The sequence below is a fragment of the Phascolarctos cinereus genome, unplaced genomic scaffold, assembly GCF_003287225.1.
Source record: "Phascolarctos cinereus isolate Bilbo 61053 unplaced genomic scaffold, phaCin_HiC Scaffold_9;HRSCAF=440, whole genome shotgun sequence".
Classification (NCBI taxonomy): Eukaryota; Metazoa; Chordata; class Mammalia; order Diprotodontia; family Phascolarctidae; genus Phascolarctos; species Phascolarctos cinereus.
Window position 1 is genome coordinate 248,934,419 of NW_027556402.1, and position 72,089 is coordinate 249,006,507.

General features: G+C 42.8%; 2 protein-coding genes across 3 annotated transcripts in view; both read right to left on the reverse strand.

Moving 5' to 3' along the window:
• Positions 1-986, reverse strand: part of LOC110199599 (proteoglycan 3-like) — a 4,840-nt gene extending 3,854 nt beyond the window's left edge. Inside the window, exon 1 of one of the 2 annotated variants that reach the window (XM_020974468.2) lies at positions 886-986. The gene's annotated coding sequence lies outside the window, so the exon portion shown is untranslated. The remainder of the gene's footprint in view (positions 1-885) is intronic. The other variant, XM_020974470.2, reaches the window with a different exon arrangement.
• Positions 987-19,101: 18,115 nt separating this feature from the next.
• SLC43A3 (solute carrier family 43 member 3) lies at positions 19,102-46,633 on the reverse strand. Its single transcript, XM_020974388.2, has 13 exons — positions 46,447-46,633; positions 39,540-39,727; positions 37,437-37,566; positions 35,588-35,634; positions 34,565-34,641; positions 34,249-34,341; positions 30,928-31,067; positions 30,400-30,533; positions 26,952-27,122; positions 25,613-25,732; positions 24,836-25,022; positions 21,851-21,974; positions 19,102-20,048 (listed from the first exon to the last, which is right to left on the reverse strand). The coding sequence occupies exons 2-13, from the start codon at positions 39,721-39,723 to the stop codon at positions 19,956-19,958; spliced, it is 1,500 nt and encodes a 499-aa protein (XP_020830047.1). The 5' UTR covers positions 39,724-39,727; positions 46,447-46,633; the 3' UTR covers positions 19,102-19,955.
• Positions 46,634-72,089: the final 25,456 nt, after the last annotated feature.

Here is a 72,089-nt window from a genome sequence, read left to right on the forward strand (position 1 = left end):
TTAGAAAGGGAGTGGAGAAAGGAGAAGACATCAAAGGGAAGGAGAAGGAAGAGAGAAAAGAACCCTCGATCCAGCTCCTGTTCTCCAGGGGTACAGGGAACACTTTCTGAGCAATATGTATACTGGACAATGCTTCAGTCTTCCATGTAGGATTGGGAGACTAATAATGAAAGTTACAGGAGGGAAACAGGGAGAGAGGATGGTGGCAAGCCTAGTTACTCAGTAAGTAGCTCAGATGTGGGATTTCAAAGCCTATAAAGCCAGTTCCCTCCCCAAAATTCAGGAAGGCAACGTGTATCTAACCACATGCTCCTGACCTACTTCCCACTTTCATGACTGAGGGGAGCTCCAAGGATCACATGTAGTTTATAATTCCATACAAGATGAAGCCATGAGGAAAAAAAAGAAAAAGAAAATAGATGAGAATGACAGGCACTAGAGTTGAAATTAGAAGAGAGTTTTTTGAGCCCAGGCTTTGCCATTTATTGGTATGTGGCTGAACAATTCACTTGATCCCTCTGAACTTCAGTCTCCTCTTTTGTAAGATTGGAATGATCTAGTCTTGCACAGTGGCCACAAGACAACACATATGAAATGCCATATTAATAGTTGCTATTGTTATCATCTTGGTTCCAACCTCTAAAAACAGAAAAACTCTCACCTGTAAGCACTTAAGGAGCCCAGTGATAAGCCAGTGAACAATTACAAAGAATCAAAAACTTTGCAGTATGTTCCTTCTTTAAGCCAAAGAGCAGTGACTAGGACATCCCCACTAAGAGAATATTAAAAAGCTTAGCAGCTCCTTAAAGAAAGAAAAGCATTGGTTTTAGGAAAATCCAGTGCTAGCCTTTGGACTCCATTTGCCTCAAGCAAGGAGAAACTCACCTCTTCAGGAAAGCAGGGATGAAGATCAGATCTTCATCATTTCTGTGGGCTTACATACTCTTGATGGGATCTTATAGAGGGACCTTGGAGGAAGTAGCCAATGAAGAAGAGATTGTGTCAACTCAAAGGAGGAAGATGAACTGATAATGACTGTCTTTCCACATCCATTCTCTAGAGCTGCCCATCACCTAGCTGATGCTCTGGGTCTCCTGCCACTTGCCCACTCCAAGAATGATAGAGATAGCTCTGGAAATTTCCGTATGTGTATACCTGGTAATTACAATAACTCTACAAATTATGCAATGCAAATTTGAGTATCCCCACTTTTCCCATGAAGAAATTAAGGCCCAGAGAGTGATAGCAAGTTTGACACTAAGAGGGCCAACTTTGGACTCTAAGGACCTGAGTTAGGATTGAAGTCCTATTATTTACTATTGGAGTCTCACTGGTAATAACACTTAACCTTTCTGGTCCTCAGTTTCCTTGACTGTAAAGTGATAGAGTTGACCCAGATTACACTCAAAGTCCCCTTTACAGCCCTGAATATATATGATCCTATGACTGTCCCAGGATTATAAAGCTAGGGAGTGGCAAATTTTATTGTTTAGTAATTTTTCAGTTGTGTCTGACTCTTCATAACCCCATTTGGGGTTTTCTTGGTGAAGATACTAGAGCAGTTTGTCATTTCCTTCTCCGGCTCATTCTACAGATGAGGAAATTGAAGCAAATAGGGTAAAGGGGCTTGCCCAGGATCACACAGCTAGAAAGTGTCTGAGGCCAGATTTAAACTTGGGAAGATGAGTCTTCCTGACTCCAGGCCTGGCACTCTATCCACTGTGCCACCTACCTGCCTTGGGAGTGGCAAAGCTAGGATTCAAATCTAGTTTTTTCCTCACCCTCACTGTATGATGTGGCTATACAATTCCTCACTGTAAGGAGATGATTATATAGTTAAGGAGCACAGACTAATAGACATGGGAGACTGAGAGAATCAATGTGGTGATAAACTAAATTGTAGTGTGACTCTTCAGAGAAGGGAGAGATCTCTATGAGCTGCAGAAGTCAGGAAAGTTTATCTAGAAAAGAAGGGATTGGAGCTGAACCTTAAAAGATGGATCAGATGTGAATAATGGGCAGAGAAGGGTGGGTAGACTAATCCGTGGATTAAGGAACAGCAAGAAAAAGGTGAATAAGTCATGATGTGCAGTGGCTCATATGGCCTACATAAGGAGCCGGGACTGGCTGAAGTCAAGAGGTTATAGCACGTAGGTTATTGTTCTTCATTCTCAAAGAGAACTATGACATCAGGAAGGTGGTGCCATGGCACTCAAGTGAATTGAAGTGAGAGAGGGCTGTGCAAAGTCACCAGCCTCAATTTCTCCTCCAGAGCCATCTGGTTCCAGTGGGAAGATATAGATCAGGATGACTAGAGATGGCCCGGATACTGTGAGAGACTTTTAAAAGCCATTTAAAGCTTTTAAAACAGGTGTCAGTTTGACTGAGGCAGTGATGAAGACTAGGCAAGAAATGAGGCAGAGGAGGGTTTCTTTTACCTAGTCAAAACAAAACAAAACAAACAAACAAACAAACAAAAAAACAGTGTGGGAGGGGAAGACCCTCAGGGTTTCTGGCCAAAACAAAAACAATTGCTATTTACATTCACTCTGAGCCAATCAGGGCCCGAACAATGACCAAGTCGGGCTTGGCCTGGGACCTATTATTGACAGCTGAAGTGATTTGGGTTTAAGGCCAGGGCCTGTAATATCTTTCAAGGTTTCAGGAATCAAAATTCACATTCCTTTGGGCAGAGTACCTGAAGGTTAAAGGAATGATAACCTGTCGAAGCAGTGGGAAATAAAGGTTAGCAGGATTGAGTGGACCTCATTCTCCAGAGCCTTGAAAGAAAAGGAGAGGACTTTGGAGTTGTCTTAGCTACAAGCACTAGTGTATGACCGAGGGCCAGTCATTTCACCTCTCCAAGCCTCAGTTTCTCCATCTGGAAAATGGAAATTATAATATTTACCCTACCTATCTCATAGCTTGTGGTTAGGAAGTACTTTGTGTGAATCATAAAGAGCTATATAAAATTCTAGATGATGAAGATTGTGGCGATGATAATGGTGATAATACAGTACAAAATGGTGGGTCTAGGGCAGGAATAAGAGGTGTGGGAGAGTTTCTTTGACATATAATCAGATTTAGAACACTTTTTTTCAAAGAATCTGTCACTGATGGATAACAGAACCCAAGAATCTTAGAGCAATAAACAGAACACAGAATTTCAGAGCTAGAAGGGACCTTGGAACATAGAATGTTAGAAAGTGAAATCAGAATACAGCATATGGAATGTCAGAGCAGAGAAGCACCTCAAAACAGAATATTAGAATTGGGAAGGGCTTTAAACTATAAAATGTCCATGCTGTGAGTGATACCAGATCATTGAACATGGAAGAGAGGAGCTGGAAGAGACCTTAGAATTTATCCAGTACAACCCAGCAAGGTTACACAGTGTGACGATGGCAAAGAGCCAGGCCTAGAGCCTAGGTCTCCTGACTCCTACATGAGTTTTCTCTATACCATACTAAGTAAATCTCACTTGGTTATATTGGGGGTAGGGTGGGGGAACTAATGGGGGCCTAATGCCACCTAAGCACACAATCAAGTCATAAACCAACCAAATTAAAGATGTAGGAGGGTATTTCCATGAGGTCAAGGTCAAGGCCTAGATGTGCATAAGGATGGGCTTGGGGTCAAGCTGGAGCAAAAGCCAAGATGAGCAAATTTGGGCAAAATACTATATAGCAAAGGGAGACACGGGGAAGGTGACGTGAATCTCTCTATGTAATCGGAAGATTCTTCTCTCACAACTTTTTGCCTTTCTAAGTGATTCCATCATCTTTCCCCATAGCTCTAAAAAGAAGGGATTTCTCCTAAACAGAAAACACTTAGGACCAAAAGTCAGAACCCTATTCTCACAATCCTGGCCTCTGTCTGTTGGGCTTGGCCAATGTTCTGTGGGTGGGAGATGAACTGTTGGTGACAAAAGGGCCTCTGGCCTTCTTAGGGAGCTAGCTACATAGGAGATGGTGACCTGTTCTGTTACTAAGTGAAACCGTCCCCCTCTCTCCTCTTGCTGAGCTTATAGACTTCCCTATTTGGATGCCCTACTGGAGTTGAGTAAATGTTCCATAATGATAATAATGATGATGATGATGATGATGATGAGAGTTACTTTTAAGGTTTCCAAAGCACTTTACAAATATTGTCTCATTCCAGTCTCACTATATCCTTGGGGGATAGGTACTAATATTGTCATTATTTTATAGATGAGGAAACTGAGGCTAAGAGAGGAGTTAAGTGACTTATGGAGTCTCACAGCTAAGCAAGTATCTGAGGCAGGAAGTGGTCTTCCTGACTCCTAATCTAGCATTATATCCATTGCACCACTCATGTACCTTACCTTACTAATTCACATACAAGCGTCAAAAAGAATCTTCCTAAAGCACAAGTTTGACTATGTTACTCCTCTGGTCAAGAACCCTCAATGGCTCCCTATTACATCTAAAATAAAACAAAACTCATTCGCTTGGCTTATTTTTTGAAGTTTAAAATCTCACATACATTTATTATTGAACATGCAATGCGTATAAACCGAAAGACTCTTCAACGATGATTTTTTTTTAAGTCTGTAACTGAAGAAACAGCTTTAAAAATAATACTTCTTATTAGACGTGGCATGGTAAGCTGTTGGGGTGTGCTGCAGGATATATACATATCATATATATATATATATACATATATGCATATACACATATACATGTACATACATATACATATGTGTCATCATCATACTGACAATTCTTTATAAGTCAATCTTGATCCCACTCCAGAGTTTCCTCTGACTTGTAACCAATCTCATTTCCTATTTTAATAAAAGTTCACTGGAATGGGGCAGCTAGGTGGTGCAGTGGTTAGAGCACCGGCTCTGAAGTCAGGAGGACCTGAGTTCAAATCCGGCCTCAGACCAAACACTTGACACACACTAGCTGTGTGACCCTAGGCAAGTCACTTAACCCCAATTGCCTTAAAAAAAAAAGTTCACTGGAGAATGGGATAATTTTGCTTCTTCTGTGCAAGGAAATTCTTGGTCCTGAAAGTCTTGTGGGAACACTTGGGGAAGAGGCTGCCATAGCACGGGCACCGCAATGGCAGAATGAATGCTTGATATTTAAATTTTATCATAGTAGGACCCCATCCTACTTTTAAAAAACCCATTGCTTATTACTTCACATGTTTTCTGTTCCTGCTGAACTGGCCTAATACTGTTCTCCAAACTTAGCATCCAATCTCCCACCTCCACACCTTTGCACAGGCTGTCCTTCATGCTTGAAATGCCCTCCCTCATGCTAGAGATGTAGAGGTAGAGATACACATAAGAAGTAGAGATGAAAAGGGAAGGCATTCCAGATATGGGGGACAGCCAATACAAAGGCAGATGTTTGGCATATAATAAACACTTAACAGATGCTTGTTGAATGGTTGAGTATATAGAAAATAGAGTGGCTGTATGAGGAACTGTATGAAAGTCAAATTGCGGGACAGTAATGCGCTGTTGGTGGAATTGTGAACAGATCTAACCATTCTAGAGAGCAATTTGGAACTATTCCCAAAGGGCAACCAAACTGCATACCCTTTGATCCAGCAATACCATTACTAGGTCTGTATCCCAAAGAGATCACAAAAAAGGGAAAAGGACCTACAGATGCAAAAATATTTATAGCATGGGGCAGCTAGGTGGTACAGTGGATACAGCATGGGCCCTGGAGTCAGGAGGACCTGAGCTGAAATCTGACCTGAGACACTTGACACTTGCTAGCTGTGTGACCCTGGGCAAGTCACTTAACCCCATTGCCTAGCCAAAAAAAAAAACACCACCAACAACAACAAAATTATTTATAGCAGCCTTTTTAGTGGTGGCAAAATATTGGAAATTGAGGGGATGCCTGTCAATTGGGAAATGGCTGAACAAGCTGTGATATATGAATGTAATGGAATACTATTGTGCAATAAGAAATGATGAACAGGCAGATTTCAGAAAAACCTGGAAAGACTTGTATGAACTGATGCAAAGTGAATGAGCAGAACCAGGAAAACATTGTACACAGTATCAGCAACATTGTATGATGACCAATTATGAATGACTCAGCTCGTCTCAACAACACAGTGATCTGAGTCAAATACAAAGGCCTAATGAAGGAAAATCCAGATAAAAAAACTGATGCACTCTGAATGAAGATGGAAGCTTTTTTTTTTCACTTTCTTTATTCTTTTTCATTTTTTTTATGTTTTTTCTTTCACAACTGTGACTAATATGGAAATATGTTTTACATGATAGCACGCGTATAACCTATATCATATTGCCTATCGTTGCGAGAAGAGGGGAGGGGAAGGAGGTAGGGGAAAAATATGGAACTCAGGATCTTGTAAAAATGAGTGCTAAAAATTGTCCTGACAGGTAATTGGTGGAAAAAATGGCATATTATTTTTAAAAGGTAATTTGACTGGATTATAGAGTGAGTAAAGGAGTATGGGGCAGCGAGGTGGCACAGTAGATGGAATACTGGGCCTGGAGTCAGGAAGACTCCTCTTCCTGAGTTCAAATCTGGCCTCAGACACTTTTTGGCTGTGTGATCCTGAGCAAGTCACTCAACTCTGTTTGCCTTAGTTTCCTCATCTGCCAAATGAGCTGGAGAAGGAAATGGCAAGCTACTTCAATATTCTCGCCAAGAAAACTCCACATGGGGTCACAGAGAGTCAGACACAACTGAAAAACAGCTCAATAAAAAGGGAGTGTGATATATTGTGGGGCTGGAAGGTAGGTTGGGTCCAAGTGGTGAATGGATTCAAATGCCTAACAGAAGCGTTTAGATTTACTCAGAGAGAGATAATAAGCAACTGCCTGCATTAGGGTATAATGAGCAGGTAAGTGATAATGGTCAGACCTTCCCTTTAGGAAAATCCTTTTGACAGCTGTGTGGAGGATGGACTGGAAAGGGAAGGGATTTAAGGCAGGCAGACTAATTAGGAAGCTATTGCAATAATCCAAGTGAGAGATGAGGAGCACTTGAATTAGGGTGTTGTGTGGGTAGAGAGAAAGGGAGGTGTGAGGGGCAGTTAGGGAAAACTTCATGGAGGAGATCTAACTAGAACCATCATTCCTCATCTCATCTGTCAGGCTACTCTGTGTGATCTTGCCTGTGTACTTAGTTATAGAAATCATCGTTAGCTGCATACATGTCTCTACCTGCTGTTAGAATGTGAGCTTGAGAAGTATTTTTCATCTCCACGTCCCTCGTGGATGCAGAGCCTTGCTCAGAGTAAGCACTTATAAATAACATTCTTTTCCACGCTGCCTTAAGGTTAACAGGTTCACCACAATTCCATGAAGGTGAGTAAAGCTGGTATTATTGTCCCCCTTGCATGGATGGGCACCTGTCTCCTCTAAAGTCCACTTCTTGTACCTCGCTGGAGCATGAAGATGATCCTAGAGCCCGGAAGACTGAGGTCTGGCGGGGCTGCCAAGCTGGAAAGACTGCAAGTTTGGCCTCTGCGATGGACCTTACGTCTTTCATCCAAAGAGGAGCCCAGCTCCATTCGAAGAGGTTCACAGTCAGCCTGGCTGAGGGCGATTCATTCACATTCACACTGTCACTTTCAGAAGCTTGATCAAGTGGTTCTGTTTTAATTTGTTGGGACTGTCTTTTGCCTCTTGTTGTGTCCCCAGTGCTTGGCACAGTGACTGGTACACAGTAGGTACTTACTAAATGTTTACTGACGGACTACTAAAACCATGGGTCCTTGAAGTATTGAGGTGCAGGTAAAGTAACCGAGGGAATTCTTCCAGCGCACATCTCTTAATTCCCAGGCCAGGATTCTTTCCTCTACCCAAAGATTTTTTAACCTAGATTCTGTGCATTTTTTTTAATGTTTTGATAATTATTTTAATATAGGTGTTTTCTTTGTAATCCTATGTGTTTTATTTTATGCATTTAAAAACATTATCCTACCTAAGGGGACATGGGCTTCACCAGACTGTCAAGGAGGTCCGTGGCACAAAAAAGCTTAAGGACCCCTGCTCTACACCTTTCAATAAATGCCACTTGAATCAAATTTAGTTTAATTGAACTGAAATGATAGGTGAAGAGGATAAGGTAGGGTACTCCAATTAAGGAAATAGCATGGTTTCTCCTGTAGCTAATCGTCTCCATGGATAGAGCACTGAGCCTGGAGTGAGGCCCACACCCAGAGTCCAAACCCAGCCTTAGATGATTGCTAGCTGTGTGACCTTAAGTGTCTTTTCACCTGTTTGCCTCGATTTCCTCAACTGTAAAATGAGGATAATAAGCACACCTAGCTCCCAGGGTTGTTTGTGAGGATCAAATGAGGCCACATTTGTAAAGCAGTTAGCCCAATGTCGAACGTGGTAGGTGCTATGTACGTGCTCATTGTTATTCCTAGAACTTAAGGAAGAAAGTCCACCAAGTTTCTTCTCCTTTTGCCCACAGGAGCTAAGAACATCTTTCCTTGAGCTGAGGCCTCAAGCAGGAAAGGTTGTGGGTATCTTACAGACTACAGTCATAGGGTCTAAAGCTGGAAACATCTTAGAAGTTACTTGACCTTGGGAAGCACTGTGGGGCACTGGAAAGAATTCTGAATGAACTTCAAGTGATAGAACCAGGAGTTCCAAACCTACCTTTGCTACTTTCCACCTGTGTAACCCAGAGCCAGTCAGCTACCCTCTCTCAGCCTCAGCTTCTTCCTCTGCAAAACATGGGGAGTTAGAGGAGATGACCTCGAAGGTCCTGTCCAGTTTTGGTTCTGTGATCTTATGACACTGTCCAGAGGAATGCGATGAGGGTAGCGAGGGGATTGGAGAGCAGATAATATGGATAGGTTGATGATAGAATTGCATATGTTTAGTTTGGAAAAGCAGACAAGGCAGGGCATTATAGCTGCCTTCAAGTATTTGAAAGCCAGTCATGTGGAAGAAGAATTAGACTACTCCTTATGCTTAGCAGAGGGCCTGGTATAGGGGGCACATTATAAACGCTTGAGGATTATTTGATTAATTGATCACAGAAAGCAGATATTGGTAGCCAGGTGGAGCGGTGGGTAGAGCATTGGGCCTGGAATCAGAAAGACTCATCTCCCTGAGTTCAAATCTGGCCTCAGATACTTACTAGCTGTGTGACCCTGGGCAAGTCACTTTACCTTGTTTGCCTCAGTTTCTTCATCTGTCAAATGAACTGGAGAAGGAAATGGCAAACCACTCCAGCATCATTGCCAAGAAAACCCCAAATGGGGTCATGAAGAGTCAGACACGACTGAGCAATAAAAGGAAGCAAAACTAGAATTCAGCGGAATTTGTAGATAGATTTTTACTCGATATGAGCAAAATTCCTGACAATTAGAAGTGCCCAAAAGTGAGATGGGCTGCCACAATGAGGAGAGAGGGGTTGCCCTTTATGGAAGTCTTCAATCAAAGGCTGAAGGACTGCTTGGTGATGTTATAGAAAAGATTCTTCTCCAATTCTAAGATTCTCTGATCCAATCCCCTCATTTTTGAACTGAGGAGAGAAAGGCCCTAAGAGTTCCAAAAGCCACACAGCTACTATCAAAGCCAAATTTCCAACTCAACTACTTACTGTCCTATGTGATACATCCCATCACTAGGTCTTGGCTCCCTCTCCAGGAAAATGAGGTACGATAGAAGCTGGAAGGAACCTCAGAAGTCATTTAATCCAAACCATTTACAAAGCAGGGAACTGAGGCTGGAGGGAGGGTGACTTAACCAAAGGTACCCAGGTAGGAAGTAGGAGAGCTGGATCCTCTGATCTCCAGATCTAGGGCTCACTCCACTGTGCCACACTGGGGCTGGCTTGCTTCTAGCGCTGACTCAATGATCCTCTGATCTTCCTCTAAATCTCAAGCTCTTCCCACTTGGCCATCCCACCTCAAGCTGACCATTTAGAAATGGAGGCTTAGGGTCCCCATCTGACACAAACCTTGAGAGAAGGACAGGTCTGAGGCCCACAAAGGTCAGATGACTCTACTATTACTGACTCAGCAGAAGGTTATGTCGGATGTTCTTCTTTGTCTTCAAGGGGAATGGGCTGACTTGGCAGATGCAAGCTGAACAGCACTGGAAATTGTGAAGCAGCCCATTAGGTGAATGTCTTCAACTGTGCTAGCCTCAGCACAAAGATCACCATGGAGCCATCTCTGTTCAGGTTTCTGCCAGGCCCAGGCTGGAGTCTACCAGGCTGGGCCTGGCAAAGGCTGGAAGCTCTGGGCCAAGAAAGAGAAATCGGAGCAGAACATGGCAGTTGGGGGTAGGGCCTCCCTCTAGAAATGATGGGTTTTCTGGATGACATGACTTGGGAGACAGTGTGGGCAGTGAGAAGAGTACTGGGCTAGGAGTCAAAGGGCCTGGGGTCAAATCCTAGCTCTGTCATCTATAACTTGTGCAGTCTGGGTAAGTTCATTCAATCTCTTTGAGCCTTAGTTTCCTCATTTGTAAAATGGGTGGTAAACTAGAAGGCCTTTGAGGTCTCTTTTGCCTCTAGAACAAATATGCTGGAATCCTACCATATCACTTCTCTGGGGCTCCATCTTCTTGTCTGTAGAATGAGGTGTTGGGAGATGATGTCTAAGGCCTCTTCTCGCTCTAAAGCTATGACCTTCCCCAGCCGACTATTTGTCTCAATTTCCTCATCTGTAAAATGAGCTGGAGAAGGAAATGGCAAACCCCTCCAATGTCTTTGCCAAGAAAACCCCAAATGGGGTCACAAAGAGTTGGACATGACTGAAATGGCTGAAAGAGAGAAATGCAAGGCCTCCAGAGGCCAATATGAGCTCTCCAACCTACCCAGGTCAGGGAAATGTCCCACGAAGCCTGGACCAGGCACACAGTTAGGCCCCAGTAAATCCTTGTTGAATTGACTTAGCAGCAGCTAGGCAGGGTAGTGAAGAGAGCACTGGACCTGGAGTTAGGAAGACCTGAATTCAGATCCAGCCTCAGACACTCGCTAGGCACTAACTTTTGACAAGTCACAACCTCGTCTTCATTTTCCTCAACTGTAACATGGGGATTTAATATCCCTTACTTGACAGGGTGTGAGGTTTGAATGTGGTGATATCTGTAAAGTGCTCAGCACAGGGCCTGCTTGTTCCCTCCATTCCCTTACTTAATGGATCTTGAAGCAATAAAAGCCTCGCTCTTATTTCTCTTTGTAATTAATATTGCCCAGAGCTTGAATTTTCTGGCTGCTATTGAAAAAGAACATAGAAAAGGGGGTGCGTGAAGGGGGACAGCTTTCACTGCCTTTTGTTATTGTTTTAAGACTGGGTCTCCCATTCATGCCAAGGCTAGAAGTGCCTGGAGCTACTCATGGGCACAATCCCACTACTTTTTGGTCTAAGACCTGAATTGGTTCATCCTTCCTCAGGCAACTCAGTTTCCCCTGAGCCAGTGCTTGTGAGATTGATGCTAAGCAGCCCACTGAGGCTTAGAACACCCAAGCTGCACACATATGCTAGCCTCAGTCTCTCCCATACCTGAGATCATAGGTGTGAGCCAGCACACCTGGCTGTTGTGAAAGATGTTCAATTTTTAAGTGTGTATTTATTATTTCAATGTCAAAACATCAAGTTATAGTCATTAAGGAATAGGCAAACGTTTGCGGTACTGTTCTTTTTTTTGCATGATCTATTCCAGTGGTGCTGGCTGCAGGCAGTAACTGGGTTCCCTTGTGTCCTTGAAGAATGAGTCACTCTGGGGAGTTTTGACTGAATAAAGACCAATTGGACTGAAGTTAAGTACTTATTTCTGGCAGGGAGCTCACTAGTTTCCAAAGAAGCTCTTTCCACTTCTGGATAGCTGGAGTTGGTAGGAAGATGTTCTCACCCAATTAGCCACAGACAAGTTAACTCCACATACTCCCCTCCCCCAACTGCACCTAAAAGGGGGGAAGGGGGTGCCTGGCTGCAATGGGTAAGTTACCTCCCCCCATCTCACCCCCACACCATCTCAGATACAAATCTCTTGGGACATTCTTAACGGTGCCAAGCAGGTGGGCGATGCAAGCCATTGCTGTGTGAAATAGATACTTGTGAAATTTTACTTCCTCATTTTGAATGGCAGTTGGTCCTGTCTGTGAAAAGACTAGAGAGTGGTAGGGAGAAAAGACATGGGTTTGCAATCTGGTTTTTTTACTTCACCAGCTCATCTGCACCATCCCAGATACCCATCCCTTTCCTAACGCTGTTCATACCTTCATCTCCGAGTACCCTGAGGCACTTGAGTGTCCTAGACCTCCTCACCCGCTTTGGCTACATTTCTTTTCCTTTGTCATATCCTATATATTACTGATTACCTTTTCTGTGCCCTTCTCTCAAGCCTACTCATAAATTAAATGTTGGGGGTGGTGGAGTAGGGTGGAGAATAGGGTGAGAAATCCAAAAGGCCAATGAGGTATGGTGGCCAATGAACTGACCTGAGAGGACATTGGGAATACAAGATTTTGAATCTGAGCTCTGCCACTTGCTATCTTTGTGACCTTGGGAAAGTAACTTCAACATTCCTGAGCCTCTGTTTCTTCACCTGCAAAATCAGGGAACTGTCCTCTATGCTCTCATCTTAAGTCATAATCTTTTGGTGTCTTCCCTGCTAGCTACAAACACACTTAACTCTCCCTAATCCTGAAAGACCCTCACTAGACCTTACCCTCTCCCAACCTCATCATCCTATATCTCTCCTTCCTTTCATAATCAAACTCCTAAAAAAAAATCTGTCAACATCCATTATCTATACTTCCTCTCTTCTCTCTCACATCTCAGCCCTTCGCAATAGGGCTTTTGACTTCATCAATTCAACTGAAAATTGTTCCCTCCAAGTTACCAAGGAGTTTTAACTGCCAAATCCAATGGTCTGTTCTCAGTCTTCAATCTCCCCTACCTCAATGTAGCATTTGACATTGTTAACCTTTCCCTCCTCCTGAATATGCTCTCCTCTCTGGGTTTGCATGACTCTGCTCTCTCTTGATTCTCCTCCTATCTGACTACTCTTTCTCAGTCTCCTTTGCTGGTTCATCATGCATATCATGCCCCCCTAGCTGTGAGTGTGCCCCAAAGCTTTGTCCTTAGTCATATGTATGTATGTGTGTGTGTGTGTGTGTGTGTGTGTGTGTGTCTGTCTGTCTGTCTGTCCTTCATTTTCCAAGAGGACCAATGACATCATGAGGTACTGTCAAATGAGCTGGAGAAGGAAATGGCAAACCACTCCAGTATCTGAATTGAATTTAAGTGAGGCAGAGCTGCATAAAGTCATCAGCTTCATTCTCTTTTCTAGAGTCACTGAAGTCCAGTGGCAACATAAAAGTTAGGGTGACTGGTGATGGCCCTGGATGCAGCAGATGACCTTGGTGTCTTTGATGTCTGACCAAGATCTAATGGCTCCATAGCACCTGCTTCTACTGCCTTCGTGGCCTCTTGGAATAAATTGTTCTCATCTGCCCAGTCCTCTAGAGAAAGTCTTCACATCCTTGGGGTATTCACCTTGCCTAACTCACTGATGGGTTTGAGGCATGGCAGTTACCCTCAATCTTGTTTAGGCCGTCTGCTGAGACAGTTTACTAGGGTATAGATGAGAGCTGAGTACCAGGTAGACACCAAAGGAGGAGGGCTCTGCAGCCCTCACACAAGAGGTGCTAGTCCTCCATTAACATCTCATTTTATAGATATAGATATATCCATCTATCTATCTATATACATACACACACATTATGTGTACACATATATACATATATATATATATATATATATATATATAGAGAGAGAGAGAGAGAGAGAGAGAGAGAGAGAGAGAGAGAGAGAGAGAGAGAGAGAGAAGAGTATGTATCTGGAGCTCATTGTTAAATGTTCAGCATGAACATTTACACCTCAGAAGGCCAATGTTACAATTCAGTACTTTATTGTTTTATTAATTGTTTAGACTTAAGAAAACGATGTAGAAAATGTTAATGCAGAGGAAACTTAAAAGTGTGTTGCACACATTTTTTTCTGTATTGTTAAGCATTTACCATTTACCTGGATCCAGCCCTGGTTTCAGTTATGCATCTCTAACTGCTTAGTGTTTACTTCAGACTAGATGTTCTCTAACCACCTCAGACTCAGCGCATCCAAATATGAATGAACTCATCATTATCTTTCCCCAAAAAAACTGTCTCCCCTTCTGAACTTGCCTATTTCTGTTGAGGGCACCACCACCCTTCTAGTCACCCAGAGTCAAAACCTCATTATCATCCTCATCTCCTAACTCTCACTGACTCTAAGTATCTAATCAATTGCTAACGAGTCTTCCTATTTCCACTTCTACAATGGCTTTTATTTCCATTCTCTTCTTTCTTTTCGAAATGATGTCCCCAGTCTAATTCAGGCCCCTTCTCCTGAACTATTGCAATGGTCTCCTAATTGTTCTCTCTGCCTCTGGTCTCCCTTTCTAATCCATTTGCCATACAAGCTGTGGCCATGTCTCTTCCCTTCTCAAACTCCAAAGGTTTTCTAACGTTTCTAGGATCTATAATTTTAAAAAACCTTCATAATCTGGCCCCAACCTATCTTTCCAAACATACTATACATTATTATTATTATTATTATTATTATTATTTTGGTTATGCAATTGGGGTTAAGTGACTTGCCTAGAGTCACACAGCTAGTTAAGTGTTATGTGTCTGAGGCTAGATTTGAACTCAAGTCCTCCTGACTCCAAGCCAGAGCTCTATCCACTATGCCACCTAGCTGCCCCTCAATCCAAAACTTTTTAAGAAACCTTCAGCAAACTGACAACCTAAGATAACTGAGGGTTATACAAGACAAACAAGAGCTGCAGTGGGATATAATAGAGAGACCATTTCAGAGTCAGCAAGACATGGGTTCGAATCTTGCCTATGACACAACCTCTAAGTGACTCAAAGCAGTTCTCTAAGTCTATAACCTATTCAGGACGGGCCAACCTGAAAGGATAGAGGGAGATTCCTCACCTGGAGTTACCTACACTAACAGAATTACATCTGGTATTTTAAAATTAAGAGGCACAGGTAGCTGTCAAATCTAATACACTTTCCCTCTAATCCAATCATGCAAAGTCCATTCATTTTGATGAGGCAGTCAATGCTTTTGCACTTTGTAGCCAGCATCTCTAGAAAAAGCTGCCTTGTCATTACTCTTCAATCTGCCACCCTATTTGCCTCTAAGTGACTGACATGGGCCCTTTGTTATTCCTGCCCCCATCTGATCAGCATCCGCCAGCCGAAGGGGTCAAATTGCATTCTAGGTTTCAATGAAGTAGGTGAATGGTTACAGTTGCACATGGTTATAGATGCGCAACTGTAACTAACCAAGGTAGGTCAACCAGGGTCTTGCCTCAGAGTACCGGTTTTGAACCTAGCACAGAAACTGTAATCGTAGTCATTCAGCTCATTTAAAATGCTGAGCTTAGAGGTTTCCTTCTTGCCCTATTCCTCAGTGCCCAGCCCTTGCCTTCCCAGAAGCAACCTCATGCTATCCCCGAGGCTCCTCCCTCCCTCCCTCTACCGAATGTCTTTAAAAGATGATCTGGGGCCAAGTTTGGCATCACCTGCCTAAAGCAGAAAGTGGCTCATTAAGGTCCAGTTCCTTACTCTAAATGCCACAGGGAGCTGTGAGTAAGGCGGGAGAATCACCTAGTGCTGATACCTGAGGAAACAAAGAGTACCTTCCAGACGTCTCTGCTAAACAAACTCCCCCATTCTATGTTTCTTACATCACCTTTAGGGTTTAGAGCTGGAAAGTGACCTTAGACGTCATCTAGTTTGACGCCCTTACTTTAGGGAGAAATTGACGTTCTGGAAGAAGAAACAGTATTATACAGCTAAGCATGGTAATCAGGCAGCTAGGTGGCGCCTTAGTGCACAGAGCGGGCCAGGAGCCAGAAAGAATCCTCTCCGTTAGTTCAAATCTGACCTTAGACACTTACTAGCCGTATGACCCAGGGCAAGTGATTTAACCCTGTTTGCCTCAGTTTCTTCATCTGTCAAATGAACTAGAGAAGGAAATGGCAAACCACTCCAGTATCTCTGCCAAGAAAATCCCAAAAGGGGTCACCAAGAGTCAGATATGACTGATATGATTGAACAGCAAAGCAGGGATTCTAAACTCAGTTCCCATCTCCCATACCAGTATCTTCTTTGTGTCCCAATAATGCTGTCTGCTAGGTAGAACCAAGGAAGGGCGTGGATGGGGAGGGAGAATGGAAAGGGAAACTACAGGCCATGACTTTGGGCCTGTTTCCACGCCACCTCCCAACCCCGTGACTTTCTCCCTGCTAGCGAGGATCTGGCAGAGTTCCATTTTAGAGGTAGATATATCAATGGGGCTTGGCCTACAGCAGCTACAAGGATGATAGAAGGCTGGACAGCCCCCAGAGGGCACTGTGGGCCTGCAGTTCTGTCTGCATCATTCAGGCTGCTGATTTCTGCCCTGGATTCTCTGAGCCTTGAAATCTATGAGTTCCCGCCCTGGGCCACAAAAACTCCAATGTCCAACCCAAGTTTATACTAAGATCCTAGAATGCATTTTTTAGAATGAAGTCCTGGGTGCAGAGTAGGATAGAGGAATAATAGAGAAAAGAGGCTTGCAGTCTCTGCCCCATGCAATCCCTCTAGCTCTTTTTGGGGGGTCAGACTCCTTTGGTAGTTGGTAAAAACTAAAGATCCCTTCCTAGAATAATACTTTTAAACAATTGAAGCAAATGCTAAATTTCAGTTAGAGATAAGTAAACATGAAGATATAGTGTATTTTTACCTAGGTTCACAGACCCTCCCTCAAATCTATCAAAAAACCCCTTGAGAATATCTGTGGACACCAGGTTAAGAGCCTCTGGTTTAGAGAATGAGAAAGAATTGCTTCCTTGTGGGAGGTTGCAGTTACTTTACATGTTTTATCCTCCTCCTATCTACATAGTCTGCTTTGAGGACACTTTCTTATCCAAAACTGGCATGGCCATCAGGGCCCGGTGTGCTTAAATAGTAGGTTCTTGATAACTGATTCACATTCAAGTAATACTCTTAGATTTGCAAAATATTTTCCTCATCCCACCTGGGAGGTAGATAATATATTAATTATCTCCATTACAAAAATGAGAAAAGTTGTTTTTTTTTCTCACTACTTCTTCTCTCTTTGGTGCCCCTAAACTGTCTTTATCCCCTCTCTGAGGGCATCTCCTGCCATTGTATACAGAAAACAAAGGAACTTCTTTGTGAGTCAACTCTTCTTCTGCCAGTCCATTCTACACTATTTACATTTTATACTCCTTTGCCCTAGTCTTCTCAATCCCATCATTGAACTGAAACCACTTTCTCCAAAGTTACCAAAGCTTCTTAACTGCTAACTCCAATGGCCTTTTCTTGGTCAGCCCTCTTGACCTCTCTGGGTAATAAACTAGTTAGCCTTTATATAACACTTTAAGCTTTTCAAAGCACTTTACAAACACAGATTATCTCAAAAGTCTTAGTGAAGTTCTACCTTTTAAAAACCAAACTGTTACACTAAGGCTTTTTAGGACACTCTGTATGATCTCCTTTGATCCTCACAAAAACCATGGGAGGTGGGTGCTATTACTGTTATCTTCATTTCATCGATGAGGAAACTGAGGCAAATAGAGTTAACTTTGAACATAACTAAGTTGATAACTATAAACTATCAAACTATAAATATAGATAAGTTACTTGCGCAGTAATACACAGCTATTATATGTCTGAGACTAGATATGATCTTGGGTCTCGCTGACTCTAAGTTAGGGCTCTATACACTGGGCCACGTAGCTGGCTTTGGACGCTTCCTCTTCATGGCACTGATTTGCCATGGTTTTCTCGCCTGTCTGATTGTTCCTTCTTTGTCATTATGGCTGGATCCAGATCCCGCCATCCTGTAACCACAAGGGTCCCCGGCTAAGGCTCAGGGCCCCCCTTGTTCTCTACACCCATTGGGGAATCTCATCAGCATGAGTTTAAACATCGTCTCTATCCAGATGACTTTTACATCTATGTACACAGCTTGTCTCTCCTTAACATTAGTACTACATTGCCATCCTCTGCCTGGATGTCTCATTAGCATCTGAAACTTTTGTTATTGTTGTCATTGTCAATTCAATCATTTTTCAGTCATGTCTGACTCTTCATGACCCCATTTGAAGTTTTCTTGACAAAGATACTGGAGTGGTTTTTGCCATTTCCTTTGCAGGTTAATTTTCCAGATGAAGAAACTGAGGCAAACAGGGTGAAGTGACTTGCCTAAGGTCACATAGCTAGTAAGTATCTGAGGCCAGATTTGAACTCAGGGAGATGAGTCTTTCTGACTCCAGGCCTGGGCTCTGTCCGCTGTGCCTAGCTGTACTGTGTCTAAAACGAAACTCATTCCATTCCCTCTCCCCAAAACCTCTTCCCCTCCGTACTTCTCCATCTCCATCAAGGGCACCACCATCCACTCTGGCACCTGTGATCACAGTCTCAGTCATCCTCAACTTTTCCCTGTCCCTCACTTAGGCCTTCTTTACCTTTTTCCCCCCATTCATCACCTCCCTTCACTTCTAAAGTCTTAGTTTGGGCCCTCATAACTTCCTGCCTGGTCTATTGCAATGAAATTGCATGCCTGTAGCTCTCCCCTGTGCAATTCATCCTCCACAATCTGCCAAAATCATCTTCCTAAAGCATTCACCTGGCTATATCACTCCTCTGCTCAAGAAGTTTCGATGACTCCCTATTGCCTCTAGGATGAAATACCAACTTCTCGGTCATACATTTAAAGCCCTGCACAATCTGACTCTAGTTTACCTTTCTAGGCTCACTGCATTTTACTCCCCTTGACAGAACTTCCATTCCAGCCAAACGGACCTGCTGATTGTTCCTCAAACTCAGCATTGAACCTCCAACCTCCCTGCCTTTGTCCAGGCTTGCCTTTCTATTTGGAAAGCATTCCATTCTCAGCTCTGCCTCTTGGAATTCCTAGCTTCCATCAGGCTTAGCTCAGGCACGTGCTTCCACCTCCAGCAAGCCTATCCTGCGCCCCTAGGGGTTAGGGCTCTGTCCCTCCTCAAACTACCTTCCATTCACTTACCTAGGTTCCATGATGAATCCTCCAGTTGAACATGAGCTCCTTACAGATGAGGACCAATTGCCTGCTTTGCCCTTATATGCCCCAGCACCTGGCTCAGGGCCTCAGACCTAGTAGGTGCTTCTTGAATTGAATGACTTGCTTACTGGACTCATGTTGAAGGAAGAAACAAAGATTAAGACAAAGTCCCTTCATGAAGCTTAACTTAGCCTAGTTAGTCTAGTTCACCTGTGGCCTCAAAGCCGCATGTGGCCCTCTAGGTCCTCAAGTGCTGCCCTTTGGCTGAATCCAAACTTCACAGAACAAATCCCCTTAATAAAAGCATTTGTTCTGGAAAACTTGGGCTCAGTTAAAAGGCCACACCCAAGGCCCCAGAGGGCCACATATGTCCTCGAGGCTGCAAATCATTTGACCTGGAACTCAGCCTTGGAGTTTGGGCCCCTACCTAGTAGAGTGACCCAGTTGCCCGATAACCAATGGATCCTCTTGCTTCTACAACTAGATTCTACCCACCAGACCATTCTTCAAGTTGAGTAGACCTTTGTCAGCCCCAACCCACCATCCTAAAACATAAAGAAATGCTTCCCAGACAAGCTTGCAGGCACTGGTGTTCACACATTTTTTTTTTATTTTTTGTGCAAAAACATTTTTTAAAAAATAAGCCATGATCTTGTCTGTCCCATGGCAGATAATATCCTCAGCTTAGGGAAAATGCCTTTCTAGGTACATCCTTACCCCCTCCTTCACAGCTTGTAAGAAGGCTCAGTAGTAACTCATGCAGAGGAAGGGGTAGGGAAGACAGTAAATTGCATTACTATGAATCTCTGAGCTGGAAGAAAGGGGAATAAAAGAAGCATAGAACATCACACTTGTTTTTCCTGGTGTCGCCACTGCCTAGACAAGAGGAAGGGCTGGACAAAAGAGAGGAGAGTGAACAGTATCAGCCCGATGTTTACCTGTGAGAGAAGAGAGGGCATAATGAACGTCGTTGCAGGACCACCTCAGCCAAAGCAATCACCAGGGCGAAGTAACAAGGGCTTTACCATGAGCACCAAGATTTGGAGGGCACTAACAGCATTTGTGCTCTAGCGGGTAGGAACAACTGAGCATCTGATTGGTTAAAACAGGAAACTCTGAGGGCATATTTCCTCCCCACTCCAAGTGAGTTCTCTTCTCTCACCTTACCCTAATCCCTCTTTCACAGCCAGCCTGTGTGACCCAGGCTGTCTCTCTTCCTTCCCTGTAGGACCTTGTGTTCTGAAATCTCCCCACTCCAATCTGAATCTATCTTTGAAGTTGATCTGAGGGCTACTTTCCTCTGATACAGTGTGTGTGCTACTACCTCCAAGTGGTAGGGATTCTAGTTATGGCTGTGTCTTAGCTCACCTATATCTATCATTCCATATTTTGGGTTCCTTGCTCATTACAAAATGTTAAGGGCTAAAAGGGAATGTGGATAGCAACTGGTCAATAAGCTTAGAGGGCTAGAAAGGACCACCTCGATCATATAATCCAGCCTCCTTACTGGACAGGGGAGGAAACTGAGACCCGTGATGATGAACTGACTTACTAAAGGTCATACAGGTATTAAACATGAGAGGTGGGATTCAAATCTAAGACCTCGGACTCCAGAACCAGCCTCCACAATCCCAGCTAGTCCAATCCCTCCATTTCCCATGTACAGAGAGGAAGCAACTCACTCAAAGTTACACAGCTGGTTGTTAAAGCATGAAATGTCAACAGATCTTCTGACTCCCAGAGAGGCTTACTAAGCATCAGCATTCTTAGGGAGGCATCTAAATGAGACTCCAGGGACGTGTGAACTTCTACAAAGCACTTTTGAGAAATGAAGGCAGCATAGAATGGAAAGAACACTGGTTGCATATCCTGGCTTTGCCCTTTGTGACCTTAAAGGAATTATTTACCTGAGGCCTAGATAGTTTCTCTCACCTATAAAAAGAAAGGCTTGGGCCAGATGACCTCGGAAGGCTGCTGACAGTTTGGATTCTGTAATCTCATTTCAGCCTCAGGAGAGACCAGCAAGGCAGGCAAGCCTCTCTTAGTTAGAGAATTCTGTCATGGGACAGATGAGGAAACAGAGGACCATACTGGTTCCGGCATCATGGGCATAATATCATTAGCTGATTAATGGCAGAGAGAGGCCTTAATCTGGATTTTCTGCCTCTCACTCTTTGGCTATTGCCAGATAAAGCACATGGTAAGAAGTTTGTCTCAGTGCAAGTCCTCTGGTTTTACCAGATGGATCATATTTTGTTTATAAGATGGACTTAAATAAAAAGTTTCTAGTTCCCCACCCACCCAGGGTTGAGTTTATAAGCCTTCTTGTGTCCTGGGAACATGGACATAAACCTAGAAGGGACATTAGAGGTCATAGAATCTAAACATCTCATTTTACAATAGAGGAAACTGAGGCACTGAGAGCTTAAGTGACTTGCCCAAAATCACACAGGTTATAAGGGGTGAAAATAGGATTTAAACTCAGGTCCTGAGTCTAAACCCAGCAAGCATTCTGCTACACAGAGCTACCTTTTTGACTTCCTTTGCTAATCCAGGAAGCCCCCAGCCACAGTCCCTCATGGGGAACTCCTGAAAAGCCCCTTGCACTACAGACAATAAGCACAAAATCAGTTTTTTTCTCCCATCTTCCCCCTCCTCTCATTTATTGGGCATCCTCTTCCCAGGCGCCAGGCCTTCTCATGTAGGGTGAGGGAGGGGTAGCCACAGGCATGGTACTTACATAAGTAGGGTCCCCCTGGAGTGGCCCCTTGATGAAGATGAAGATGGGAAACTGCAGAAGTGAGATCAGTGCTGACAACATCATGGCTGTCCCATAGATCTTCCCAAAGTGTTGGGAAGGAAAGCTGTGGAGAAACATGGATGTGCCCAGTGAATCATCCTGCCCCTCCCACTCTAGGGGCTTCCCAGTAACTCAGGCTTTGCCTATGTTCCTTACTGCCCTGTTCTCCTGGTCTTTTTCCTCCAGGCTCAGAATCCCAGGATTGTAGAAATGGAAGGGACCGATGAAATTGCCATGTTCAATCTGCTTATTTTACAAAACAAAAAAACAAAACTGAGGCCCAGAGAGACAGTGGGCCATACAGTATAAGTAATTGAATCAAGACTTGAACGCTGGTCCTCTGGTGCCAGGGTTCCCTTGCTGATCCACTAAAGTAGCTCCAATGCCAGGGTGGGTAATTTTCTCAGAGCAGATTCCATCTCTATCAATGTACAATATAGCTTATCCATATGCGACTGTAGGGTCTTTGAATTATCATGCCTCCCCACCCAAAAAAAAATTTTTTTAAGTTAATTCCTTCCCTTATAAGAAGTTTTTAAAAGATGAAGTGGAAAAAAAATGTCCATTAGCCAACCTTCTGAAGATGACTAACCTTCAGTAATAAAAGGTGCCAGTGACATTATCAACATCTTCTCACTACCAAGTACACTACCCATTCTATTGACTGAAATTCCCTATAACCCTATGAGGCAAGTGGGCCAGGATGATCTTCATTTTAGAAGGAAACTGGAGGTCAGGGAAGTCAAGAGATTTTTCCAAGGAAATCACTTAGTGAATGGCAGAGCCAGAACAAATACCAGGTCTGGCCTCCCTAGCATTCCTTTCCTTTTACCTTATGGCCCCTGTCCTCTGTCTCCAGATCTTATCATCTCACCATCTTCCCAGCTCCAGCTGTCCATTTCCAGTGACCTCCAGCCTCCTGCACTTACTTCCCTCCAGAGAACTCAGAGCAGCCAAATAGGATCTCTTCTCTTTATCACTCCTATCAAGTAAGTATCTCACTTCTGGCTTGATGACCCGCAGGGAGGGAGAACTCACAACCTCAAAGGCTCATTTTTCCTGATCTCGAGTCAAATTCACCTCTTTGCAACTTCAATCATTGCTCCTGGTTCTGCCCTCTGTGGCCAAGCAGACCAGGTTGGAGTCCCCTTTCACATGACAGATACTTTAAGAATGCTTACTTAGATAGATACTCGAAGTACTTTAAGAACTAATCTTCTCTTCTTTAGGCTAACCATCCTGGTTCTTTCAAACCATTGTCCCATGGCAGGACCTCAAGATCCTTTATCATCTATGTTGCCCTCAAGCTGACTAACATCAGTCCCAAAATGTGGCACCAAGAACTGAACCCCAGATGTCTAACCAGAACAGAATAATATCCAATGGCCGTCTTCCTGGTCTCGAGCCTTATATCTCCCTGGGATTCGTTGTACCTTTCTTGATAGTTATATCAAGCCAGCAATTCTCCAGCTTAAAGTGCACTTAAGCCCCCAAATCTTAATCAGAAAAACTGCTGTAGGCACAATTACCTTCAGGTTATTCTTAAAGCTCAAATGTTTTTTTTTTCAACTCAAGTGAAAAGCTTTTCATTGACCTCTATTGTTTCATCTTGGTGGGGTAAGAAGCATACTTGAGAAAGAGCTGGCTTTGAAGCCAGGAAGATCCAGGTTCAAGTCTCTATACACACATATATTTACACATGTATATGTGTCTTATAGGTATATGTGCACACACACATATGCATATGTGTGTGTGTATATATTACATATGATATATAGATATATATGCTATTTTATCCTGAGCAATTAATTCACTTAACCTTAGTACCCCTAGCCAATTCTCTAGGACTAAGTTGTGGAGGTGCCAACCTGCACTGGTAGCACTTCACGTGGGAGCTTGTCATAACAAAATCACAGGTCTAATCTACTCCCATAAGTTTTAGCTTATCGGATGCAGCCCAACATTCTATCTTGTCAAGCTTTTCCTGCAAACTCAATAAAGACACAAGCTCTCTCAAAGCAGGCTCATTTTCACTCGTTTGTGTGTGCCCAGTGTCTATTGTTGTTGAAGAGGACCAGTGACATCAGGAAGTGATGTCTTGACTTGCACACGGATTGGATGTGAGGCAGAATTTCACAAAGTCACCAGCCTCACTCTCTCTTCCAGAGTCATCAAAGTCCAGTGGCAGGAGAAAAGTCAAGAGAACTGGTGATCCAGGGGATGCAGTGGATGAGCTTGGTGTCTTTGGTGTGTAACCAAGCTCTAAGTGCTCCACAGAGCCAGCTTCGTGACCACTGGAACAAATGATTCTCATCCGCCCATTCCCCCAGGGGAAGTCTTTACGTGCTCGGGAGTAGACAATCCTAACTCACCGATGGCTTTGAGGCCTATTGGTTACCATCCATCTGGTTTAGCCCCTCTGCCGAGACAGTTTTAGTGGAGTGTGGCTGTTGTGCATTCTACAGCTTCTTGGAGCCACAGGCGAGAGCCAAGTGACGCCAGAGGTAGGTGAGCAGCCCTGAGGAGCTCAGCAAACCCTCACACTAGAAGTTCTAGTCCTCTCTGCACACCCTAGACACCCTAGCACATAGTAAATACTTAAATGCTTGCCAAGCAATGGACTTATTCAAGTCATTAATAACAACATCAAGCAGCAGAGAAGTGAGCATAGATTCTTAGGGCACTCCACTGAAGATCTCTATCTAAAATTAACACTGCAACTGTTATTGACTACTCCTTGGTTGTCCACATTCATCCAGTTCCAAAGCCAATCATTAATCATCTAACTCCCTCCTCTCTTCTTTATCTTTTGTCCATCTTTTGGGCTGATTTCATAGGGGCTAGAATGGATATCTCCCCCTTTGCCCTAGAACACACACACACACATGTATACACTTCCCTCCTCCTTGCCTTAGCCCCACTTACGCCAGAGTGATGAAGGCAGCATTCCCTCCATACAGGAAAGACCGACTGATAACTTGCAGGATGAAGGTGAAATACTGGAGTTTAAGAATGGGAATAGTGGCACAGATGGAGAAACTGAGGCACAACAAGGATGTCACAGTCAAGGATGGGAAGGTAGAGTGAAGGTCTGCCATAGACTCTGGAAAACCTGGTCCGGGAAGAGATCCTAGCATAAGTCAGAGTGAAGGTAGAGGCAGGGGCACAAGGTGGAAGGTGGAAGGGCTCAGGAGAAAGGGAAAAAGTGGGGTAGGGAGGAACCTTGAGGGGAAGAGCAAGATCTGGAGAGTAGAGGTCAGGGGCAACAGCCTTTGTACTGCCAATGGTGCATTTAAGCAAGTAAAACAACATTCTTTAAGCAAGTAAATCAAGAAACTAACCAAATTGTTAGTTTCTTTCCCCACTCCCCAGGCTATCTCTTCCCCCAGGTTGGCCTCTTCTCTTTCCCATTTCCTGCATCATGGTGTCCTGCCAATGGGCTAACTCTGTCACTAGCATGAAGCAGATTTTGGTCCTCTCCACCCATGTAACTTTATATCCTGAAATCAGAAGTCATTCATCTCTTAGGTCTCTTTCTTCCCAACCCTACTGTCCCACTGAATGTGTATTACAATTTATCAAAGACACTAAAATTACTAATTTTTGGCTCTAGGAAGGAGGGAAAGGAGGCAAAACAATGAAAAAGGTAGACAGAAGGAAACAAACTTGTAGAATGGGTTCCAGGGCCCTGGAGGGTCTCACCTTTTTTTCTTGCCTCTTGCTGGAATTTTTTCTTAATGCCATCCAACAGGAATCCATTCCAGGGGGCACACAGCACTCCAAAGAGCTGAGTGATGGCAAAGGCATTTGTATAGGTGCTGACTGTAATGGTTAAAGGGTTGTGGTAAAGAAAAAAGAATCAGATCTGAGTAGAGGAATGTCTAGTCTACCCCTACCTGCCCTTGTTCTACCACTCCAAACTCATTTTTTTCTTGGCCTTTCTTGGTATCCATGGTGCTTCAGCACAGTGTCTGGAACATAGTAAGCACTTAAGAAATGCTTAACAAAAGCCAGGCATAGTGTTACATGCCTGTAATCCCAGCTAGCAGGAAAGCTGAAAGCAAAGGATCTCCTGAGCTTGGGAGTTCGAAACTACAATGGATTACGCCGATCGGATACTAAACACACTAAGTCAATGTGGTGAGCCATTGGGGTGGGATGGGAGAAACCACCAGGTTGCCCAAAGAGGAGAACTAGCCCAAGTCCAAAATGGAGTAGGTCAAAGCTCCCATGCTGATGAGAGAGGGATTAGGCCCATGCACAGTCCCCTGTATTTCCAGTCTGGGTGAGAAAGGAAGGCTCAGTCCTTTTTAAAAATTTAACAAGTGCCTGCTATTGCTGATGGTGATGATAAGGTCAGCTATTCCAATGCTGTGCAGGCAAAGCAAATAGGCCCAGAGAAGGTGAATGACTTGTCCAAAATGACCAGTGAGTCAGTGGCAGAGGCAGGGCTAAAAATCCAGGGCCTTCTTCCCGTCGGCTAGCGTTCCTTGCAGATCTCTAGTAAGGACATTCTGCCCCAAGCGGGCTGACCTCACATAATGGAAAGATGCTGGCTGTGCCAAGAGATACAGCTTCCAATTCCAGCCACTAAGGGATCAGGAACAAGTCATCCAACCTCACTGAAAGGCAGTGCAGTGTAGTAGATAAAGCAATGGCCTTGGAAGTCAGAAAACCTGGATTCAAATCCCACTTCAGGCACTCACTAGTTGTGTGAGCCTCTCAGCAATGAATTTCTTCCCTCAATCTGTACAAAATGAGGGCATTGGGCTCAACGATTTCCCATCTATTCCCACTCTAAGTCTGTGACCCTATGGTCCATGGACCTTTTTTGTCATTAGCAAATCAAGGATAATCCTTGTAGTGCCTACTTCCTATGATCTTTTCAAGGAAAGTACTTTGGAAACCTTAGTGATCTAAAGAAATAAGATTTCCATTGGATTCCACTTCCCTTGCTGGCATCAGAGCTTGGACCAATGAGATCTCCCCATCACACACACACTAGGCCCAAAAGCCCCTCCTCTGCCCTCCAGGAAAGTACCTAGATGCTGGTTTCCACGGGCCAGACTGTTCAGCATGGGGTTGAGGGTCCCAATGAAGAGGTAGTGCCATAGTTGCATCGAAGACAACCAGACCAAGTGCCAAAAGAATCTCCAAGAGAGCACACAGCCCCGGAAAGAGCGAGGATCACTCTTGTCAGTCCTGGCTGTCTCTGATGAGGAAAAAAGAACCCTGACATGGTTGGGGAGAGGGGAGGAGAAGGAAAGACTACAAGGAACAGAGAAGATGGAAATCTGGAGAGGTTATGGCCAGAGACTGAGCAACAGGGGAACCTGTAATGACAGGCAACTAGGTACGGCAGTGAACAGAGCACTGGACTTGCATTCAGGAAGACTATAGTTCAAATCCTGCATCAGATACTCCAGTTGAATGACCCTGGTCAAATCATCTAATCTCCCCCTGCCTCAGTTTCCTCTTCTGTAAAATGGGGATAATAATAGCACCTGCTTCACAGGATTTCTGTGAGAATCAAATGAGATAACCTATGTAAAAAACCTTGCACACTTTAAAATTCTATGCAAATGTTAGCTATTACTATTACCTATAATCCACAGGTAGGCCCCAATAGGGCATGGGGTGGTATAGCAGATAGACCACTGAACTTGGAGTCAAGAAGTTATCTCAGACTCTTACTAGCTGGTGTGACCCTGGACAAGTCATTGAGCCTCTCTGTGCCTCAGTTTCCCCTGCTATAAAGGAGGGGGTTAGAATAGATGGCTCCTAAGACCCCTTCCAGCTCTAAATCTATGATCCTCTATCCACCCACCCAGCCATTCCTCACATTACTTTACCCTGTGCTCATCCTTTGCGTCCAAATGAACGAGAAGCTATTCATCATTGTGAATCCTATGAGTTGGAATGGCCCTCAGAGGCCAGGTAGTTCAACCCCAAGCGCTCTTGGTACCACTTAAAGACTCACAATCAGGCGCTCAGTCACTCCATACAGTGACAATGCCAGGCCATTTTGGAGTGGCTGGCATTGTTAGGAAGATTCTCATTACAATGAGTCTAAATCATTCTTTATGAAACTTCCACTTCTTCATTGTTCTTAATACTTCCCTCTGGGGTCAAACAGAATGAGCCTCCTTCATCTTTTAAAAGACAGCCCTGCAAATATTTGAAGGCAGCCATTATATTCCCCCTGCCTCTTCCTAGCTCACTTCCTGCACATTAAACATGCCTAGTTTCTTAATCTGATCTTCCTATCATCGCACTATTCTAGTACTCTACCATGAATGGGCTTCACCTTGGCAATATCTATCCTAAAATATGGCTTCCAAAGCCAAACAGGGTCCCACTGAGGGGTCCCTCTGCCTGTAAAACTTTCCCCACTTGAATATCTCTTCGTTAAAAAATATTACCTCCTCCACGAGTTTCTCTGATGCTCCCATCCAGAAGTGGCCTTTCTTTTGGAATTCCCATAGTCCTTCATTTATTACTCTCATGGCACTTAGTATTGTCTTGTTGAGTCATTTTCAGTCATGTCTGACCCTTTGTGACCCCATTTGGAATATTCTTGGCAAAGATACTGGAGTAGTTTGTCATTCCCTTCTCCAGCTCATTCTACAGATGAGGAAACTGAGGCAGACAGGATTGCGTGACTTGCCCAGGGTCACAGTAAGTGTCTGAGGCTAGATTTGAACTCAGGAAGACGAGTCTTTGTAACTCCGGGACCAGTGCTCTGTGCTCTACCTAGCAGCATCCTGGTGCTTAGTGAATCCTGTCTTTTGTTTGCCATTCATCCTCCTAAACTCCTGAAGTACGAAAATTTGTCTTAATCTTGCCTGCCCCCAGGGCCTGGCTTGAGAGGCTTCCCATAATGAGTGCTCAAAAGGGGCTATAAGGGAGTATTCCAAAAGTATTTGACTTGGAATCATGAGACCTGGGTTCAGACTCTTCTCTAACATTTATAAACTGGGTGATCATGGAGAAGTCCTTTAACCTTCTCTGAACCCATTTCCCTCATCTTTAAAATTGTTTTTAAAAAAATATGCCAACCACCTGCCTCACGGATTGCTGTAAGGAAAGCATTATGTTAGCCTAAAAGTGCTAGAGAAATGGTTTTTCTCTTGTTTGGTCCAAGACCTCTAATCGCCATCATGGAGAACTCCCGGGATGGACAGCCTCTCTAAGGCAGACAGAAGGCAACTCCTTTACTGTTTAAGGGTCTAATACTAGCTGGCTCACACTGACATAGTGCTTTAAGATTTGCCAAATGCTTCCCATATTATCTCCTTTGACCTTCACCATACCTTGAGTTTGCTATTACTACCGCTGAGGAACATAAAGTTAATACTGTCTGAGGCAGGATTCAAACCCAGGTCTTCCCAAGGTCAAGCTCTCTGTCCTAAAAATCAACTAACCTCGTAATCTGATAATGTTTAAAAACCTAGAAAATTGCCTGGGGACACCGAGAGGTTAAGTGATTTCCCTGTATAGCAGGGTGGAATAAATAGTCCTGGATCTAGGTTCAAATCCAGCCTCTGCTCCTTACAGACCACATGACCAAAGGCAAATCACATAGCTTTTAAGCCTCATTTGCCTCACATGTAAAATGGGAATAATAAGAGCGGTAGCAACTATTTCACATGGTACTATGCAGCATTAGATGATATACACATAAATTTAAATAAATGTATATCTATTAGGTGTCATATGCATATATATAAAGCAATTTGAAAACCTCAAGATGTAATATAGGGAGTCCTAAAAAGTCTGAATCTTCAAGCTCTCAGCTTTAAGCTTTAAAGCTTAAAACTACTGATTTTTAGACACACTGTATAAATGTTAACTAATAATAATAATCATAATGCATTATGCAGGATTTGAACCTACATCTTCCTTACTTTAAGGTCAGCCTCCTCTACTAGACTATGCTGTAATTATTAATCGTAAGTATTTGTTGAATAGATGAGTAGGATCAAGAGGAAGAAAAATATAGACTAGATGGGGGGGAGGGAAATCAGGGATTATCAACTTTGCATTAGTGTCAATAGACATTGGATGACAACTTCTTCTTTGTGGAAGTAGGGAACTAAAAGTGTGAAACACTTCATACTCTCAGACTCCGCTGATGTACTGAGTAGTTTTGCTGAGTTGCCTCCCCCTCCCCACTGCTCCCTTCTTTCATTCTTTGTTAAGGAACAGAGGGGAGGGGAGAGAGAGAGAGAGAGAGAGAGAGAGAGAGAGAGAGAGAGAGAGAGAGAGAGAGAGAGAGAGATATCTGAAAATGAAAGTTATTCAAAAACAGATGGCAAGAAAAAGATTTAAAAAGTAGTGTTGGAGGGGCTAGAGAAAGGGGTCTCAATGAGACATGGACTTCTGAGAAGGGCAATGAAATCTGCATTGACCCTGAGGATGACCAGGTTAAAGGGAAAGGCAGAGACGGAGTGAAAGCAGATGATAGAAAGAGGGGCTTGGAGGCTTACCTTGCTGAACATCTGGGGAGGGGGCATTGGCTTCCTGACTTAATTCCACTTTTTCCTTCCTGACTTCTTCATCTTTTGTTTCTTGGGATCTATCAGCTCCCCTTGAACAGTCAATGCTGAGGAAAGAGGTGGCCCTACCCAGTCCCCAGAGCACAGTTAAGTTTTCTTCAACATGTCTCAAACACCCACAAATGTGCCAGGTACTCTACTGGACACTGGGGGTAGGAACACAACAAATAGTCCCTGCCTTGAAGTAGATAACATTCCATTGGGGTTGGGGGAGCCCACAGGCAACCCTAAAAGAAATCCTGTGTTCCGAGGTGGGGGGGGCAGGGTATGGGATTCTAGCCAGGATAACATGCTATAATGTGAGATAGCTTTGTTTCTCATTTCCCATCCCCCACCCCTCCACCACCTGTCCCGACCTAGTCTCAGTGCCTTGGGGTAGTAATGTTGGCCTCAACCTCTGTCCTTTCCCCCATCAGAACCCAAGAGGTGACTCTGCCTAGAGTAAAGGCTATTCCTTACCCATAGCTGTAGTTGGATGGCAATGGAAAGGGTATGTGCCCCCTAGGCATGAGGAAGAAAGTACGGATGAGATGCCAGATGCTAAAGGTGCAGAGGATGAAGAAGGAGATTTGGAGTGTCAGGCCCCGCTCATAGAGAAGCTATAGAAAGAAGAGCAGTAGGTCAACAAAGCTGTAGGACTCTAACACAGAGGCTCATTCAACCTGATGTCTTGGGGATGGCTGCCTTGAGGACATCCATTGTATGAGCCAGAGCCAGCTTCATGATCTAATATCCATCTCCTCAGGATTGAGGGAAAGGTCTTGGCAGAGCCCTTTGGAACCCAATAATCTCTTCCTTACCTTACACTCACACACACTCACACTCACACACACTCACACACACACACACACACACACACACATATCTGCCATGGTGCCTGAAATTCCACCATTAGTTTTATCTCTCTGGGCTTTAAAAGAGACACTTTAAGAGTCTCTTATAATTAGATCACTGGGTGGAAGGAATCTTAGAATGGACTAGATTCAGAGACCTGAAGCTGGAGGGCACCCATCTAGTCCAACCCTCTCATTTTACAGATGAGGAAACTGAGGCCAAAAAGGTTAAATGGATAGAGCACCGGCCCTGGATTCAGGAGGACCTGAGTTCAAATCTGGCCTCAGACACATAACACTAGCTGTGTGACCCTGGGGCAAGTCACTTAACCCCACTGCCCAACCAAAAAAAGGAAAAGATCACACAGTTTGCAAGATGAAAGAGACCTTGGAACAGACTATTAAGAACTGAAAGAAATCTTGGAAAAATAAAATGTCAGAACAGGAAGGCCCATGGAACATAGAATGCTTGTGTTGGAAGGGACCTTGGAAATCATTTCAGTTCCATCTCTTCAATTCACTAATGAGGAAACTGAGAATAGAGAAGTGAGATGATTTATCCAAGGTCATATAGCTAGGTAATTAATGGGAAAACTGAAACTAGATTCTAGGCATCCTGCCCAAGTCCTAGTTCTTTATGTTTGACTTTCTCTGTGACCCTGCTACCATGGCGGTGGGCAAATGGTCACACCTTAAGCTAGAGCACCATTTTAAACAGGTATGCAAGAATTCTGAAAAGGGTGAGTGTTTCACTTGGAGCCGGGATGAACAGAGTTCAAGTACTGCCTCAAAAACATATTAGCTAGGTGACCCCTGGGCACATCACTTAACCTTCCTTGGTTTCAATTTCTTCGTCTGTCAAAGAAGAGGATTGGACTCAATTGTCTCTAACATATCATCCGACTCTATGATCCTTTGACTTCAGTTGGGCTGAGAGCTGGGTCTGGTCCTGAAGAAGTCAGCACATTTCTGAGTCCTAAGAGCTTTACCTACAGAGCTCAGTCAGCATTGTTAACAGATGCCAAGGGGCAAAGGTGACAAGAGAAGGAAAATAAGAGAACCATGGCCAGCCAAACCAGGCTTTTTACTGTTCTTCACGGGCAAAATGTCCATGTTCTGTTGCTGAGCATTTACAGTGGCTATCCCCATTGACCACCTTCCCTCCCTACTCAACACATACAAACACACCTGAAATATGCTCTCTCCTCCACTCTGTCTCTTGGATTCTCTATCATCCTTCAAAACCCAGCTCAAACACCTTCTACATGAAGTCTTTCCCAATTCCTTCAAGATGCTAATGCCCTACCTCCCCAAATGACCTGGTGTTCATGTTGAGATATAGCTAGATAGATATACATGCACACACATATGTGTATGTGTGTGTACATGTATACATATACATATATAGGGGCAGCTAGGTAGATGTTCAAATCTAGCCTCAGGCACTTCCTAGCTGTGTGACCTTGGGCAAGTCACTTCATCCTATTTGTCTTAGTTCCTCGTCTGTAAAAGGACCTAGAGAAGAAAGTAGCAAACCACTCCAGCATCTTTGCCAAGAAAACCCCAATGTGATCACAAAGACTTGGACATGACTTAAAGACAGCCAAACAACAACATACATCTTTACATATGTATATATGTAAACCTACACACACACACACACACACACACACACACACACACATTCTATATAATGTTGTCTTCCTCAGGTAAGAAGAATGTAGGATGGCCCGTGACTTCTCAGGCTCAGGAGCACCATGGGACTAGATTGTGTGCATGTCTGTCTGGAGTTTCCTAGGAGCCCTCCTCATATCTGTGAGGACCGCACAGCAATGTCAGGGCAACACAGGCTGATGACTTGGAAGACAGCAGCCATGTGGAGTTAAATCTCAATGTGGGATAGCAGATGGACCGCTAGCCCTTAAGTCAAAGGGTTGGATCTGGATTCAAATTCCACATCTGACAGCAAGTCTCTTAGCTTTCCCAGGCCTCAGTTTCCTTATCTGTCAAACAGAGGTTGAAGCAGCTAGCTTCTAAAGTCCCTTCCAGTTCTGTGACCATATAGTCCCTTATATTCTGTCCCTGGTCAACCTCAATGACTTCTAACCTATGCACTCAGTCTGAGTGATTGCTTCAGAACCTACATTAACTTCAATGAGCTCATTTTGTCTGTGAATCCAATCCAGCATTTATTAAGTGCTTACTGTGTGTACAAGGCATTATGTCAGGTTCTAGGGATATAGAGAAAAAATGGTTCCTATCCATAAGAAGCTTATATTCTATGGGGTGGGGGTAGGACATACAGCAGGTATACAGATAAATATATACATGACTGGGGGAAGAGGAAGGTAAAAAATAAGAGGAGCAGGGAGGGCTTCCTAAAGAAGAAAGTCCATGAGCTAAGCCTTAACACATCCCATGCAAAGGCACAGAGGAGGGAGATAAGGACCCAAACAGGCCATGTTGGCTGGGAGAGTAGGTGATTAATGTGCAAGGTGCCTGGAAAGATAGATGGGCATGACACTAGCTATAGGGCCAAGGACTTCCTCCTGTCTTATTTCATCCTGGAGGTAATAGGTAGTCATGAAAGTTTCATGGGCAAGGAGGTGATATGGTCAAATCAAAAGATGGATGAAAGAAGAGAAGGAATGGAATCCAGGAATCAATTAGGAGGCTAAGAGAAGAAACGGGCATCACAAGGGAGGTTACAAAAATGACAAGTCTGACCAATAGCTCCATTCTATGGCAAATAAATAAATAAATAGATGAAGGAATGAATGAATAAGTAAATGAATAAATAAATTGATAAATAAAATAAAATAAAATAAAATAAACGAGGAAATGCCACAAGTCCCCGAAAGAAAGTGCCTGCCACTCTGGTCAGCCTCTCTCTGAAAGTGTTTCAAGGATAGGGTGGAGGGAGGGGAGAAGGGAGGAATAAAAGTACCTTAATGATGAGAAAGATGGCAGAGGAGGAGTCAAACGCCCCATTGTAGAGAGTGATTATGGTAGATCGATGTTTGCCAAACAAGTTCCCCACCTGGAGGATGGATAACCAACAAGCGATTAATATGGACCTACATACACAAAACATGTTCCTTGAACACAGTTCCTGACAGGAGGCCTAGGCAGGAATAGCTCTAACCCCTGTGGGTCACAGCTGTGGGAGCTCAGTTTGGGAAGTTGCTGCTTCTTCCTTTTTCCTTGTTCCTTCCCTCTCCTCCCTTACTTTCAGGGAAAAGAGCAGCGGGGTGAGGGCACACCTGCAAATTGGTAAGCAGAAACAAAATGCCTCCAACAGCGAGCATTGGGAAGGCCGCAAAGAGCATCGGTGCTGTGCCTGGAAAGAACAGACAGAGGTCACAGGAGCTTCCAGCTCAGTTCATTTCTGCTGCCCTCTCCTTTACCTGAGGGAACAGCAAACCCACAGACCCAGATTCAAATAGACCTTAGATCTAGAACTTCCCCAGTCTTCGAGCTACCCTATGCTACTGCACTTCCAGGAAACCCACCTCACTCCTTCCTTTCCTTGACCTCTAATAGGAGTTTTAGTCCTTGCCCCATAATTCCACAGTTAGCTAGTCTTGCACCCTTCTCTCTCTAACAACAATCAACAACAATCTGCTTCTCTCCCTGCCCTGAAGACTAAGGGTGACTTTTCCATATCCACCCCAGGCTAACCACCCCCAGGTGTTCTGCCCTGCTGACAGTCCTCCATTTAAGAAGTGTGGGGCTTCCCACACACTCTGGGATATTTTGAAGAAACCTCCCTGAAGAGGGAAAAAGAAGGACAAAGATACTCCTGCTTACTAGAGGCAGGTAGGCGAAACAGTAGAGAGCGCTGGGCCTGGAGTCTGAAAGAAGACAGGCTCAGACACTTACTAGCTTTGGGACCTTGGGCAAGTTGCTTAATCACTGTCTTCCTCAGTTTCCACAACTGTATGATTTTGGGTGGTTTTTCGTGAGGCAATTGGGGTTAAGTGACTTGCCCAGGATCACACAGCTAGTAAGGGTCCAGTGTCTGAGGCCACATTTGAACTCAGGTCCTCCTGACTCCAGGGCTGGTGCTTTATCCATTGCACCACCTAGCTGCCTTCCATAACTGTAAAAAGGGAATAATAATAATAATAATAATAGCATCTACATCCCAGTGTTGTAAGGATCAAATGAGACAACATTTGTAAAGAACTTAGCACAGTGTGTGGCACACAGTAGGTGCTTAAAAAGGCTTATTCCTTTGGTTGCGTGCCAAGCATCCTGCTCTCTTCTATTCTGTTGGTACTCACCTGCAGAGGAGACAGCTACAAGAAGCGTGGCCCCTGAATAGAGAAATCTGAAATACAGAATAGGAGAAGGGACTTGTCAAAAGAGAATGCTCCGGCCCCACCGTGAAAGAATGAAGTGACTGTATATTCCCTGCTTGGGGCCCGCTTTTTTGTTATTTGGGGTTGGGTTTTTTTTTCTTTTTGTTGTTCAGAAGATGGGCAAGAGAGATTCCTTTCTCTTCAGTTCCCTGGCTGTAGAAGATCTAGGTAATGTGAAAGCTGCCAGCCTGGGGGAAGGGAGGGAGGAAAGAAAAAAGGTTTAAAGAGTCAGCCCACCAAAAAGACTTGGGGCAATCAGGTAGAAATAAGGGAAATTTAAAATGAGGTGATTAAAGAGAATGGGAGGAAAGAGAAAGTGGATCAAGAGGTCTGGCTGTTTTTCCAGAGGGCCCTAAGTAGTTTACAATCTTGGGAATAGAACATACCATGAATGGATAGAAAGGGGGTTTCTTTCACACTAAAAACAAAGCAAAAAAAAAAAACCTAACAACAAGTAGTCGGAAGATCAGTCAGGGTGTTTCTAGGTAGTGGGGTTCAGTGGAAGAAGCCCTGATTTTTGACCCAAGGAATCTAGACTGGGGGGCAGTTAGCAGTGAATAGAGCACCGGCCCTGAAGTCAGGAGGACCTCAGTTCAAATTCGGCCTCAGACACATAACACACACTAGCAGTGTGACCCTGGGCAAGTCACTTAATCCCGATTGCCTAAAAATAAAAATAAAGAAAAAGAAAAAGAAATAAAAAGAAATCTAGGCTGGAGGCACAGCAATGAAATGTATGAGTTATGTGAGTCTGGGTAGGTCATTGAACTTCTGTGACTGGGTTCTTATGTAGGCAGTATCAGTTTTACTGTCTGCCTCACCAGTTCTTGGGAGGGAAGGACATTGTAAGCTTTAAGTCAATAAACAAATGTGAGCTCTTATGACTCCAAAGCACATTTCTCACCTCCCTGTAACAAGACCAGAAACACTCTAATAATCCCCACCAGGAAGAAGGCAAATGGGGTTATTCTGGTTGTCTTGATGGCAGATGTAGGTACAGCAAAGGGAGAGACTGGGAAACAGTGTAACAGATCATAGTAGATTAATTAGTGGAATGCATTATAATGTTACGTAAGAAATGACAAATATGAAGAATTTGGAGAAACTTGAAAGGGATTGTATGGACTGATGGAGAGCATAGTAACCAAAATCTGAAAGACAATTGACACCATGACCACCATATAAAGGAAGACTCCAGAGCTCTGTTCAACGCTAGGACTTCAGAGGATTGTTGGTGAATCCTCTGTGGAAAGAGGTATTGGACTATGGGTATAGGTCATACACTTTCAGAAATTAACACTGGCTGCTTTGCTTTGCTTTAACTGTATTCGTCAAAAGGGGAAGTCCCATTTGGGGACGGGAACAACATCCCTGGGACAAAACTACGTTTATTTTAGGACTTGGTTTGTCATGGGCTTGGTGTTTGTTTTGTTTTGTTTTTGAGACAGACAAAGACACCACAGTATTCTCTATTTTATGAAAAGTTAGAGATAGATTTGGACGTTACAGCAGAAAAAAACACTGGATTTAGCATCAGGAGACACTAGTCTGAAACCTAGCTCAGCCACTTATAGCTAAGCAACTCTAGGCAAATCTGTTCCCTTTTCTAGATATCAATTTGCATAAGGCTTTAAGGGTTACAATTTGGCAATGAGGAGAAAGTGCTATGTAGCTATCAGCTCCTCAGACCTCTCTTGCCTAGATCTCCTGCCATATATGGTAGCTCTCTAGCCAATTACTGATTTAAGGAGCCTGGGCCCCAGGAACTCACATAGCAATGAGACGTGCCACTGTGGTTCCAAGGCGGTCAAAGATGTAGCCCAAGGGGAATGTCATGAAGTTGTTTGAGAAGGAAGCCAGGGTAAAGATGAGGGAGAATTTTGAATCCTGAGTGCTGCATTCTAGAAAACAGAGAATAGGAATAGTCAATGTCACTTAAAGTAGGTGCTACTATATACAGAGCTGTAACTAGGCAGGGCTATTGAATGCTTCTCCAGAGTACCAAAATTTAGAGGGAATCAAAAACATTGGTATCCTTCAGCAAGTAAGAGAAAGAATGAGCTTTGACCTTAGGAAGTAACAATAATTAAGTTAAAACAGGATGCTCCCAGACAGCTTTGTTCCATTGAGGCCTTTCCATAGCTATCTCCCTCCACCCCAATATCTAAAGAGTCAAAACTTTTCTGATTCTTAGATACACCTTCCTCTCACACCCATGCTAAAGTATTACTACATCTCTCTCTTCTCCAACTCCAATTCTGAGAATTAGAAAGGACCTTAGGGATTATCTAACATGATCCACACAAGAATAGGAATCCCTTCTCCACCATCTCCTTCCTCTATGTTTGATTGTAGACCTCCAATGGAGTATTATCACCATAGCATTTATATAGTACCTTAAGTTTTGCAAAGCGCTGGGAGGTAGGATGACAGTTAACATTTCTTTATCAGTTTAAGGTCTGCAAAGCACTTTGTTTACATCACCTCAATGAAGCCTCAACAACCATCCCAAGAGGTAGATGCTATTATCCTCATTTTACAGATGAGGAAACTGAGACCCAGAGAGTTTAAGTGACTTTCCCCAGGTCACACACACAATAGTTAAGGCCAGGATTCAAATCCAGGTTCTCCAACTCCATTTAGCACTTTTCCTACTGCATAGCAGCTATCTCCTTTGGGACAGGTCACTGCCTTCTAAGGCAGCTTAACTCAATTTAGTGTGGTTGTTAGAAAAGTGTATCCTGGAGAGTGGGAGAGAATTTGGAACTCAAAATTGGAAAAAAAAAAAAAGTTAAAAATGTTAAAAAAAAAAAAAGATCTAAGCCAATTCTGAAGGACCTATGATGAAAAATGCTATCCACCTCCAGAGAAAGAACTAAGAATCTGAATGCGGATTGAAGCATATTGTTGTTGTTGTTGTTTTTACTTTATTCTTCTTGATTTTATTTTTTTGTTTGTGTTTTCTTTCACAACATGACTAATATGGAAATTTGTTTTGCATGACTGCTTATGTATAACTTTTATCAATTTACCTGCCTTTCAATGAAGGGAGGGGGCAGGGAAGGTGGGAGAGAATTTGGAACTCAAAATTGGAAAAAAAAAAAAGCTAAAAATGGTTTTTACCTGTAACTGGAAAAAATAAAATATTAAAATTTAACAAAATTTTCTCTTTGCATTTAGCAAAAAAACAAAAACAAAAAAGTTTGCCTCTGCACCCATTGTCACCTACATAGACCTGATCCCCCAACAAAAATAGATAAGAGCTTTCCAGAACTAGACTCTTAGTATCACCTTAAAACTAGACTGGAAGGAGGTTCAGGAAAGAGGGAGCTTTAGAAATATCACTTCCTCTTTTATTTGCGCTTCACATTTCCTGAGAATATCTTCATTAGAGCTTCCCACAGTAATGAGGGGGAAATATCATTTTTCCCATGCAATAGAAGCCATCTCTCTTCAGAGAGGTCAAGTGATTGGTTCAAAATCACAAAGCTATCATCTATAGCCAAATGGAATCCATGCCCTATTTTTAAGGCAAGGTGTCCACCAAAGCTGGCATTTGAATCAGTTCTTTAACAAATGTTTACTAAACATTTTATTTGTGCCAAGCCCTGTACTTAACAAAAACAAAACATTCCCTGACTTCAAGGGAATTCTACTCTATCAGAGCACTGCTTTTCTGTCTCCCTGGAGAATCGTGGACCTATCAAACTGCAGAACCATGAGATAGATGGTCACACTTCTTCCCACCCTCTACACTGCTCGCCTAAGATTCCAAACCCCCTGCACCAAGATGTTCCCCATAAAACATCATTCATCTGAGACATTCCCACTGACCCGTATGGACCCCGACCCCCATATCAGAGACTGCTCCTACCTGAATGCCTTGTGGTATTGCTTGTCTGATTAACCGGCTGCTCACAGAGATCCTCAAAGTAGTGATCACTTTTGAGAACGAACACCAGCGAGGTCCAGCCAAAGATCAGCCCAGAAAAGGCGATGCATTCCAGTAGCCCCGTCAGGACGGTGGCTACTCGAAGCGAGAGCTGAGGTCCTGCCATGAAGCTGAAACCGGGACACCATTGGCTTAGTGACAGTCAGCACCCAATGTTCTCCCTCAGCAGGGGCTTTCTCTTTGCTAACTGATTTCTGGAGTTCGCTCCAAATTCCCAAAGGAGGCGATGTCTCCGTTTCTGCTCCTTCTCAAAGCAGGACCTCCTCCTTATTTGGGCTGCCTTAGCTCTGGGAACCAACGTGCGGGGAAGACGGGATCTTTAGGGCTCTGGAGCTCATCTACTCCCTGAAAGGCAAGGCTCAGACCTGGCTTAACCTGACTGGAAACAGAGGATCGGAGGGAGGACAGTAAGAGCAAAAAAAAAAAAAAGCGAGCAGTGAACAAATAAATAAAAGAAACCAACAGCTAGTTCTTTTACAGGGAATGAATCCCCACTCAGTAGCTGTTAGAATTAGGTGTTAGCTAGAAACAGCAGTGGGAAGTATTGGGTTCATGGTTCTCTACTTCTTAGCTGTCATTTTCTTTCACCATCCTACTTAACCCAGTCGCTTCTCTCAGCTCCACATTTCACTCCTCCTACCAGAGGGTCTTAATTTTTTGTGTATGTCATGGACACTTTTGGCAATCTGGTGAAGCCTATGGAAACTTTCTCACAATAAAGTTTTTAAATGCATAAAATAAAATACATAGATTATAAAGGAAACCAATTCTATTGAAATAGTTATTTCCATATTCTTAAAAATAAATTCAGCTAGTTTTTACATGTAACTCGGGAGAGATAAAATACTAAATAAAAATTTAAAATAAATAAATAAATTCAGGGACCTCCGGTTAAGAACCCTTGCTCTGCATTGTTCATTCATTACCCAGGGTAATGGCTCCCTGGGTAATCCTTTGTTCAAGATGCATCTCCTAGCCCTACTTCCAGAAATCTCATTTCCATTTTCTTTACATTCATGCCTGTTCCCTCTGACCAGCAGAGGGAAGATCCAGAGAAACTAGGATTTTCCCAACCACAAACAAAAATAACACCCCTGAGTTACAATTCCCTTTTCTGTACAATAAAGAGATCAGATTCCGTGACTTTTTCATCTGGATATTCCAAGTCCTAAAAGTCCTTCCCAGCTCTGCCAAACTGGATTCTTGGGGCCACTTCTCAGCTCATACATTTTTGTGTTCTAGGGTCCCTCTCAGTTGTGATATTGTTTTACGTTCCCTTTTAGCACTCTTTCAGCCTTTTAGCATTTTAATTCTAAATGTCCGGCCCATATTTCCAAAAATTTGTCCTCCCTTTCCTCTTCTCACCCCACTCTCCAGGAAAAAGTTGAACAAACAAAACAACCTGAAACAAAATTCTGGAGATAGCTTTTCCACCCAACATACCTTTCTCTCTGAAGAGCTGAAAGCAACTACGTTTTCCTTCCCAACCCTTTCTTCAGAGTTCTTTTCAGATTCCCGCCTTTGCTTCCCAATCTCTCTAGCCCCTCCTTTTTCACAAATGTGTTAGTTCACAGCCAGGAAAGTACCCACTCCAACAAGGGGCTTACTTGTTCAGCATATCTGTCTCCCTGGCCCCAGGAAAGAAAAGGTCTCTTGCCCACAAACACCCAGCACACACGCTCGTGCAGACACGCAGACACATACACACACACACACACACACACACACACACACACAGAGAGAGAGAGAGAGAGAGAGAGAGAGAGAGCGAGCATACACATACTCTACCTATTTAGATATGCAGCCTTCACTTTCCGAGTCTAGATCCTTAGCCCAGGACTTTATCTTCATTCCCTCCTCTTCCAACACCTTCACAGCTTCACCATCGCCAACTGACAATCACTTTGTTGCCAGCACCTTTGCTTAGAGGAACTTCTGCACTGGAGCCTGCTCCCCAGCGTCCCCATTTCCTAACTTGTAACTGTTATTTTCAGGAAAGCCCCAGCTTGCTTCACTACCAGCTCCCTGGCCATTTTCTCATAAGCCTCACCATTTTCCACATTCTGATCTTTTCCCCCTCACCTCCATTTCTGGAACAATGAATCACAATCGAAATTGCTCTGCCATAATTCTTGCACTATGGGCAGCCAGGTGGCACAATGAATATAGCTCCAGTCCTGGAGTCAAGAAAACTCATCTTCCTGAATTCACATGTGGCTCAGGACACTTACTAGCTGTGTGACCCTGGGCAAGTCACTTAACCCTGTTTGCCTCAGTTGCCTCATCTGTAAAATGAGCTGGAGAAGAAAATCGGAAACCACTTTAGTATCTCTGCCAAGAAAACCCCAAATGGTGTCAAGGAGGACACGACTGAAACAACTGAACAAAGTTCTTGGATGTTGTATGTCAATCTGCTCCTCTGTGATCCTCCCCTCCCCCACACTTACCACCATTGTAGCCTTCCAGGCTGAAGTGCCCCTCAAAGCCACCACTCTATGTGGGTAGTCTCCCCTCTTAATATGTAGACTCTTTGGGAACAGAGACTGACTTGGTTTTTGTTATTTTTGTTATTCATAATCCCAGAAATGAGTACAGTGCTTAGTCTGCATAATAATTGCTTTTTCTATGTATTTAAAAGCTTTCTTTCATTTGTTTTCATTTATTATTCAGAGCTGTCTTTTCACCTACCAGACTGGCCTCTGACAGGTGAGTTTCTGTCTCATTTTGCCTGGAACCAGGTCTTTGTACCACTTCCCAGCTTATCTACACATCCATGCTTCTTGCACTCTGGCCATCTTCCTCCTCTCCCTTCCATCCTGACCCTGAACTCTGCCCCCAGGGATGCCTGGCTCTAATAGGTGACTTTTATCTTATCTTATCCCCCTCACCCACCCATCCAGGTCTCTACACTACTTCAATCTCCATGTCATTTTACTTTCTGCACCCTGCCAAACCCTTCCAGTATTCTTCAGAATGTAAATTCATTGAGGGAATGGACTGTGTTTCTAAATTATATTAGTGTCCCCAACTCTTAGCCCTGCCACATAGCTATCACTTAAGGAAGGAAACAAGCACTTATTAAGAGCCCTCTATGTGATAGGAACTGCGTTAAGTGCTTTACAAATATTATCTCATTTGATAAGTGCTATTATTACCCATATTTTGCTGTTGAACAAATGGAGGAAGCTAGAGATTAAATGACTTGCCCAAGGTTACACAGCTTGTGTCTGAGGCTTCTTTTGAACTCAGGTTTTCCTGACTCCTTGGGCTTGCCCAGTGTTACGTGCGCTGTGTCACCTAGCTGCTTCTAAGCAGACAAATGCTTTTTCCATCCATCCATGCACCAATCTATCTTCCCATCTCATTTATCTATACATCTAATCTATCTGCCTTCTCATGTTGCTATCAGTCTAAGACATGATGCTAATCTAGCTGTCAATCAGAAACCAAGATGAACTAATTGAACTTCAAAGTGGATCAAGCCCAAATAGATCATTTTACTTCAACAAAGTTTTCTATATTACCCTTGTATTATTTTCTGTATTACTCTTATTATTTCTATATTGCCCTTATAGGGTAATTTTAAGGATCAAAGGAAAATAATGCATTCAAAGCACTACGTAAATGATAAACTACTATTGTTATACTCTCTGCAATCAGTTAAGGTTATCTATGCCTCTGTAGAGTGGGCTCCTTCAAAGTTGGACTCACTTGTGTATTCTTTTTTTCTTTTTTGTGATTTTTGCTAGGCAGCGGGGTTAAGTGAGTTGCCCAGGGTCATACTGCTAGTAAGTACCACATTTCTGAGGTTGGATTTGAACTCAGGTCCTCCTGACTCCAAGGCCAGCACTCTATCTACTGTGCCACCTGGCTGCCCCTTCCCTTGTGTATTCTTAAGGTGAGAGCTGGGTTTGGGTATTACTATAGAGGTGACCTTGGGAAAGTACCTTAATCTCTCTAAACTCAGTTCCTTCATCTGCAAATTGAGGATAATACCTATGTCCGTCTGCCTATTGGAAATCTGAAACTGGATGTCCTATAGACATCTTCAACTCAACATGTCCAAAACTGAACTCATTATATTTAGTCCCCAAACCCTCCTCTCTCCTGAGCGTCCCTATTACTGTCAAGGGCATCACCATCCTTGTAATGACTCAGCTCTAGATCTAAATGTCATACTAGACTCCTCACTGTCTCCTGCCAGCCATATCATACCATTACCAAGCCCTGTCAATTCCACCTTCATAACATGTCTGGCATACACCTCTGACCCTGGCTCTCCACTGCCTGCATCAGCAGCTCCTCCCCACCTCACCCTTGACTATTGCAGCAGGGTGCTGGCTGGTCTGCCTGCCTCGTCTCTCCCCATCAGTTCATAGTCCTCTCAGCTGTCAAACTGATCTTCCTAGTGCAAGTCTAATGCTGTCATCCTCCTATTCAGTAAGTTCCAGTGGCTCCCTAGCACCTCTAGGACCAATAGAAAAGCCCCTATTTGGCATTCAAAGCCCTTTAGAACCTGCCCCCTTCCCCACCTTTTTGGTCTTCTTACACTTAACTCCCATTTACATGCTCTACCATCCAGTGACACTGACCTCCTTCTTGTTCCTTGAACAGGACACTATGCTTCCCAATGCTAGGCATTTCCAAACCTGGCTGTTCCCCATGTTCGGGGTGCTCTCCATTGTAATTCCTAGCTTCCCTGGTTTCCTTCAAATCTCAGCAGAAATCTCACCATCTTCCAGAACCTTTCCTAGTCCCCCTTAATATATAGTTGTCTGCATTGTTGTCTCTCCCCCGCCCCATTAGAATGTGAGCTCCCTGAGGGCAAGGACTCTTTTTGCCTTTTTTTTTTTTAATATCCCCAGGGCTTATCATAGTGACTGGCATATAATAAGCACATTATAATATTGAGTTGACTTAATTATTAACTAACCTTGCACCGAAGTTTGCTGTGTAGATCAAAATTCAGAAAACTATATGTAAAGTATTTTGCAAACCATAAAGTACTTATTATTCTTAAAGTACATGCCAGTTGTTTGATCATCACATTTATAAGCAGCAAGGTATCCAAGCGAGAGAAGGCAGCACCTCCTTGGTCATCATCTCCTCAGACCCTGAAGGAGGCAGCCCAGGACCCTGAGCCCAAGAGCCTTGGGAATATCAGTGCCTCCCAAACCTGCCACACCTGTTTACAGCCGGGCCCCTGAGGTCATTATGGAGGGAAAGAGATCATTGTAGAGATTGGCTGAATCTTCTTTATTACCATCAGCAGCAGCTGCTGACCATTGACTACCAACAGGCAGATATACACAGGGACCCTGGGAGTGGCAACAACCTCTAGGCCACCAGTCCTCACATTCACCACTCATGGAAGCAACGCCTGTGGAAAAGGGGCCAGCCACCCTTACCAATTGCCAACTAATTACCATACACACAAGGCAGCCAGGCCAGCCTAGCTGAAAAGTAAGGCACCCTGAAGGAGAGACCAGAGGCAGCGTGTGCCAGGCAAGTCAAATCATCACCACCACCTTGACCATCTTGCCCTCAGCCCAGGAACCTGAACCCAATAATGGTGCTTCCAGCCCAGTGCCCTCAACCATCACCCTAAGATGCAACCTTGTGGAGATGAAGCCTGCCAACTGCTCCTTTATGTGTTATGGCCACAGCCACTAAAGGCCCAGAAAAGAAAGTTCTTGCCATGAACACCCTTGGTGCTTTCAAATGGTTCAACATCAGAAATTGATAGGATCTTATTAGTGAAATGACATTGAAGAATCCAAGCAATATGGTGAAAGTGGACCAGGTCCTGAACCTAGAGCCTCAGAATGAGTTCAGATTCAAAGGTCTGCTCGTCAGTGTTGTCACCACCGACCTAAAGAAGACCTCTGAATGAAATGGATGTTAAAGTGAAAACCACCAAACTCTGCTGGCGTGTGTGAGACTCAACAGTGGAATTACTGACGTGAGGACATCAATTAATGTGTCAGTGATGTTGTGGGTTTTCACTTATGATCCTAATGAGAAAAAAAAATATGAGTTTATGGTTGAATCTGTTTGCTCCAACCAACACCTCAAATATGGGAGCAGTATGGAGGGAGGCAAACCTGGACCATTTTATGGATTCAAAACTTAGATGTGTCTTCGAATCTCTGGCAGAAAATAATAAAACATATAATGTAGAAATAAATATAACCACTTCCACGATGACAACAAAGACAATCATTTGTTAGGTCTAAATCTCTAGTTTATCTTTGGAATGCTACTGAAGCTAAGAAAGTAATGGAAAAATATAAAAGGCTACCAACAAATAGTAGTTCTGAGGTTATAGGGGGGAAAACAAATAATTTAAGGAGGAAAATGGGCTGCAGATAAGGAAAATATGGTAAAAACAACAAGCCTGGTTCTGCTGCAGCCACCATTGTGAAGGAGGAAGGGCTTAGCATGCTGTTCTGATCATTTTTTTCTTTATTGTCAGTGTAATTGTAAGGAAAATCTTATAGAAGTCACAGGCAAAAGCTGGCTATTTGACTGATGGAGCTGCCATAACATGCGATTTCAATTTATCCATAACAACGTTTAAAAAGAAATACTTATATGATATCTCACAGACCTTGCCTTGAAATTGCCCCTGCTGCCCCTGAACAAATGTTACAACATAATCTCCTAGAAAGTTTAAAATGTATGATGAGTAATCAGGGCAAAAAACTGATGCAAAAGAATGACCTTCCCTAAATGACCAGAAAAATCATGGTTAATACTCCAATGATAAGTTGTAAATATCATTTAAAAAACATTTTAGACCTTGGCACACATTGCTGGACTGGATTACCTCTTCTAAAAGGAGAAGTTGTTCTTTGATGGCTGGTGGGGCTCCCTCAGATAGCAGGAGCCAGAGATAAGCAAGGAGGGGCAGGAGTCTGTAAATCTAGCCATCAGAGCAACCGCACTGCTCAGAAACTTCTGAGTTTCTGTCTATGCCTTCAGTTCTGTACAAGTTACTTAGTTGTTCTGTTGTTGTTGTTGGAGGCAACGGACTGGAGGGCAGGAATTCAGTGGCTCCAGCCAGAAGCTGAAAAGACAAAAGGGCAGCAGAGAGCGTGCTAGTGCCAGAGGCCATCTATTGGCTGACGTTACCCAACATTCTAAAAGTAAGGTCAATGCCTTATTCTCTTAAAGGAGCCATACTGAAATGCTATTGATTTGTTTAGTTGGATGAAATTGCTATTCAGAAACATTGAAAACCTATTTGACTTATTTAATCTACTTCCTCTTGTATTTCCTTATTGTCACAAGGTTACAACTTAGGTTATGGCAAAGAAGTCATCTAAAGAAGGCTGTTGGGTTGATCAGTCATGGCTGTCAGAGAGCAGTGGGATCCTTCTGTTTCCTGATCTTTGGAGTGCACTGTGTAAATGCAGACTATTAATGTATTTGAACATTGGAAAACAATCAGGAAATATTTTTTCTATGTAAATAAATAACAACTTTCTTGGGGAAGGGAGGGAATTCCAGTAGTAACAGTCAACTCAGTTTACCCTGCTGAGGGAGAAGGGAGTCATAGTGAAGATAACCTTTAAAAAAAAAGGCATTTGAGTATTATTTTAACTCATTTATTTCACCTTCAGCCTTCTCCCACTATGCCTTGTCCCAATTCCTCCTAATTTTGCCCTTACTTGGACAGAAACAAGAGAAGCTGGTGCAACAGGATGCCCAGCAGCAACTAGGGGAAATAGCCCTGGAACCAACTGGAAGGTGGGAGAGAAGAGCCCCACTCCAGGTGAAGAAAAGAGCACAGAATTTCCCCCCAGTTAAACCACAAAGCATGATTAAGGGTTGAGTTGACTGTAAATTAGTTCTGTGCTATAAATGACCATTCTTTTTGGACTATGTGGTATTTCAAAAAGAAAAAAATTAAATAACATCCCCAAATTAAGACCTTTTTTTGTTATTTTGTCACCTTTGGCAAGAGAGCTAATTCACAATAACAGCTTCTATAAAGAAAAAGTTGTTGTTGTTGTCATTGTCTGTCCTTCTATCTCGAAAAGGACCACCAGGAGGGGCAGGTAGGTGGCGCAGTGAATACAGCACCGGCGCTGAAGTCTGGATGACCTGAGTTCAAATCCAGCCACAGACCAAACACTTGACACTTACTAGCTGTGTGACCCTAGACAAGTCACTTAACCCCAATTGCCAAGAAAAGAAAAGAAAAGAAAAGAAAAGAAAAGAAAAGAAAAGAAAAGAAAAGAAAAGAAAAGAAAAGAAAAGAAAAGAAAAGAAAAGAAAAGAAAAGAAAAGAAAAGAAAAGAAAAGAAAAGGACCATCAGGGAAGTGATGCCATGACCTGTAGGTGAATTGGATTTAAGTGAGGGAGGGCTGTGCAGAGTCACTAGCCTCACTTTTTCCTCCTGAGCCATAAAGAAATGACGTTAAATAAGAGGCATTACCATCTGCTGTGCTGCTGCATCCTAAGGACCATGGGACATTTCTACGTGATTTATATGCGTTGTCTCCCCCATTAGAATGGGAGAATTGGAGTCGGGGACTAGCTGACTTTTCTATTTGTATTCCCAGTGCTTTGCACATAGGAAGCACTTCGTTCATTCATTTATTATCTTATGCTTGTTACACTTAATGGTTCCAAATCTTTTTTCCCTCCTGTCCTATTTTTGTGAACACCTCACCAAACCCAAACCTTGGATTGCTCCGGCTGTCAATAGCCTCCTCTTCTCTGGTGTGTTACTGAATAACAAAATCAAGTCAAGCAGGCTGATTCTACTACAAAATTATATTATCTACTCTGACCTGGACCCCCACAGCAAGTCTGAGAGAGATAGACTATAAGGAGAGCTAAGCACACAGAATCATACTTACAGCTGTGGTTTTGGAGAGTGCTTTGGACAGCAAGGAGATCAACTCAATAGATATTTAAAGAAATTAATTCAGGCTATTCAACTGGAAGGTGAAATACTGAAGGTCAAATACTCAAATACTTTGGCGACATAGTGAGAAGACTTAGAAAAGACTCTGATGTTAGGAAAGATTGAAGGCAAAAGGAAAGGGGATGGCAGAAGAGGAGATGGATAGATATTGTCATGGAAACAATGATCAATGGCTTGGACAGACTTAGAGAGATAGTGGAGAATAGAAGAGCCTGGCATGCATTGGTCCATGGGGTCACAAAGAGTCCTACATGACTGAATGACTCAACAACAACTGAATTTTTATCCCACTCCCCACAGACACTGTTCCAAACCTCTTCTTTCTACAAGCCTCCCACTCCATTTCCTACCTCTTCTCCCTCAGCCAAGGATCTCATTACTGTGAACAGAGCTCAATTGATGGGCAGTTTGGGATTTGTTGAGGTTGAGTGCCCTCTTCTCCCCTTCTCTACATCTCAAAAGCTTTTGCCGAGGTCAAGCCCTCTGCACATACACTTGATCCCAGATCCCATCAAGTCTTCTCCAGCAGAAGATAATTTACCAATCCCCTGAATCTCCCTATCTGTTTTTCTTTATGTGTGTCTGTCTGATTGAGTCTCTCTCTCTCTCTCTCTCTCTCTCTCTCTCTCTCTCTCTCTCTCTCTCTCTCTCTCTCTCTCTCTCTCTCTCTCTCTCTCACACACACACACACACACACACACACACACACACACACACACACACACACCCTTTTCCTATCTACTGGCTCCTTATTTGATGCCTACAAACATGTCCAAATCTCCTCATCCTGAAAAAAAAAGAAAGCCTCACTAGACTTTACCATTTCCTTGACCTATCATTCTCTATCTCTCCTCCATTTCACAATTTAACTCCTTGAGAAAGCCATATACAGAGTTCCTGGCCCATAGTAGGCACTTAATCAATGTACCTTAACTTGACTTTCCTTTCACTCACTTCTCACCCCTTTGCAAGCTGGCTTTAGCACTCAGCTGCAACTGCTTTCTTCAAAGTTACCTATGAACCAAATGGCCAAATCTGTTATCTTTTCTCAGTTCTCAGTCTTCCCAATCTTTGAAGCATTTGGCAAGGTTATCCACATCCTCCTCCTGGATGCTCACTACTCTAGATGTTCGACATATTGCTCTCTCACTTCTCAGTGTCCTTTGCTGGCTCACCATGCACAACATGTTCCAAACATTGGCACACCCCAAGACCCTTTCTTGGGGCTATTTTCTATTCTCTCTGTATACTCTCTCACTCAGCACCTTCATCAGTTCTCATGTGCTTAATGATTATATCTACTTAGATGACTCCCAGATCTATATACCCAGTCCCAGTCTCCCTCCTGAGCTCCAGAAAACTGCCTACTGTATATTTTGAACTGAATAGCTGATGAGTACCCAAACTCAACATATCCCAAACAGAACTCATTATTTTCTCCCATGACCCCCAAGCCTTCCCCACTTCTGAATTTCCCTATTTCCATTAGGGCACCACCAATCAGTCACCCAGATCTGTAACCTTAATATCATTCTCAGCTCCTCACTCTCTCTTACCCTACGTATTTAATCACTTGGCAGGAATCTTGCCTTTCTACTTCCACAATATCTCACATCCATCCTTTTCTTTCTATTTACATGGTCACCATCAACCTAGACTATTGCAATGACCTCCTATTTAGTCTCCCTGCCTCAAGGGAGACTCCCCATGCTAATCCATTCTTTGCAAAGCTGCCAAGGTGATTTTTCTAATGTGTAGGTCTCTTCATGCTATTCCCCTACTCAATAAACTCCAGTGACTCCCTATTGCCTCTAGAATAAAATATAATCTCCCGTTTCACTTTTTAAAGCCCTCCACAGCATTTATTTATGAAATGTGATCTCCCTTGCTAGAATGTAAGCTCCTTGAGGGCATAGACAGCTTCATTTTTGTTTTCCTGTTTCCAGTTAACAACTACTATAAAGCCTGCAGTGGGCTCATAATAAATGCTTGTTGATTATTATTGTTGCTACTAATCATATTCTTATCTTTTTTGATGAAGACAATTGGCAAGAAGTCAACTATCTACCTCCCAATGCTATCATAAAAATACTGGCTCTACCTATCAACATCAGACACAAGAAGCATTGCCCAAAATGCTCTGGTGACATTGGAACACCTTGCAAGGTAAACAGAAAGTTTTCCCCCCTGTGTTCCATTTATCTTTCTGGAAACTGACCAATCAGGAGCACACAGGGTGTAGCTGGGTGCCCAGGCAGATGCTTGCCAGCTTCTCATTGAGGAGAGTGAGGAGATAGCCTGAGAATCCCTTAGGGATATCAGGGAGGGAAGAGCTCCAGGTACCCAAGTTGTAAAATCTTTAGATGCTGCCAAGTATGGGAGCCCAAGAAATGGCCAGAAGCTCTTCATAACTTTCACTTGGGACCCCTTCCCCTCACTTGCCTTCTTTTCTATCACATGTAGTATGTTAGTAGATTTGGAGCCAGAAGCCCTGAGTTCAAATTCTGACTCTACTATTTGGTAGCTGGATGACCTTGAGTAAATCACTTGTCCTCTGAACTTCAGTTTCCACTTCTGCAAAAAAAAAAAATGATAGATTTGCAGGTGGGAGAACGTGAAAAATTATTTTTCTTAGTAATCATTATCTTAGAGACTCAGAGCTTCCCCCATCCCTCTTCTTGCAGATTCTCCTTATCCTGGGCTGGTGGGTATATTCCTGCTTGTTGGGTTTGCTGAGACACATCTGGGAAAATGTTGATTCTCCCTATTGCCAAGACAGGTGATATGGAAATTGATGTTTCTTTGATCAAGATTTAGGTGACCTAAGTCACATACCCCTCATTTTAGTCATATACCTCATTTTAATATAGCTCACTTTCCAGTGTGTTAACCAATCAGAGTTGACCGGCACTCCTTGGGAACACCTACTCTTTGAACGACATATAACTCTGTACCCCAAACCCCAAAATAAGCCCAGTTCTATACTGGCTGCCTGTGTGTGTCACCAGCTTGAGAGAAATAAAAACATGGAGACACACAAAAGAAATGATAGATTTTACCAGATGGTCTCTAATTTCCAACTCTAAATCTATGATCCAGTGATTAGCAAGTCAACGATTCACTGGATTTTACTTTGCACATCTTAAGCTGCTGGTACTCAAAGTCCTTTGCTATAATAAAACTACTGGGCTTCAGTTTCACTATCAATCTTTGCAGACCCTGCAGCCTTTGCTAATACTATATATTTTCTTTAAAAACTATTCACTAGGACAAAACGGGAAATATCAACAGTCTCTGAGCCAAACTCATATTTTACTGACTTCTGATTTGAGCAGCTAACACAGACCAACACTATTCAACCAAATCCCTCCTCTCTCTGTAGTTGGCAGAGAATGCTTGCCACATTCAGAGGAGTTATTGGACTAAGGAATGAAAGCAGCCAGGCTTCCTTCTCTCTTCTCCCCATCTAAGCAACTTGAGGAAGTGATTGTCTAGCAGCCAGCTTTTACACTTTGGGCTAATGGAATCTAACCAAGCAGGCTTCCAGACTTTACTGCTCACTTCCTCAAATATTATGATATGATATAATTTTCTACTCTCTTCCTTAGCTTAGGACTAGTTTAGGAATCCATAAAATGTCAGAGCTGGAGGGGGCCTTAGGACATGGAACATTCAAGGAACATTAGAGCATAAAGTATGGAATGTCACAGATGGAAGCCACCTTAGAAGAAAGATTTCTTGCCCACCCACTCCAAGCCATGTCACCTCCACTTCTGCAATCAGCCCCACCAGAAACCTGTACATTGTCCCTGGAATTACCCTGGACTCTGGCCCTTTTGCTTTACTTCCTTCAGAACCAAGCCCCTACTTTTCTTCCCAGGCTGCAGCTCCAAATCATGGTGCTCCACCCCCACTTTCCAGCTCCTATTTATATGTTGTCTCTTCCATAAGAATGTAAGCTCCTTGAAAGCAGAGACTGTTGGTTTTTGTGTTTGTATCCACAGCACTTAACACAATGCCTAGTACACAGTAAGAGCTTAATAAATGCTTATCTATTCATCCATCTATTGTCTATCTAGCTGTCTGTCCAACCATCCATCCATCCATCCATCCATCCATCCATCCATCCATCCATCTACCTGTTTATCTATCTATCATCTGTCTAGAATATCAGAGCTACAGAACAGAACATAGAATGTCACAACTGGACAGGACCTTCAAACGTTCGCGCGCGCGCACACACACACACACACACACACACACACACACACACACAATACACAAGAACTAGAAGGCACCTTAGAACATAGAATGTCAGACTAGAAGGGACCTAAAAACAAAGCCCTCCTGATCCTGTTCCTCACTTCTCCACTTTAAAATCCTGATGGATGGGAGATGAGGAGTGAAGGTACACCCTTCAAAGAGTAATTTCATTTCCCCCAATACAGCCTTTTAGCTCCCTTTTGTGGGCTGTCTTCCTTCCTTAGAATGTAAATCCTCGAAAGCAGAGACCATCTTTCCTTCTGCTTTTCTGGTATCTTCAGCACCTAGTATAGTGCCCAACACATAGTGAACTCTTAATAAATCTTTGCTTTCTTCCTTCCTGAAATGGATCTTATAATATAAAATTTTAGACTTGGGCTGAGAACCTCTCATGCCCGCTCATCCTTACAGGCATCACCCGGCCTATGTGTTTTATCACTAATAAACTTTTCCTCTGGCTGAAGAAAAAAAAAATTAGACTTGGAAGGGGTCTGAGAATGTAGAAGATAGAATGTTAGATCTGGAAGGAACGATATAATATAGAATTCTAGAGTTAGCAGTTACTTTAGAACATAGAACTATGCAACCCACTGCCACATTAAATTTCCTAGAATCTGGTCTTGGTTCATCTCCTATTCAACCTCAAATTGCAATCACACATTTACCTCTGAATCTCCTAGACCAGCCAGAATTAATCAGGTGACATCATGATAATATAAAAGGACATTGGCTGAAGAATATATTGTATGTGTCTGGAGTCTTCGGGCTACACTCTGCACCATTCTGTCTTAGAAAGGCAGGAAGGAAATAACCAAAGGGTAGGAGGGAGGAGGGGAAACCCCTCCAAGACCAATGGAGGAGATAGTCTTGTCTTCTGCATCAATCCCAATCATAATTTTCTCTCTGGAAATTATCTTGCCATGAAGCATTTCGTACATATCTACAAAGCAAATATTCTTGCTTTCTGGTTCCCAGACTACAGCCTCCCAAACTTCTATGAAATGTTGGTCATTAGTCATCTCAGCTGTTTTCCCTCAGGGGATTATCAGTCCAGCACAATAAACCAGCAAAAGAGAAAAGGTAGGTCTGTGAGTTGACTGTCTCTATACTCCCTGAGGTGCTATATGAGTACAACACAGCAACCTCCTTCTGGAGGTCGAATACAGGTAATGGCATTTCTAAGGCTCCCATTAACTTGTCCATTATTAGACACATATCCATCTGCCCTTAATTCCCTTCTTATCCATCAGACTAAGTCTTCTCCTTGATCATAGACTCTTTACCACCTTCTAGAGCTGTTATTTGTAATCCTTTAAAAGGTCTCATATCTCTAAAATAATGTTTATGCTCAGTCATGATTATGAGATCCCAACCAGGTCCCAAAATCTCTGACTCTCTGTGATGGCTGAGCAAGCTTTCCAGTTAGTCACCCTCATAGCTAGAGAGAGAGAAAAGATAGTTTCAAAGAAAATTGATAGGGGAGTCATAATCTTTGTCTTTTCTTTAAACAGCAAGTTACAGGTTCATTGCTGGCAATATCTCTGTGCCCTGATATATAGCTTGTAAAAGTTCCATGTGGCACAAAGAAACATGTATATTCTTTAGTGGTACCATTTAGAAGACACCATAAGTCTTTTAACTCTTGTTTCTCTAGTAATTTGTCCAACCATACAGTTTCCTTCTATGAGGTCCACCACCTTTTCTCAATTGAACCTCCATTTTTGGCAGGCACCTAGTTCATTTCTCTCCCAGCCCTGTTCCTGGTTCTTGGACTTCAAAACCATGCTGTCTTATCCTAGAACTTCCCTCAACTAGTGTTTCCTTGCTCTGGAGCATCCAACTACCCCTGAAGCCTTTTCAACATGGTACATCCAACAGCCTCCAACCCCATATCTCAGCCTCCAATCTTCTTCCAGAATCAGAGAATTTTATAATTAGAAGAAACTTTAGAGCCCATCTAGTCCAACCCATATTCAAAGGGAATCCCCCACAAGAACACAACAGACAAGTGATCATCTAGTTTCTTCCACTTGAAGACCTCTTTCTGTGAGGCTATCCCTATTCTTCCATTGGTGAAGTCCTCCTAGAGTCTCTGTTATGTGGAAGGGTCCAGGCCAGCCTTCATTTTCTTCTGGAAACTGCTTCTGGCTTCTGGACTTCAAAACTGTGCCCACTTGGTGCTCTCCTCCTTGCTTCCCCATCCAAGGGAGATGAAGAGGAAAAGGGAGAGGGAGAGGGATATTGAAGTCTCTTGCCACTATTATGTTCCCTCCTATGTCTTTATCTTCTTATAGTTCAGTTTTTCCTTTTTGAATTTAGACGCTAAGGCATTTGGAGCATATAAATTTGCATATAAATTGATACTGGTTTGTTTTCTATGGTTTCTTTCAGCATAATGTAATTTCCTGGTCTTTTTTTTTCCTTTTTATGCAGTCAATGTTTGCTTTTACTTTATAATTACAACTACTTTTGGGGGTTCACCTAAAGCAAAATTATTTTCCAGCCCCTCATTTTTATTCTGTGTATGCCTTTGACTTTTCGGTGTAAGGAAAAAGATTGTGGGGCTTTGTTTTCTTATCCAATCTGTCACATTTCATTTTGTTAGATTGTTTAATCCATTCACATTTAAAGTTATGAGAGTTAGGTTAATATTTTCCTCCATTTATTGGAAATATATATATATATATATATGTTTGTGAATTGAGTTTTTTCCTTTCTTCATCTGTAAACATAACTTTGTCTTTTCAGTTATTTTAGCTTAATCTACTTTAAGGCAACCCTGTTCCCATCAGCTTGCTTTAGCTCCCCACACACACATTCAATTTGTTGGCCCTTTTCCTAGTTTTGGAGTTTTGTTCACCTTTGTTCTTTTTTCTATCTTCTTTTTTAAAATGTAGTATTCATTTAATTCTTCCTCTCTCTTTTCACCTTGCAATTAAGTAGTCAAGTAAAAGTCCCTTTTCTCATTATCCCCTCACTTGTTTTATTTGTTAGTTTTTAAATTTTGATTTTTTGTACATTTTTCCTGAAAAAAAATTTTCTTTCCCTCATTCTATTCTTTATTTATCTTTCCTTTCTGTCTATTCTAGATTTCTATTCATTGGTTCATAATGGCCCTTATATTTATTTAGTCCTTTCTTAGTCTCTTTTATTCCTCACTGAACTAAAGTTCCTAAGGAACCTATTTTGGATTCCCTCTTCTAAAATTTCTGTGTTATTGCCTTGTAGTTCTTATCCCCTGGCTCCCTGCCTCTGCTGTGCCTCACTCTTGGAAATATCAGTTCCTGCAGATGAATAGAGAGGATATGCCCCATGGTAGGAATTTTCCTATATCTCTGGTTGTGAAATTCATTATGAACTTTACTCTCCTCATGGTCATTTTCCCACCATTTGCCATGAAATCTCTTCCCAGGACCCCTTGTCTTTCCATTCTTCTGGAAGTCAGTTGCCACCAGGAACTCAGATTCACCTTTTCCTAAGGCAGAATGAATGATCTTTCTAAACACTTTTATGTCTTTATCTTCTTATAGTTCAGTTCATTTTTCTTTTTTGAATTTAGATGCTAAGGCATTTGAAGCATATACATTTAATATTGATATTGGTTGGCTTTCTAAGATTCTTTTCAGTATAATGTCTATTATTGTTCTTGTTTACTCATTTATAGGTAGTAAATGTTTTTGTTTTGTGATTGCAACTACTTTTGAGGGGTTCACCTGATGCAAATTATTTTGGAAAATCCCTACATCCTTTATAAGATCCCTATAGAATAGATCCTATTATAGGTTATCTCTCTTCCTCCATGATAGCACTCATCATGCCCCTCCAACCACTAAAACAAGATATACCTTTCTTTCCCCTTGTTTCAATCCATTCCCTCCTCTTTATCAATTCTTTGGTAGACTCTTCTTCCTGAAGACTCCACAGGACTTGTTTGCTCTTCAGGTATTAGCCTTTGCTTTGATTGGGGGTATATCACACATTCCCCTCTACCTTCTTTCCCCATTTCTGCTCTTGTAGATAGATACCTTCCCATCTGTAATTTGGTCCCACAAAAACATTGATTTACCCGAAAGTGGGTGATGAGAGGTTTAGTCCATGTTTTCTCTTAGTTAATACTTGGTGCTTTAAGATTTGCAAAGCTACTACTATCTCTCCACCATCATCTACATCTGATGTCTGCTTTCACCCTTGCCTCTCTGTGAACTTTTAGGAAGAAATCTCTGAATAGCCTCTCTATTGTAATTTTGTTGTTAGTATCTTTGGTAATCATATTTATTTACCTTTTATGTATTTCTGTTGTCCATGGACAACAAGCAAAGCAAATAATTCTGCTCTGTTTTCTCCCCTAGGAAAGCTTTGCATGCCTCTTTTTATTTCATGGTTAGGGTCAGTTTTGCAGGATATGACACTTTGTGATGTATCTTAAGTGCCTTTGTTATTCAGAACACATTGTTCCATTTCCTCCCTTGGCTTCAGGTGGGTGTAGAGAAGTCTTGTGTGGTTGGAACTTTGTTTTTCTTTACATTTAAAGGTCTTTCTCTTAGTCATTTATAAAATTTGTTGTTTGTCATTAGAACTGTCCAATTTAACCACTGTGTGCCTTAGAGTTTTCAGCACGGGGTTTTTTCAAGAAGTGATTTGGGGATTCTTTCAATTGGCACTTTATGTTCTCTATCCAAAAGTTCTATGCAGCTTTCTTAGATTGTTTTTTTTTTTGAATTCTGATGTTTATGCTTAGGGCTTTTGATTTTTCATGTTCTTGTGGAAGACCTGTAATCTTTAAGTTGTCTCTGTGCATGCCGTCCTCAAGATCAATGTTTTCTTTGTATGGACGAGATATCTTCTCTGATGCTCACAACTTCTCAAGCCTCTCCAAAATAGAAATTATGCACAAGAAATCAAGCAACTTCAGTCATCTCCATTGCTGAGGGACACCAAAAACGTCTCTCTCGGTGTTTGGGGCACCACTCTCTTGTGGTTTGCTTTCTTCCTATCTGGTTATTCCCTCTCAGTTTCCTTTGCTGGATCTTCATCCAGATCATGCTTACTTCCCGTAGGGTTCTATCCCAGCCCCTCTACGCTACTTTACTTGGCAATCTCCTCAGCTCCCATGGATTCAATTGTGATTTCTATGCCAATGCTTTTCAAATCTACTTAATCCAACCTCTCTGCTGACCTCCAGTCTCACATTTCCAACTGTCTATTAGACATATCCAACTGGATGTCCTATAGACATCTGAAACTCAACTTGTCCAAAACTGAACTTACTATCTTTCCACTTAAGCCCTCCCTGCTTCTGATCTTCCCTGTTACTGTCCAGGGCACCACCATCCTCCCTGTCTCTCAAATTCTGACTCTGCCATTGCCTCTGCTGGCTGTGTGACCTTAGGAAAATTACTTTAACCTTTCTGGGCTTCAGCTATAAAATCAGGAGACTTGAAACCTTGCTGTGATCCTCACCTCTGTGCTATCTCTCACCCACTATATCCAAGCTGTTGCCAAAGTCAACTTCACCTTTGCCACATCTTTCCAATGCACCCCCTTCTCTCCTCTGACAGTGCCACCATTCTGGAACAGGTCCTCATCCCCTCAGACCTGTACAATTGCAATAGCTGGTGGTGGGTCTGCCTGCCTCAAGTCTCTCCCCATTCCAATCCATCCTCCATTCACCTGTCAGGTGATTTTTCTAAATCACAGGCCCAACCATGTCACCCTCCTATTCAGTAAACTTCAGTGGCTCCCTACTACATCCAGGATCAAATATAAAACACTGTTTGGTATTCAAGGCTTTTTATTACCTGCCCGCTCCCACCTTTTCAGCCTTCTTATACCCCACCACATTCAGTGGCACTGGCTTTCTTGCTGTTCCAGAAACGAGACACTCCTTCACTTAGTTCCAGGCATTTCCTCTGGCTGTCTCCCATGCCTGGAATATTCTCCTTCCTCATCTTTTTCTCTTGGCTTCCCTAGTTACCTTCAAATCCCAGTTAAAACTCCATTTTTGGCTTAGGAAGACTTGAGTTTAAATCTTGACTCATGTAACCTTGCTAGTTGTGTGACCCTATGTAATTTCTAGCCTCAATTTCCTCATCTGTAGAATGGAGATAACAATAGCATCTAGCTTACAGGGATGTTGTGAGGATCAAAAAAGATAAATATGCAAAGTGCTTTGCAAACCTTATCAAGCTTTATAAATGCTATTTTATTATTATTATTATTACATAAGGCAATGTGGTATAAAACCATTGACCTCTGGATCCTGAGGAAGTTGGTAAGAAAAGGAAAACAGTTCTTAAGGACTCTTTTTTTCAGGAGGATCACGTTCAGTCCTGGGAACCACAGTTTTGGAAGGACATTGCTAAACTGGAGAACATCCAGAGGAAAGCAGCCAGGATGAGGACAGGCCTAACAGCTAAGAATAATTATAATAGCTAACAACAATGCATTTATAGAGCATCTACCATGTGCCAGGCACTGTGCTAAGTGCTTTAAAGATATGATCACATTTCATCCTCACAATAACCTTGGGAGGTAGGTGCTATTATTGTCCCCATTTTATGGTTGAGGAAGCTGAGGCAAACAGAGGTTAAGTGACTTGCCCAGAGTCACACAGCTAAGTGTCTTAGGCTGGATTTGAACTCAGTTCTTATTAACTCCAAGCCCAATCCTTGCTACCTAGGCCTCAAGTCCATGCCATCAAAGGATGGGTTGAAGAGAATCCAAGTATTTAGACTGAAAAATAAAAGAGTCAGAGGGAAACAAAGAGCTGCCTGAAGTATTGAAAGGGCTGTTATGTAGGAGAAGAAGCAGATTTCGTTAGGCTTGACCCCAGAGGACAGGAGGAATGGATGGAGGTTCAGAAGTAGACTTAAGCTTGATGTCTGGAAAATCTTCCTAACAGTTTGAGTTATCCAGAAGTGGGAAGAGTTACTTTAGGTAGACACCAGTTCCCCCTTCCCTGGAGGTCTTAGCAAGGCTGGAAGACCACTTGTCCTATACATTGCATTGGCATTTGTTTTCCAAGGAGAGGTTGGACCAGATGACATCTGAGGTCCCCTTTGACCCTGAAATTCTAAGGTTCTGTGACCCCTTCATTGACTCTCAGAGAAGGAGGGACCTCAAAGTCCACCTAGACCCACCTACCTTGAATGTGGGTCCCCTTCCTGATATCTTCAAGAGCCATTGGGGCATAGTGGAAAGACCACTGGCTTGAGAGTTAGAAAAGAAGACTTTGGGTTCCAGTTTTGCCCTCACTAGCTATGAAAACACAGACATGTTACTTTATTTCCTTAGGCCTCAGTTTCTTTGTTTACCTGTCCCCACAATGTTGCTGTAAAAATCAAAAGAAAATCATTCTCTAAGATCTAAATCCCCAATATAAGCAAGAGAGTTCAGCATGGGGACAATCCAATTGAATCTAATAAACTTTTATGAAGAGCGTGCAACATGGACAGGCAGCTGTGGTGGCTTCCAGACCTCTCAACCCAGGAACGCCAAAGACAACTGAGAAGGTCAGTGGGAAAAGTCTGTTTCCACGGTGCTGAGAGAGAAGCGAGGTGGTCTCAGCTCCATTCCCCGAGAGCGCGTTCCTGGGGGAGCAGCTGCCTCCTGAGCTTCCAGCCCACAGACTGAGGGGGAATTGAGTGGCTGATCAGAGGGGGATTGCAGGGATCTCTTTGCCAGTGCTGAGGCAGGAATCTCTTGCTTTGTCCGTGCTTGGATCCGGGTCACATTCTGGGCGGCGATGCTGGGGTGAGGAGGAGCGCTGGCGTGATGGAGCTGGTAGTGGCTGTACAGAGAAAACCCTCCTCACAGTTCCAGGACAGAAAGGAGTGCTTGTAGTCACTAATAGACCAGAGCACAGGCCAGGAAAGGAGTAAACACCTCGCCCCTTATCATACCATCTTGGAAGAGCTGAAAATTTACAGGTACCTACAAGTATCTCTGAAAACAGCTGTACAAACCCCCGAAGCTTGGGACAGTACATTCTCCATATTGAAAGCAGACTCTTACCAAGAGTTTAAAACTCAAGTAATTGGCCAGGATCATGAGCAAACAGCACAAAAAGAGTCAGACTATATTATCTTACTTTGGTGACAAAGAAGATCAAAATATACAACCAGAAGAAGACAATAAAGTCAAAGCTCCTACATCCAAAGCCTCCAAGAAAAATATGAATCAGTCCCAGGCCTTGGAAGAGCTCAAAAGGGATTTTGAGAAGCAAGTAAGAGAAGTAGAGGAAAAACTGGGAAGAGAAATGAGGGTGATGCAAGAAAATCATGAAAAACAAGTCAACAGCTTGCTAAAGGAGACAAAAAAATACTGAAAAAATAACACCTTAAAAAATAGCCTAACCCAAATGGCAAAAGAGGTCCAAAAAGCCAATGAGGAGAAGAATGCCCTAAAAAGCAAAATTGGCCAAATGGAAAAGGAAGTCCAAAAGATTACTGAAGAAAATACTTCCTTAAAAATTAGAATAGAGCAATTGGAAGGTAGTGACTTTATGAGAAATCAAGACACTGTAAAACAAATCCAAAAGAATGAAAAGATAGAAGGCAATGTGAAATATCTCACTGGAAAAACAACTGACCTGGGAAATGGATCCAGGAGAGATAATTTAAAAATTATTGGACTATCTGAAAGCCATGATCAAAAAAAGAGCCTAGACATCATCTTTCAAGAAATTATCAAGGAAAACTGCCCTGATTTAGAACCAGAGGGCAAAATAGAAATTGAAAGAATCCACAATCCTCCTGAAAGAGATCCCCAAAGGAAAACTCCTAGGAATATTGTAGCCAAATTCCAGAGTTCCCAGGTCAAGGAGAAAATATTACAAGCTGCCAGAAAGAAACAATTCAAGTATTGTGGAAACACAATCAGGATAACACAAGATTTAGCAGCTTCTACATTAAAGGACCGCAGGGCATGGAATATAATATTCCAGAGGGCAAAGGAGATAGGATTACAACCAAGAATCACCTACCCAGCAAAACTGAGTATAATCCTTCAGGGGAAAAAATGGTCATTCAGTGAAATAGAGGACTTTCAAGCTGACCAGAGCTGAATAGAAAATTTGACTTTCAAATACAAGACTCAAGTGGAACATGAAGAGGTAAACTGCAAAGAGAAATCATAAGATTGAACTGTTTACATTCCTGCATGGAAAGATGATATTTATAACTCATGAGACCTTTGTCAGTATTAGGGTAGTTGGAGGGGAAAAAATTATATGTATGTATATAGATAGGTAGGTAGATAGATAGATAGATAGATAGATAGATAGATAGATAGATAGATAGATAGATAGATAGATAGAGGGCACAGGGTGAGTTGAAGATTAAGGGGTCATATCTGGAGAATAAAATTAAGGGATGAGAGAGGATTATACTAGAAGAAGAAGACAGGGAGAGGTAGAATGGGGTAAATTACCTCACACTCACACACACAAAAAAAAACAGAAAAGAAAAGGCTCTCACAGTGGAGGGGAACAGGGAAGGTGAGAGGGAATGAGTGAATCTTATTCTCATAGGATTTGGCTTAAGGAGGAAATAACATACACACTGAATTGGGTATGGAAATCTGTCTTACCCTACAGAAAATAGGGAGAGAAGGGGACAAGAGAGCAGGGGGATGATAGAGAGAAGGGCAGATTGGGAAAGGGGGTAATCAGAAGTAAATACTTCTGAGGAGGGAAAAGGCCAAAAGAAAAAAATAGAATAAATGGGAGGGCAGAATAGGATTAAGAGAAATAGAGTTAGTTTTTCACAACATATCTACTATGGAAGTGTTTTACGTAACTGCACATGTATAACCTATATTGAGTTGCTTGCCTTTTCAATGAGGGTGGGTAGGGAGGGAGGAAGGGAGAAAATTTGGAACCCAAAGTTTTAAAAACATATGTTTAAAAAAAGTTTTTACATGCAACTGGGAAATAAGAAATACAGGAAATGGGGTACAGAAGTCTATTCTGCCCTACAGGAAAATAGAATGGGAAGGGGATAAGGAGGGGGGGGAGATAGAAGAGAGGGCAGACTAGGGGAAGGGATATTCAGAATGCATGCCATCGTGGGGTGGGGCTAGGGGCAAGATGGGGTGAAAATTTGGAACTCAAAATCTTGTGGAAGTAAATATTGAAAACTAAAAATAAATAAATTTATATTTAAAAAAAAAAGAGCATGCAACATGCCAGGCATTGTGCTAAGGATACAATTGATAAAAGGAAAGATAGTCTCTTCCATCAATAAGCTTTCTGTCTCGAGAGAGACAACACACCATAGTGGCTAGGAAGCAGGGTAGGCAAGATGGGACACCGTAGGATACCTGTGCAGGGGCATCTTGTTCCATGAAATTGAAACTAGCCAGGGTAGAAGATGCAAAGCAGAGTGATCTGAGAGTCCAGTTTCTATCATCTATAAAGGAAGGCATTGGGAGGCATTTTGTGCTCATTCACAATGGCAAGAGAGACAGTATTGGGGCAGAGGCGAGAATGTGGGATTTGCAGAAGACTTGGGTTTGAATCCTAGCTCTCATTTATTACTTATGTAATCTTGAGCTAGTAACATCATTTCTCTGGGACCCAATTTCCCCATCCTTAAAAGGGGGGGGTGGTAGACCAGATTATCACCAAAGTCCCTTTCGGCTCTAAATCTATTATCCAATGATTAGTCTCCTGATTTTATAGCTGGAGCCCAAAAAGATTAAAGTAACTTTACTAAGGTCACACAACCAGCACAACCAATGGCAGAGTCAGAATTTGAACCTGAGTCCTCTGACTAAATTCAATAATCTATAATACTGAGTGCCTGAGCATGTAAAAATAAATCTTATCCAAATTCCTGAGGGGGTCATGGCAAGGAGATTGGGAGCTGAAGTCGATATCCCCTGAGTGATTTCTTGAGGGTAGCAGCAAACTGCCTTTTGAAGCTGAAGAGTGCAGAAGAAATAGTCAAGGAGGTCACCTAAGAGACCCACAATAAAAATCCATAGGATCATAGAATTTGAACTAGAAAGGACCTCAGAGATCAGAGTCCAAGTTTCTTATATTACATCGACAAAACCTGAGGAAAGCAAATAACTTGACAGAGGCTACACAGCTACTTAGATGCAATAATTGGGCTCTCCAACCTGTGAGGCTGATTTACAAGCCAGGGAGTGGAACTTACAGAATATGCGCATCTACTCTTCCTTCTTCGAAGAAGTAGGGGACTATGGGCATGGAACACTATATATCTAGTCAGACTCAGTTGATGCATTGATGAGATTTGTGGGACTGCATTTTTAAAAAAGAATTCTATGTCAATAAATAGTTAATAAGTATTTATTAATATGCCAGGGAGTGTGCCAAGCTCTGAGGGTACAAAGAATGGCCAAAGACAGTCCTAGCTCTCAAGCAACTCATAGTCTAATGGGAGGGACCACATGCATCTAACGAGGTACAAACAAGCTACCTTCAGAATACATTGGAAAGAGGCAGCTAGGTGGTGCAGTAGATAGAGCTCTAACCTTGGAGTCAGGGGGACCTGAGTTCAAATCCAGCCTCAGACACTTGATACTTACTAGCTGTGTGACCCTGGGCAAGTCACTTAAACCCACTTGCCTCACCAAAAAAAAGAAAAAAAAGGAAAAAAAAGGCCAGACAGAATACATTGTAAATAATTACCATGGGGAAGACAAGAAGACATTGGGAAAGGTTTCCTGTAGAAGGTGGAATTTTAGCTGGCACTTGATGAAAGCCATGAGAACCAAGAGGTCGAGATGAGGAGGCAGAGCATTCCAGGGATAAGGGACAACCAGGGCAAATAGCCAGGGTCAGGTGATGGAGCATGAGTTAGGAGGAAGAAATATACTAAAAAATAAAGACGATATAAAAGCAGAAGACAGTGAAAATATCCAGAGTTGGGAAATGAAATGTGAGTTAGAGGGAAGAGAGAAATACTGGAAAATAAGGATGATATGAAAAACATAAGACACTGGTAATTTCAGTAAGTATAAATTTTAAGAGGATTTATACATGAAAAAAAAAATCCCCCTCATGTCTCCGAGTACACTGCATTGTGGGCCTCTGCCTATGTTTTCCATCTCTGAGAAGGAGAGGCTTTAGGGGAGGTCAGGGCCAGACCAGCCTGGGTCATCTTTTTCTATTTTTCCCTCTTCTCAGTTAGCTAATATGACCCCAGAAGAGTGGGAGGGATCGAAACAGAGCAGAATTGCAAGGTTTGGGCTTCTGATCCTTATTCCCAGCATCTGAGGTCTTATATAATTAAGACCAAGTTGGGTCAAATTCTTACCCCATCCCAGATTGCCATCAGGACCCTCAGTATTCATGTTTTCAGCACAAGGAAGTCAGAGAATGTCAGAGCTAGATGAGACCTTAGGATCATTCAGTCCAAACCACTTTGTTTTCACCAAAGGAAAGTGAAACCTAGAAAGGACAAATGACTTACCCAAGATCACACAGCCAGAAAGTGACAGAGATGGGATTAGATGCCAGGATTTATGAACTTGCAAGTTCATTGTCCTTTACACCAGAGCAAATAATGCAGATTCCCTTTTCAGGGTCATGGGGTTCTATATGGGGCCCTTGCTCTCATGTGCCCAGGGCTTAGGCTGCCTGTGGTTGGCTGGGTTCCCTATTTTCACTTTCTACTCTTCTCCATCAGCTATTTTCTCCCCAGGTGCAGAGGACAGCAATGACTGAGGTTTTGGCTTCTGCTCTCTGTTTCCTGAGTCCAAATTCTCATATTTAGACCAGGATGGGTCAAATTCTCATCCTGTCAGCATTTACCAGAGGGCCCTTTGATGTTCATGTTTTTTAGAAAATAAACTGTCCCAGGGTAGGCAGCTCCAGATTGGATGTATCATAGGACTGCAGATTTTGAGATAGAAGAGACCTTAGAAGTCATTGATCCAACCTTTTTGTTTTACAAATGAGGAAACTGAGGCTTATAAAGAGAAAGTCAGTCATCAAGTATTTATTAAGATCTTACAATGTGCCAGGCATTATGCTAAGCTATGGTAATGCAAAGAAATGCAAGGTCATATGGGAGAAAAGTGATAGCTCTAGGAGTGTTGAACTCAGAGCCTCTGACTCTCAAATCCAGGATTCTCTTCACTGGACCAATGGGGGAATATATGGAAATGCAGCTAGTTTTGGAGATGCTGACATTTCCTAACAGTATTTGACTTGGAGACATAAGAAGTAGCTGTCTGGATTGGAGATAGGGGAGTGGGGAGATGCTTTTCAATTGAGCCACAAGACCAAATATCTGGACTGGGGAGCAGAGGAGATGCCCACCAAGCAGGCCTGGAGAATTCTCTTGGCACCAACCAACCAGGTAGGATGCCTAAGAATGGCTGGTTCCCCTTAGTCTTCACCTATCAGGACATTTTGGTGCAGGAAGTAAAGAATCAAGGCAGGTGATTCTGACGTTACTAAACGCTGACTTGGGGAGAGACAATAATATTGGACTTCAAGTATTTTAAAGACTGGCAGATGAAAGAGAGTGTAAACTTGTTCTATTTGACTAATGAGGACAATTTCAGAGAGCAAGATTCCAGCTCAATATAGGTGAAAAACTACAAATTTTACATATTCACATAAATGGAATGGCTTGATTTGGTGCTGAGCTCTCTATCTCTGAAGGTCTTTAAGAAGACACTGGCTAACCATTTGTTGGGAATGTTGAAGAGGGGTCTTTCTATTGGGTATCAGTCACCACCACTTAGATGGCCTGTGAGGTCCCCTCCATCTCTGAGATTCATGATTGCCCCATTATTTCCATTGAACTATGGGGGTGGAGGTGGCAGGGAGGGACAGGAAGAAAGGAAGAAGGCTACTGGCCTATTAGTGGTTTGGTGGTAAATGGAAACCAGCCTGTAGATGGCAGAAAGGTGTGGTGTTAAGCATATGGTGGTGTTCGTCCTTCATTTTCAAAGAGAACCTATGACATCACAAGGTGATATCTTGACACGTGTGTGAACTGGATTCAAGTGAGGCAGAGTTGCTCAAAGTCTTCAGGCTCACTCTCTCTTCCAGAGTCATCGAAGTCCAATGGTGAGACAAAAGTCGGGATGACTGAGGATGGCCCGGGAGATGGTGGATGACTTTGGCATCTTTGATGTCTGACCATACTCTAACTACTCCACAGAACCTGCCTCATCTGCGTTGGTGGCCTTTGGAACAAATTTTTCTCACCCACCTATTCTGCTTAGGGGAAGTCTTCCATGCTTGGGGTAGACACCCCTCCCAACTCACCAATGGTTTTGAGGCCTGTCAGTTACCCTGAGCAGATGGTGTGGTGTGACTGCATTCATATTTGCATCTGACACACATTTGTTATTATTGTTCAGTCATTTTTCACTCATGTTTGACTCTTCATGACCCCCTTTGGGGTTTTCTTGGAAAAGATACTGGAGTGGTTTGCCATTTCCTTCTCTGGTTCATTGGATGAGGAAACTGAGGCAAACAGAGTTAAGTGACTTGGCCGAGGTTACACAACTAGGAAGTGACTGAGGCTAGATTTGAACTCTGTGAAGGTCATTTTTGTTACTATCATCCCAAACCCCACCCTTTCTCTTCACCATGTTGGGGTTTTCCTTTCTTTGGGCACCCATGCCAACTATTAAAAAAGAATTTATTGGGCCTCTATAATGTTAATGTGCCAAGCAGAGTTAGATAATAGAGGTACAAAATTTAAAAAATGGAACAGTCCCTGCCCCCAGGGTGCTTACATTCTGTTGAGGGAAGCAACATGCATACATGTAAGCATATTAAAATACACACACACACACACACACACACACACACACACACACAAATAAATAAATACAAGGTAATCTGGGGACAAGGTACCTAATGCTCCTTCGGCTAAAAGATTTTGCCAAATATAAAATAACTGGCTTCATTACTGACAATTGGCAACAGCATTCCATTCCCTACATTTATTTACAAACATTTTATGCATTTACTAAAAGTCATCTTGCCACCCCATTATAAAGATTTGGCTGGAAATAAATTTTCAAATTTTTCCTCCAGTTGTCATTAATCAATTACCTTTAAACTGGATAATCAACAGGAAGTAAAATGTAAGGAATGGAGTTGCAGAACCTTGGGGGTTTTGTTTGTTTTTCTTTGGTTTATAATTCCCTTTGTGTCATTCAACAAACATTTATTAAGTGCCTACTCTGGGTGCTGGAGAGACAAAGATAAAGCAAGAACTTAGTGTCACAAGTTTGTTATAGGATAGAGAATCAATTGTTGTTCAGCCATGACCCCACAGACCATAGCTTGCAGCCCTTCTATCCTCCACGATCTCCAATAGTCTGTCCAAGTTCAGGTTTGCTGTTTCCATGACACTATCTCCTCCTGTGCCATCCCTTTCTCCTTTTGCCTTCTTCCCAACATCCAGGTCTTATGTGGCCAAAGTATTTCAGCTTCAGTATTTGTCTTTCCACGAGACCTGAGTTCAAATGATGACTGCCAATTATTGTCTCTGTGACCTTGGACAAGTAAATGAATCTCTCCAAGCTTCAGCTTCCTCATCTAAAAAATGAGGGAATTAGACTAAATAATATGTAAAATCTCTTCCAGCCCTGGATGCATGAGGCTGTGATCCCACGTGGCGCCAGGCCCTATGCTATACTATAGTATAGTATAGGCATATATATATACATATATATATGTGTATATATATGTATATATATATATATATATATATATGTATATATATAATATGCATCTTTATCTCTCAGTCTCTCTCTCTCTCTCTCTCTCTCTCTCTCTCTCTCTCTCTCTCTCTCTCTCTCTCTCTCTCTCTCTCACCCTCCCTCTCCTTCAGAAACCTCCACTGCCATCTGGGGACCCTCTGCAAGGGAGCTGAATAACAGCAGGCCGGAAGGGCACCAGGGCCTATGACTGGTGGGTTATAGATTATACATTTAGTTGTCCTCTGGAGTAGCCAAACCACAGGCCATGCTATTACTGGATCCTCCAGAAAAGAACAAGATGCTGCAGAAAGGCTTCATCTCAAGAGCAAGAGCAGAGCTGGCCCAGCTCCCTCTAAGCTCATAGCGTCCTCTCCTGTTTGGGGAGGAGGGACAATGCTGGGGAAAAGGAATTGAATAGTTACCTGTATTCCCACTGCTTGGAATGTGCAAAGGAAAAGACTTTGATTTGAGAATCGGGAGCCCTGGGGTTTATATCCTGGTTCTAACAAGCAATCAATCACTTGCGAGCTGTTTGCCCCAGAGCAGTCACTCTAAGGAGGGTAGTTAAGTTTTCTTATCTATAGGTTAGAGATGATAATATTGAGAAACAGTAACTAAGGGGGGGCACCCCGAACTATATCCCCAGGGCTCTGAGCAAACATCGAGCTCAGCCTCTAGTTAGAAAGAAAGGGGATAGGGTTGGGATCTGTGAATTTCCTTGGTGTAAAGGTGAGTAAACTTCCTCTACCTGTACAAGCTGGTGCCTTCCCTGAATTCCTGGTCTTAAATTGCCTAGGGCAGGTGTGGGGAACCTGCAGACTCAAGGGCTTCTAGGTCCTTAGGTGTGGCCTTTTGACGGAACAAATCCTTTTAATTAAGGGGATTTGTTCTGTGAAGTGTGGATTCAGCTAAAGGATGTAGAGGGCCATGTGTGGCCTCGAGGCTGCAGGTTCTCCACCCCTGGCCTAGAGCATTCAGAGGTTAAATGACTTATTTAGGGTTACGTAGCTAGTATTTTTTGAGAGAGAACTTGTCCTCCTGACTCCAAGGCCACGTCTCTATCCCCTATGCCAGGATGCCTTTAGCAACAATTAATAAGAATTCGTTAAAATGAAGCCAGAAGATAGGGTGAGCTGCTGCCCTGCTCCCCAAACCCACCTTCCTCTGCATCTGCCCCTGAGCTGCCAGGGAAAGGTTTGCCTCCCCTGCTCCCCCAATGGAGGATGCCACTGATGCCGCTTGCCCCAGGCCCAATTTGTAGTACTTGCCCTAGGTCCCAGAATTCCCGTGCCGTCTCCTTTTGAATCATCATGCTGAGGAAAGCCCTTTGCACTACTGGGTTCATTAAAACCTGAGCTCACAGTCTAACTCAGCTGTGTGACTCTGGGCAAGTCACTTGACCTCTGTTTGCCTCAGTCTTCTCATTTGTAAAATAGGGATAATAACAGCTCCTGTGTCCCAGAGTTGATATAAGCATAAAAATGGATGGTATTCAGGGTGCACCAAAAGTCCTAGTGCCATGTTAAGCTTTAATTGCTTAAAACCACATTAAGGAGAGCAGCTAGGTGGTGCAGTGAATAGAGCACCGGCCCTGAAGTCAGGAGGACCTGAGTTCAAATCCAGCATCAGACCAAACATTTGCCATTTACTAGCTGTGTGGCACTGGGCAAGTCACTCAACCCCAGTTGCATAACAAAACAAAAACAAAAACCAACCACATGAAGACTTTTGGGACACCCTCAATGTAAAGCTCTAAAGCACTATGTAAATGTGAGCAATTATAAACCATAGAGTGCTGACTTAGCCCGGTGGCTGGCACACAGTAAACATTTAATGAATGTTTATCGGCCAATTGCTATAGATGTGTTATGATTCTTTTGACATTTAGTTTTTTAGCATCCCAACTCCACACAACCTTTGGGGATGATGGGAGGGGGCAAGGAAGATCTCTCACCTGGCAGCCCCCACAAATTCTCCCCAAGCATCACCAGGGTTATGAAATCATCCCTAATTCCTCTTAAAACCCAGGATTTAGAGCTACATGGGAGGGAATCCAGCCCAGCTCCTTTCTTTTACGGAGGAAGAGACTGAGGCCCATGAAGGTGAGATGACTTTGCCCGTTTTCACAGGCCTCATAAGCTGCAGTGTTGGGATGAAAACCTGGATCATCTGACTCCAGATGTAAGTTGTAGGGGAGCTGGGGAGAGTAGAAAAGGTCATAGCATTACTGATAGGGGCAATCAGGGAAGGCTTCATGGAAAAGGTGGCATTTGAGTTGAACTTCTTAAAGTTCAGTCAGTCAGAATGTAACTGGAAGAGGTGGGAAGGAGGCCATTCAAGGTATGAGGAATAGCAAAGGTGCTAATAGAAAAGTGCAGATATGTAGGGGAGGGTAAAGTCCATGAAGGGGAGAAGTAAGAAATAAGGCTGAAAAGATAGGGTAACTTCAGAGTCAACCCCTTTCTTAGAAGCGCAGCAGCAATAACTTTGGGTGAGCTTTCAGTCCCTCTCAGTGGTCCAGGGAAACAGTAAAATCCTTAGAAAGTGTGATGGATCTGGAGAGCAATTGGGACCGTGCCCAAAGGGCTATAAAACTGTGCATACCCTTTGACCCAGCAATATCACTACTAGGTCTATATCCCAAAGATATTTTTTTTAAAAAAAGGACCTATACGTACAAAAATGTTGATAGCATCTCTTTTCACGTTGACAAAGGACTGGAAATTGAGAATATGCTCATCATACTATTGTGCTACAAGAAATGACGAGCAAGATGCTTTTAGGAAAAATCTGGGAAGACTTATATGAATGGATGCAAAGGGAAATGAGCAGAACCAAGAGAATATTGTATACAACAATATTGTACAATGATCAACTGTGAATGATTTAACTGTTCAGAGCAATACAATGATCCAAGACAACTCAAAGGACTTATGATGAAAAATGCTGTTCACGAGCAGAGAAAGATCTGATCCGGAGTCTGGAATGTAGACTGAAGCACGATTTTCTTTCTTTTATTTTTTTTAAACTTTCTGGGTGAGCCTTTGTTTAGGGGATTTTTTTTTGGTCTACATTTTCTTCTCTGCAGCTGGTTTTTATTGTTGTTGTTTGTTTTTTGCAGCATGGCTAATATGGAAATGTTTTGCACGACTGTACATATATAATCTACATCAAATTGCTTTCCTTCTCAAGGAAGGAGGGAGAAAACATGAAACTCAAACTTTCTTTAAATGAATGTTAATATCTTTTTTTTACATGTAATTGAGGAACAAAATTAAATAAAAAAAGAAAGTGGAATGGACCCTTAAATACTTTTATAAGAGATAATTTATATATCCAGCAGCAAAATATGATGAGATGAAGGATGGAATCCACAAGGAGAGGATGAGACACTTCTGGAGTCAGGAACACCTTTTCCTGCTTGTTTCAGCCCTTTATCTCATAAGTCCCCTTAAGAATCCTGACCATATTATCCCAGTATTGTATTGGGTTACAACCTAAGCAGTACAGTGTTGGGCCAGCCCAATGGAGAATAGCCTAATGTAGTGAAAAGAGCATTAGACTA

Bases quoted from the DNA above. Each gene is read 5' to 3' on its own strand.
- SLC43A3 (XM_020974388.2), bottom strand. From the start codon at position 39,723: ATGGCAGGACCTCAGCTCTCGCTTCGAGTAGCCACCGTCCTGACGGGG. The intron at 31,068-34,248 runs GTACTTTTATTC...TTCTTTCTATAG, and splicing joins CCATCTTTCTCATCATTAAG to CTTCTCTATGAGCGGGGCCT. The intron at 25,023-25,612 runs GTGAGACCCTCC...TTCCCGGACCAG, and splicing joins GCAAGAGGCAAGAAAAAAAG to GTTTTCCAGAGTCTATGGCA.